Source organism: Martes martes, assembly GCF_963455335.1.
Source record: "Martes martes genome assembly, chromosome: 16".
Lineage (NCBI taxonomy): Eukaryota > Metazoa > Chordata > Mammalia > Carnivora > Mustelidae > Martes > Martes martes.
Genome location: NC_137904.1, coordinates 60371294 through 60439411, shown reverse-complemented (window position 1 = coordinate 60439411; position 68118 = coordinate 60371294). Strand labels below are relative to the sequence as shown.

General features: G+C 55.3%; 2 protein-coding genes and 1 long non-coding RNA gene across 5 annotated transcripts; 2 read left to right on the top strand and 1 right to left on the bottom strand.

Moving 5' to 3' along the window:
* Nucleotides 1-15507: 15507 nt before the first annotated feature.
* ST6GALNAC2 (ST6 N-acetylgalactosaminide alpha-2,6-sialyltransferase 2) lies at nucleotides 15508-31956 on the top strand. 2 transcript variants are annotated; one of them, XM_080825401.1, is made up of 9 exons: nucleotides 15508-15800; nucleotides 20832-20892; nucleotides 23169-23343; nucleotides 23912-24080; nucleotides 24463-24601; nucleotides 25737-25840; nucleotides 27562-27645; nucleotides 28689-28788; nucleotides 29829-31956. In XM_080825401.1, exons 1-9 carry the CDS (start codon nucleotides 15676-15678, stop codon nucleotides 29994-29996), a joined length of 1125 nt encoding a protein of 374 aa, XP_080681527.1. In that variant the 5' UTR covers nucleotides 15508-15675; the 3' UTR covers nucleotides 29997-31956. The 2 variants fall into 2 exon arrangements, with proteins under 2 accessions (XP_080681527.1, XP_080681526.1); XM_080825400.1 differs by having other exon boundaries at nucleotides 15579-15800; nucleotides 27448-27645.
* LOC308356419 lies at nucleotides 29425-36902 on the bottom strand. Of its 2 annotated transcripts, XR_013968079.1 has the most exons (5): nucleotides 36813-36898; nucleotides 36233-36315; nucleotides 33863-33961; nucleotides 32246-32405; nucleotides 29425-31453 (listed from the first exon to the last, which is right to left on the bottom strand). It is a non-coding gene; the product is annotated as an uncharacterized lncRNA (long non-coding RNA). The 2 variants fall into 2 exon arrangements; XR_013968078.1 differs by lacking the exon at nucleotides 29425-31453 and having other exon boundaries at nucleotides 31967-32405; nucleotides 36813-36902.
* Nucleotides 36903-53865: 16963 nt separating this feature from the next.
* CYGB (cytoglobin) lies at nucleotides 53866-62044 on the top strand (the record flags this gene model as incomplete). Its single annotated transcript, XM_080826774.1, has 4 exons — nucleotides 53866-54008; nucleotides 58798-59029; nucleotides 59324-59487; nucleotides 61903-62044. The coding sequence occupies 4 exons, from the start codon at nucleotides 53866-53868 to the stop codon at nucleotides 61934-61936; spliced, it is 573 nt and encodes a 190-aa protein (XP_080682900.1). The 3' UTR covers nucleotides 61937-62044.
* Between the last annotated feature and the right edge of the window lie 6074 nt (nucleotides 62045-68118).

Below are 68118 nucleotides of genomic sequence, written 5' to 3'. Positions count from 1 at the left end.
AGAGTAGAGGACCAAGAGCAGGGAGCATGGCAATGCAAATGGGAAAAAAAAAATTCTTTTTAATCCTCCAGAAGAATCTGAAAAGTAATTACAGGCATGCCTCATTTAAAAGCAAAACAGTGCTCTCCAATCATTGTAGCTGGGATGAAGAATTTAGAAAATCACCTCTGGACAAACATCACATTTATAGGTTTAAACAAGAATCATTAAAGAATGCCACAGCCAGGGGCGCCTGGGTGGCTCAGTGGGTTAAAGCCTCTGCCTACGGCTCAGGTCACGATCTCAGGGTCCTGGGATCGAGCCCCGAGTCGGGCTCGCTGCTCGGCGGGGACTGCTTCCTCCTCTCTCTCTGCCTACTCGTGATCTCTCTGTCAAATAAATAAATAAAATATTTAAAAAAAAAAGAATGCCACAACGAATAGATTAAAGGTGGATGAGGAATGAGGTATCTCCCTAGCCTCAAATTCTTTCCCATAAAAAAGCTACAAATTACAACGCGAAGGGGTGCCTGGCTGGCTCCGTTGGAAGAACTGGTGACTTTTGATCTCCAGGTCATGAGTTCAAGCCCTGTTGTTAGATGTAGAGCTTACTTAAGAAAACAATAATAAAATATTTTTTAAAAAGAGAAGAATTAGGGGCACCTGGGTGGCTCAGTGGGTTAAAGCCTCTGCCTTCGGCTCAGGTCATGATCCCAGGGTCCTGGGATCGAGCCCTGAGTCGTGCTCTCTGCTAAGGAGGGAACCTGCTTCCCTTCCTCTCTCTCTACCTCCCTGCCTCTCTGCCTACGTGTGATCTCTGTCTGTCAAATAAATAAATAAAAATCTTTAAAAAAAAAAAAAGAGAGGAATTAGTAAACTGATAGATCTAAAGAAATTTTCTAGCAGAGGTATAAAAATATTTAATTAAGAGAGTTTTAAAAATATAGAAGATGAGGGACGCCTGGGTGGCTCAGTCAGTTAAGCCCCTGCCTTCAGCTGGGATCCCATGACCTGGGATCAGGTCATGATCCCAGGGTCCTGGAATTGAGTCCTGCACTGCTGGGCTCCTTGCTTGGCAGAGAACCTGCTTCTCTCTCTGTCTCCATCTGCCACTCTGCCTGCTTGTGCTCTCTCTCTCTATCTCTCTGACAAGTAAATTTTTAAAAATCTTTTTAAAAAATACAGAAGATGAAATAAAAATATCTAATGTAAGCCTAAACAGTCCTCTCTCCCCACCCCCCACCAAAAAAATAAATAAATAAAGAGAATGGAATTGAGATAATATTAGAAGAGTTGAAGGTGGACAATTTTCAACATGTGATTGAGATATGAATCTTTTTTATTTATCTATTATTATTTCTTTAAGTACACTCCATGCCCAACATGGGGCTTGAACCAACAACCCTGAGATTAAGAGTCATGTGCTCTACTGACTGAGCCAGACAGGCACCCCGAGATATGAATGTACAGCCCAGGAAGCATAACGTATACTAAGAGGGATAAATAAATAAGAAATCTGTACACAGCACCCTGTGGTGAACTGCACAACACCACAGGCAAGGATCTTTCAAGCAGCCAGAGAGAACAATCTAGAACACTTATAAAGGACCTGTAATTCAGTCAGTAGCAGGCTTTTCTCAACAGCCATAACAGATGCCAGAAAGCAATAGAATTGTATCTTCAAAGTGCTGAGAGAATGTCAGCCCCCACCTCTGTAAAAGTAGCAACAACAGGGTGAACCAATGGCCTTTTCAGATGTCTAAAAACTGAGTTTACTGCGAACAGGAATGCACTATAGGGACCTCTAAAGAATGTATTTCTAGAGGAAAGGAAATGGTCCTACAAAAGTCTGAAATGGGAGAAGGAAGCTGAGCCAAACAAGAAAAAAAATGTTGAATGTGAGAGAAAAAATGTAAATATATATTGGTCTCTGCCTCCTCCCCTGCCCCTCCCCCTGGACCCATCCCACTCCTGACACCCAGCTCCTAGAACCCTTGGAATTCCCTGGGTGAAAGGAATGGCTTTTGTTCTCAGGCAGTGACTCCAGGAGGATTCCAGGATGGGGGCTGGTCGCCAGAGAGACCGAGCCAAGATTAGAAGCTTGGAATGTTTAGCCCCACCCGCTATCCTCCAGAGTGGGGAGAGGGGCTTTAAATGGATGGATGATCATGCCTATGTGATGAAGCCCCTAGTAGTATGGGGTTTGGAGAGTCTGCAGGTGGACCAACACGGCCATGCATTGGAATCCCACCTCCATAGGGACGGAAGCGCCTCCTGATGGAGCTTCATAGGGACTAATGTGGTTTTGGAATATGGATGAGGCCTGGGGCGGACGACCAAGAAAGAATTCCTGAGACATATTTGGTGAAAATGGTGGTTTTATTAAAACAAGGGGTTAGGACCCCAGGGCAGAAACAGCTGCTGCCCTGGGGTTGTGAGGAGTGGCTGATTATGTACTTAGGAGATGGGGGTAGGGAAAACGGGAGGTTTTCAAAAGAACTTTCATCGGCTAAAGAGGACCTACAAGACATAGGAGGCCTTGTCATTGTCAAAGTGAAGGTTACTTTTCCTTCTAGCAAGTCATTACCACGAAGACAGCTGGGAACTTCCTGGAGGAATGTCATCCGTGTCACCCGTCCCACCCAGGAGTGTGTGTGTGGGGGGGGGGGGTCAGTTGCAGGGTGTCAATTAATGCTTTGTCTTCAGCTAATGCTTTCCTTCTGCTCCCTCATCAGGATCGAGCCCTTCACCTGTGGACTCTGACGCTGTCTCCAGGTAAACTTGCCTGCAAGTGTCAGAAGTGAAGCGTTTTGGGTAAAATTAAAGACACAGGGGTAGACTGGGTTCTTCTGATAGAGTAAAAATGAAGGAAAACCTAAACAACTTCATGAGTACACTAAGCCCCGCAGGAAAATCCCCTGAACAGTACTCCCTAAAACATGCAGTGAAATGTTATCTATCTTCCCAGGAAGTAAGGAGAACCTTTCAAAATGCTTGAGTCCGGAAGACCCACTCTGATAAAGATGAAAGGATGGGATTTCCCCACCATGGTCACCGGCCACTAAACATATCTAAAAGCTTGTCCTGGGGGGGCCTGGCTGGCTCGGTCGGTGGACCATGGGACTCTTGATCTCAGGGTTGTGAGCTCCAGCCCCACATAGGGTATAGCGATTACTTTAATAAATAAACTTAAAAAAAAAAAAATCTTTGGGTCACCTGGGTGGCTCAGTGGGTTAAGCATCTGACTCTTGATTTCAGCTCAGGTCTTGATCTCAGGGTCATGAGTTCAGGCCCCATGTTGGGCTCTGCACTGGACATGGAGCGTTGTTAAATCAAAAACAAAAACAAAACAAAAAAACTTAAAAAAAAAAAAAGGTCATCCTACATTTCGGGTAGGAAGGGGGAAAAAACCATGATCATTTACCGTTCATCAGCTACAGTCCTCTGTATGACCTGTGCACCCGAGGAACACGCAAGCCTGTGTGAAGGGGAAATAAGGTACAAGCTTCTGAGAAAGGAACAGTCTTGAGCCTGAAAAAAGGGTGAAGTCTCTTTATCGGGCATTTCTGACGCAATCGTTGAGCAACCTCCTGATAGACGGTCAAAACTCGCGCCTGGTGAAGATAACAGACTATTTTAAGGACCCACCCAAATCCCCAGCCCAGGGCTAGTGTGGCAGCACCCAGGCTGTTGGTGGACACCTGTGCCCTTCCCTAGAGGATGGCCCTTGGCAGATGGGACCCTTTGCTCTGACAATCTTGGGACCCTCCACCCTGCACTCCCTTCCTGGAGTCCAGTGCCTCACTGAAGGAGTGTAAAGGCCTGTCCCCATGCCTAGGTCAGGACAATTGTGTGGTGTCATCTCTGCTGGGGTACCCATGTCTAGACTTTACCTGGGGCCCCATCTCAATTACCCTTTCCTCTCCCCCTTCCAGGTATTTCCCGGAGAGCCTCTGTTGACAAAATCCCTGCCTCAGGCTCTGCTTCTGGGAAGCCATCCTGAGACAGAGCCCTTTCTGAGCAGTCCTGAACCCACACAGCTGACTCTAATTCTGGGGAGAGGTCTAACACCTTCAAGCACAGGTTACTCTGTTATAAAGGTCTCACAATATTATCCAGTCGCTCTTTCTTGCTATAATGATGCTCATGTAACTCTTGAGTCCCCCAGAACGTAACTACTAATACAGCCTGCTCTCGACTGGAATCCTTACCAATAGCATAAACAAGTCAACACATATTTTGTATGTTATATGTATTATGTACATATTCTTTTTTTAAAAAATATTTTATTTATTTATTTGAGAGACAGAGAGTGAGTGCGCATGTGCATTTAAGAGCAGGGGAAAGGGCACAGGGAGAGGGAAAGAATCTCAGCAAACTGCCCGCCGAGTGGGGAGCCCCACCCCGGCCTCAAGTTCATGACCCTGAGGTCACGACCCGAGCCGAAATCAAGACTTGGGCACCTCACCAGCTGAGCCACCCAGGTGCCCCTCAAACTGGCTTTCTGAACAGCCTAGCTCTCTCACAGATTTGAAATAAAATGCTGACGGGAACTTACGGTTTCATTAGAGAAGTTGTCAGGCTAAAGAGCTCCAAGTTCCCAGTTCCAAACCCTAAGGCCTCTTCTCACCAGGCGCGAGCTGGGCCGGACTCAAAGCCCGGGCCAGGAAGGGAGCTGTTTACCGACGGGTGGAGCCACGGTTTGTCCTTTCAGGGGTGCGGCTCACAGCCTTGCAGGAATCCCAGTCTCCCAGCTTCCCCGGTCTTTCTGGAGCCGCGGATCTAAGACTCACCCTATTTGGCACCCCCCCACCCCCACCCGTGGGTAACATGTTCCTCCTTTCTCGTCTCTCCTCGGGCACGTGTTGCTACGTCAATAGATTTAGGGGATTTGGAAGATGAAGTTACAATTCTAACACTGCGCACAATTTTCTGCTTTGTCCATCCCTGTCCCACTGAGCTGCCACAGAGATTACGAGAGATTAAGAAGCAGGATGGAGGTTCCTGCTAGGAAAGGAGGGCGTGCCGTTTGCTGAGGGGAGGGTGGCTGCGGGGGCTTTTCCCCGTGGTGGTCCTCGCACACCCTGTTGACCTCTATGGAAAGGAAAGGTTCAAGTGTAACACTGGTTTTCCAGGAGAGAAGTACCCCTTACCACAGTCAAAGATTTATAGTTGGCCACAGAATTGTTGGCAAATCAGTTGATACTAAAACATGGCATTCTTGGGGCGCCTGGGTGGCTCAGTCAGTGAAGCGTCTGCCTTCAGCTCAGGTTGTGATCCAGGGGTCCCGGGATCGCCCACAGCACACGCAGGGCGATACATGACAGATACATTAGCGGACGGCTAGTGCAGGGAAAACACGGCCCAGCACGCCCTTTCATTACGTGTAGGCGCCACACTCCTTCCAAATGAAAGACAAACTTGGCAGAGCCAAACCCATGTCGTAGATGGAGCATTTCTCACCCACAGATGCCTCAGACTGATCTAGGGCTGCTCGTCGTCTCGGGGTCTCCCCAAACGGCAGTGACTTCAGTGTGTCAGAGTTAGGGGCTCATGAGATCAGAAAAATCACTTTAGGTGACATGGTTGGGGGTCCGCAGGGGAGGCTTGGCGAAGAGGCGTTTGGCGCGAGGGAACAGGCAGGTTTCTGACTTCGACGAGACCATTTGGACCAGCCGAGCACCACCTGCCATCACAGCACCTGGCTGGGGGTAGAGACGCACGTCCGCTCTCGCTGGCGGCCTGAGTGAACTCAGAAATGCACCCACACCGCTCTCAGGAGCCTCTTCCCTCTGCCTTCCCGTCTCCCAGCCTCCAGTGAGTCCACGTCCGGGGAACTCTCTCTCCTTTCTAACCCATTCTCGCCCTCGGGAGCTTCTCGGCCCTGGAATTCCAGAGTGTGGCCGGGAGAGGCCTCCGTGTCTGGCTTTGCCGAGGCGACCCCTCCCAGGTGTTCGAGAGCCCTTCTAACCTGCGGACCCAGCTCCCTCGGACCAGGAAACGTTATCATTTACCCGTGATGTACCTTTCTCTGCTGTCTTTTGGTCTTTTGTCTTTTCCGGGGGTCGGTTTCTCCCCCATCGCTTCCCCATGCCCCTCTGCTTTTTGATTCACATCTTACAAACAGGGTTGTTGTTGCTTCCGTCTGTCAATCACTGGGACTTCCACAAAGGCTATCTTCTTTTTTCAGATTGTCTAGTGAATTTTTAAATTAAAAAAAACATGGGTTTTGCGTTTTGTTTTTAATCTCAGAACTTTTTTTTAAGTTGTTTAAAGCACCCACCCCCGGCTTTTTTCCCCTCTTTTTAAAGTTGTTTAAAGTTGTTTAAAGCTGTTCTAACAAAACCTCCTGGAAAGGATTCCTGTTGCCCTAGAGTTCGAGCTCCCATGAGCCCCTCCCGCGCTCGACTGCCGTAGGTGGCGTTGGTGGTTCGACCTGACCTTCCTTCCTGGGTTGTGCAATCCTTCCAAATTAGCCACTCTCCTTCCGCTTGCTTAGAGCCTGTGTTTTCTCAGCGACCAGGCCAGGCATCAAGGATCCGAGATGTGAGGTAAGAGTAACAGTTTCCACATCTGTGGGCGAGATATGAACAAACAGCACACCCCAAGCCCTGTCTTGGAGCCTGGGCCGGAAATGCTCACAGCTCAAGGGGCTCCCGGCAGCTGTACCCCAAAGGCAGAGCCCTAATGAGCACAACCCGCTGCCTGTGAGGCTGCCCTCCAGGCCTTCCAAAATCTGAAAGCTTAAAGGCTCATCATTTTATGGACCAGCAACTGGGGCTGGGGTCAATTTCCCTCTGCTCTGGCCTGGGGTGACCTATGCAGGTGCGGACATCTAGGGGCTGGATGGGGGCTGCTGTCCATGGTGGCCTCACTCCCGTCTGGGAGGTGACGCCGGCCCTGGTTCCCGGCTGGGCGTCTCCATCCTCTTCCGTGCAGCCTCTCATCCTCGAGGAGGCTGGAGCGAGCTCCTGGACGCGGTGGCAGGAGACCCAAGAGCACACGAACAGAAGCCACAAGGTCACTGGAGGCCCACCGGCAGAAGGCACACAGTGTCCTCTGCGCCTCATTCCGTCAGCCTAAGGAAGTCATGAGGCCAGTCCATGAGTCAAGGTGTGGGGAAATGGACTTGGCCTCTTGTTGGCAGGAGGGTGTGCGTTCTAGGACGGCCGGACCTGTGGCGCCTGGTGATGCGGGGTTCGCACACCTACACCACTCTCACTGTCCAGGGCCTGGCGGGACGGGCAGATGCAGAGCTCCACCCAGAAGGGCCCGGTCTTTCTCACGGTCTGGTGTGGGTCCCCAGCAGTCCGCACGGGGGCATAACAGCCTAGGTCGGGATGAGGTTCCTCCGTTTCTTGAACTGCTGCAGGCACACTGAGTGAGCGAGCAAAGCCATCTTTATTGGGACCGTTGTCATTCCCATGTTACAAATGAGGACACTGAGCCATAAGGAAAGAGTTGAGGGAACTTGTCCCAGTCCACATAGCACAAGTGGGACCGTGGCTTTGCAAGCCGCCTTCTGGAGCATTCTACTGCACCGCCTTCTGAAGATCGCCCTCCAAGTCACCTCCCTCCTTCCTCCTCTAATCCCGGGAATTCAGGGGGACAGTGGCTGGAGCACACATCCCTACCCCTCTCCCTCCCCGGCTACCACTGTGAAGTCATGGACCAGCAGGTGAGACTCGGCAAGGGGCTCCCGCACCCCAGGGTTCGCTGGGGAAGGAAGCAGTTAAGCAGGGTGTTGGTTTCAGGGCTGAGGGACACACTGTCACCAGGGACCAGCAGCAGAGAGAACGTGCCCAATCTTGTCCTCTGGAAGAAAGTCCACAGGGCTTCCCCAAGAGGACTCAGGCAGGGGAGACAGGAGGATGGGGCGGGCATGCACAATGTTGAGGAACTCACCGAAGGCCCCTGGTTCCCCTTTCCCTCACCACACACCTACCTAGACACACGCACCGAATCTCAATGTATTCTCATGTACCAGGCCCAGTATCAGAAAGTGCCCTCACGACAAATACAGTCAAGTCCGGACAGGTGGTCCTGTGGTGGCTGATACCATGACCAAATCTTGCCACTGGAACTGTCCTTTTTTTTTTTTTTTAATTTATTTGTTCATTTGTCAGAGAGAGTGAGCACAGGCAGACAGAGAGGCAGGCAGAGGCAGAGGGAGAAGCAGGATCCCCACTGAGCAAGGAGCCCGATGTGGGACTCGATCCCAAGACCCTGGGATCATGACCTGAGCCGAAGGCAGCTGCTTAACCAACTGAGCCACCCAGGCGTCCCCTGTTTTTTTTTTAAGAGTTTATTTATTTATTTGACAGAGAGACACAGAGAGAGAAGGAACACAAGCAGGGGCAGTGGGAGAGGGAGAAGCAGGCTTCCTGCCGAGCAGGGAGCCTCATGCGGGATTCGATCCCAGGACCCCAGGATCATGAAATGAGCCGAAGGCAGAGGCTTAATGACGGAGTCACCCAGGCGCCCCTGGAATTGTCCTTTAGGGACAACTGTGCCTCAGAGACCAGGTATTTCCAACGTTGCAGTGGACTTTTATGTAAATCACATCAGCAGTGCAGCTGAGTGCAAGGTGAATTTGGGAGGACAAGATGGGACGCAGGGACGTGAATTCAAAGACAGTAATAATCCATACGGCTACTGGCCACTTACAGTGGAAGCGGAGAAATGAGCACAGATTTGTAAAATATTTAGCATCAAGATGGCAAATGGGGGGGCGCCTGGCTGGCTCAGTGGGAGAAGCATCTGCCTTCGGGACAGGTCATGATCTCAGGGTCCTGGGACTGAGCCCCATACTGGGCTCCCTGCTCAGCGGGGAGTCTGCTTCTTCCTCTCCCTCTGTCCCTCCCCCCACAACTCATGTTCTTGCTTGCTCTGCTCTCTCTTGCAAATTAAAAAAAAAAAAAAGATTAATTTTTAAAAAAAATTTTAGTCCTTTTTTTTTAAAGATTTTATTTATTTATTTGACAGACAGAGATCACAAGTAGGCAGAGAGGCAGGCAGAGAGAGAGAGGAGGAAGCAGGCTCCCCGCTGAGCAGAGAGCCCGATGCGGGGCTCGATCCCAGGACTCTGAGACCGTGACCTGAGCCGAAGGCAGAGGCTTAACCCTCTGAGCCACTCAGGTTCCCTCAAAAGATTAATGTTTTAAAAAGAGATTAGGGGCGTCTGGGTGGCTCAGTTGGTTAAGTGACTGCCTTTGGCTCAGGTCATGATCCCAGAGTCCCGGGATCGAGTCCTGCATCGGGCTCCCAGCTCTGCTGGGAGTCTGCTTCTCCCTCTGACTTTCTCCTCTCTCATGTTCTCTCTCTCTCTCTCTCTCTCTCAAATAAATAAATAAAATCTTTAAAAAAAAAAGATGAATAATAAAATCATTTTAAGTTCCGTAATTTTAACATTTTTGTTTCCTGTTGTTACCAAGACCCATTATAATCACACCAAATTTTATCAGTTGCCCTGTGTGATACAAGTGGGCAAATGAGCTATTGTCAAAACTAGTTCCTCATTTCTTATAACATTTTTTTCAAGAAATTGACATTTTCAAGAGGTTAAAAAAAAAAAAACCTTTCCATTAATAGGCCTATAGAAAAATAAAAAAAAAAAAGAAATCTTTTAACTCTTGAAAAGCATTAGGCTCTAATTGTTTGAGTCACAAATGCTAATCCATATTCTGACTGATCCAGAACATCCCAGCTGATATTCAAAATTTGGTCATCAAATGTGTTTTCTTTTTGCAAGCTCAGTGCTACTCAGCTTCAATTCAGTGCATCAATTTGTCCTTTTATAAATTCTTGAAATACAACTGGGACAATTTTCATCATGGCTTTTTTTTTTTTTTCATAAAACAGTTAATCATCTAAAAGTGGTTTAGATTGAAATGACAAAACCGGCCTCTGATACATAATTAGAATATCTAATAAATTTTGATTAGAAGCTTGCTTGAAATTCATGCCACTTCAGAGACTGAAAAATAAAAATTGATTTTCATAAAAATGTATTTATTATACGAAGATGCTTACACAAAATTGCTTCGGAACAGAGAGGACTTCAAGTTTTGAAGTGTTCCTGGTTTTATAAAGTCATAATCCATCCACATCTTCAGTGAAAAGTAGGTATGGATACTTTTCAAGATTTTAATTCGACTTAATGATGAGCTTATTTTTTTTTTTAGATATTTATTTATTTGACAGAGATCACAAGGAGGCAGAGAGAGGGGTGGGGGAAGCAGGCTCCCTGCTGAGCAGAGAGCCCGATGCGGGGCTCGATTCCAGGACCCTGAGACCGTGACCTGAGCTGAAGGCAGAGGCTTTAACCCACTGAGCCACCCAGGCGCCCTGATGAGCTTATGTTTCTAAAAAAACTGAGTATATTTCCCATGTAGATATAAGAAAAATATAACTTATTTTAGAAAATTTCAAACATACAAAAAAGTAGAAGATATAATGAATTCCCACTGCATGGCTCAGATGAACAAAATGTAATTATTAATATAATTATGAACTCATAGCCCATCTTCTTCCATCTGTAGCTTCCATGCCCTCCTCACTTAGAGCTCAGATTGGATTATTTTAAGCAGATCCCAATATCTGTAAATACTTAGTATGTTTTGCTAACAGGTGAGAACTCTTTAAAATCACAATACTGGGGCGCCTGGGTGGCTCAGTGGGTTAAGCCCCTGCCTTCGGCTCAGGTCATGATCCCAGGGTCCTGGGATCGAGCCCCGCATCGGGCTCTCTGCTCAGTGGGGAGCTTGCCTCCTACCCCCTCCCCCGCCTGCCTCTCTGCCTACTTGTGATCTCTGTCAAATAAATAAACAAAACCTTTAAAAAAATTAATTAATTAATTTTTAAAAATCACAATACTATTATCGCATCTAAAAAAAGCGAACAATTCCTTGGATTAACCAAATATCCAGTTTGTATTTCAAATTTCCTTGATCCAACAATTGAATTTTAAGATAATAGATCAACAATGAAGCCAATGTTAAGCTAAAAAACGTCGCAGGAGTGGTGCCTGGGTAGCACAGTCCGTGAAGGGCCAGGCTCAGGGCGTGATCTCAGGGTCGTGAGATGAACCCCAAGTCAAGCACCGTGCTCAGAGCAGAGCCTGACTGTCTCTCCCTCTCTCCTCACCCCTTCGGCTCGTGCTGTCTCTCTCTCTCTCTCTCTCTCAAATAAATAAATCTTTTTAAAAAATCATTGCAAGATTAAAGATACATACAGACTGAAAGTGAGGGATGGAAAAGTATTTGCCGTGTTTTCATTTGAAAACCAAAAAAAGACTTCAGGCTAGCAATACTTACATCAGACAAACAGACTTTTTTTTAAAGATTTATTTATTTGACAGGGAGCGCACAAGCAGGGGGAGTGGCAGGCAGAGGGAGAGGGAGAAGCAGGCTCCCCGCTGAGCAAGGAGCCCGATGCGGGACTGGATCCCAGGACCCTGGGATCATGACCTGAGCCAAAGGCAGACGCTTCAATGACTGACGCTTCACTTCACTTCACTTGTTCAGGTGCCCCTTGGACAAAATAGACTTTAAACAGATTGTGTTGGGGTCCCTGAGTGGCTCTGTCAGTTGGGCAGCCGACTTTTGGTTTTGGCTCAAGTCATGATCTCAGGGTCCTGGGATCAAGCCCCAGGTCGGGCTCTGTGCTCAGCAGGGAGTCTGCTTGAGAGTCTGTCTCCCTCTCCTGCTTCTCCCTCTGCGCTCTCTCTCTCTCTCTCTCTCAAATGGATAAATAAATCTTTTAAAGTATATATATATATATAAACAAAGACTATAACAAGAGACAAAGAAGGACCTTATATAACAAAAAGGGGATCAACCCAATAAGAGGACGTAATGATCGCAAAAACCATTGCAAGAGCCTGACTTTGGGGGTGCCTGGTTGGGTAAGTCCATAGAGCATTCAACTCTTGATCTTGGGGTCATAAGTTCAAGCCCCACATTTGGCCTAGAGCTTACTTCAGAAAAAAAAAGATGGGCTTCAACATGACAATACGAGGGACTCACTTGTATAAAAAGACAACCATTTACAATAATCTAGAAAGGGTCCTATGGGCATACACAAATGAAACATCTATTCAAGAAAATCCACTACAATTTTAGAAGTGTGGTATTTGAGCCCAAGCTGTTCCCTCTCTCGCTACCCCTGCTCCAGATTGGTGCAGCTGAGGACACAGAGCCCCTCTCCCCTCAGCTCCATGTCAGGGTTTCCTCCGGGAAGGAACAGGACATCAGCATCTGTCATCCTACACCAGCTCCCTGTTGTTGAGACTGAGTTCTGGGCAAGTGTGGCCAAGAGGTGGGGACTCCCTTCTTCTGTTCCGCTCCCACTCACGGAATGGAGACTCTGTGCGAAGTGTGATATCACACTGAGTGTGGTCATCCCCGCCCTGGCTCGTTAACGCGGTGGTTTCACGCCAGGAGAGGCAAGCTGCCTCCAATCCTTCACGTGCTCAACACCAAAATGTATCACTCAGAGAGAAGCACACCATGGTCCCCACCCCAGTTCCAGAGCCCTGGCTCAGAGATTTGGCGGGGGGACAGAAGCGGGCTATACCCTACATAGGTCCTAATCTCTTCCCAAAGGAATTGACTTTATTTGCAAAGAGAGTGGAGAAGTTCAACCCTAAGGGTGCTCCCGAAAACAGTGGTGGTTGTGGTGAGAGGGAACTGGGAGCAGATTGGTAGATTTGATGAAGATACAGGTTCAAGTGTGAGCCAGTTGGTTTGCAGGAGAGAACCAGGGAAAGCGACAGCTAGTAGAGACCCTAACTTCAGGGGCCACTCCTGCAGAGGAACAGAAGTCTTATCAAGCAATTTCTGCCCCAAGACATTATTATAAACCGTAAAGCAATGAGCTAGCGATTAATGGAGCAGAACAGCTGCATATGGTCAGGGAAAGAGGTGTAGCGAGCCCAGGCCAAGTCGCTGCCAACCTAGGGTGATGTACACCCCAAACCACACTTTCCTGCAGGGCAACATCAAAGGTTTAGCACTTCACAGGACTCAGGGGTGGGAGGCTTCACTAAAATAAGCCAGCCAGTCATTAAACAAGCAGAGAACAGGCCTGAGATGGGAAGTCGGGGCCCAGTACCCAGAGTTGTTACAATATATTACCTAAAGTGTTCAGTTTCCAACAAAGACATTATGAGACAAGCAAAGAAGCAGGAAAGCAGGACTCCGCTCTCACACTGGAAAAAGGCAGCCGCAGGAACTACCTGTGACTGTGGCCAGATACTGGCTTTAACAGACAAAGACCTAAAGTAACCACGAGGACACTGTCAAGTTCAAATTCAGAGGCAGGTGTAGCAGCGTTAGAATGGAAAACATCTGCTCTCCCGGGAGTGATGAAGGCCCTTGGTGGCATCAACAGAGGGCCGGGAGGGGGACAGTTTCAGGCGTGCAGCAGGTAACCACAGAGGCACATGGACTTCCCCTAGCCAGAGAGGGACAGGAGGGTGGCTGGAGCTAACCAAGGACCGGAAAACGGTAGGTGTAGAAAGCCCGGCTGAAGCTGAATGATACTCCCAGCAGCTGTTAGCCAGGCCAGGGCGTGGGCAGCAGATCTCAGAGCATGAATCCAGGTGAGGGTTTTGCTGGGCAGAAAGCCAGGAACACAGGGGAATCGGGGTTATGATGAAAGAGTAGCTCGGATGATGACCCCCAGGGGTCATAAGCTTTTCCTGCCTGGACACGAAAGAGAGCTTCGGGGCTGACACGCTGGGAGGCACACAGGGGCAGAGAGATGGAGGCTGGATAAGGTTGTAGAAGACGAAGAATGAGAATGCTGGGGGGACGGATGGGAGGCCCTGGTCTGAGTGGGGTATTAAAGGCAATGGAAGTAGACTTGAGTCATTAACACAGGTGGTGGGGGGCCAACTCCCACACAGGAGGACAGAAGCCCCCACCCCACACACACACATCTTAAGCTGGAGTCCAAATGGGTGGAGGCTGGGCTGGGGTGGGGCCAAGTTTATAGGTTTAATGATGGAAAGTTGAGGAAATGGATAGTGGCATTGAATGACACTTTAGACCAGATGGACCCAACGGATATGTACAGAACATTCCATCCCAAAACAGTGGAATACGCATTCTTTTCAAGTGCACATGGAACATTCTCCAGGATAGATCACCCATTAGGCCACAAAACAAGTGTCACCAAGTTTGAGAAGAAGAGGAAGCGGAGGAGGAGGAGGAGGAGGAGGAGAAATTAATAGGATTCCCTTTCTCCATGAAGTAGGAGAGGCATTTAGAGAGAGCAAGAGTGGGCGTGGGATGTGCAGGCTCAGAGAGAGGGTCTCGTGTTTTATTAACCACTGAAGAAAGGGGATAAGGTGCTGATCAAGGGATAAGTAACATCTACAGGGATTTTGATGACTAAAACCCACAAAGATGGAAATGAAAGACATGAAACCACTGATTCTGAGCCGCGCGGGTCAAGACGGTAGCAAGGTGCAGCTCCATGTGCGGACAGTCTTGGACCGAAGGGAACAACCGTCCCCTTGGGAGTGCCCGCCCCTGACCCTGACTTGGCCCCCACAAGAGGAGGTGAGAGAGCTGAGCCTGAATGACCCATGACCGCCCTGGGCGCCGGCCCCAGCTTCCCGGGAAGTCTTGCAGAGGACGGAAACCTGTTGCTTCGCCCAGACTTGCTCGCACAGGTGAAGAACAGGTGAGGGCAGAGCGCTCCGGGAAGGCACCGGCACCTCTCATCCTTGAACTTCCAGACAGCTGGGGGCTGGGGGCTCTCACAGGCTTCGGAAGGCGAAGACCCTGGATGCTGTCTGCCCGCGAATATACCGTCCCACCCGCCGCTCGCGCCCGCGGAGGGCTCTTCGAGAGTCGGGGGGCGGGGGAGGGGGTGCAGAGCTGCCCTGCCCTTCCAGGTGACGCCCCATCTGGTGACACCAGAGGCCCTGCGGGACGTTTCAGGCCGTCTCTCTGCCGCCGAGCGCTCCAGGCTGGCCCGGGCTTGGAAGCTGGATGCAACGTGGCGGAGGGTCCCGGCGGCCCGGGACGGCCACCCGCCTACGCCTGCGGGAGCCCTGCCTCCCCCGTCCCTTCCACCTCCGACCCAGGGTCGGCTCCTCCACCCTCCCCGGCCTGTCCTTTCTCCCGCACTTCTGGAAGGGGCCCAGGTGCCAGGGCCGGACCAACAGGTCCCGAGGGTCCCTCCGAGGGGAGCGCCTCGGCCGCGGCCTGCCCGGCGTCAGGCGTCCGGAAGCCGCGGGCGCAGGCCGGGAGCCAGCAGTGCGCGGCCCACCCGGCAGGTGGCGGCGTCTCCCCGCGCCCCGCCCCCCTCGCCGGCCCCCCGGCCCGCGCGCGCCTGCCCTTGACCGCGGCCGGACAACGCCCGGGCCAAACCCCGGCTCGCGCAGGTGCCAGCAGCCCAAGTGCCCGCGAACGAGGACAGCGCCGGAGGGGCGCGAGCCGCTCCGCGAGCCGGTGGGGGAGGGGGTGACACGCCCGCCCCCGGGACCCGCCAACGCCCCCCCACCGAGGGTGCGGCGAGCCCGGGCAGGAGGAGAGCTGCTGGGCAGGGAGGCGCCGCGGGGGCTGGAGGAGGGCAGGGCCGGTGGGGCTGGGCGGCCGCCTCCGGGAGGCCGGCCCGGCCCGCCCGGGCCTCGCCCCTCGGCCCCGGGACGGCGGCGGACGGGACGCCCGCGGGCCGGGGCTGCATGGGGCTCCCGCGCGGCCCGCTCCTCTGGCTGCTGCTCCTGCTCGCGGCTGCCTGCTCGGGGATCCTCTTCACTCTGTACTCCTCGGCAGTGCGGCCGTACCCGGGGCCCCGGTCCGGAGCCAGGTAGGGGCTGCGGCGCCGTCCGACCAGGGGGTGGGAGGGGGGGCGCGGTCCGCCCGCCGCGTCGGCCTCCCTGGGGTGGTTCGCGGCGGGGACTCGGGCCGCGGCCCTTTGTCCCCAGAGCCTCCACCGGGGCCACCAACCTGCGCTGCCCGGGCCCCACAGCCTCTGCCGGGGCCCGAGGGGAATCTCGCCCCTTTGCGCACGGGCTACTCGCTCCGCGGAGCCTCGTGGGCTCATCCCTCCGGCCGTGATTCCAAACGCTTTGTTCAGATCTGGCCGGGTCGTCGGGGTCGGACAAAACAGCCCCGTTTTTGTCAAGAACCGTTCCTCGCTAACCTCACATATTCTCTGACTCTACTTTTCGGGGAGGGACCCAAGACTCCCGTTTCCGTCTGCGCCCTCCCCGCGCCGGGTCGCGACTCTGGCCCGCGCGCCGTTCGCTCCGTTTATTTTGATAAAGCGCCGTCTGCGCGCGCTCGGGCGAAGCGGCGGCCTCCCCCCGGGACCGGGGGCCGACCCCGGGCTCCGTCCAAGCCCCCCCACAACCTCCTCCTGGCTCCCCTGCCTCCCGCTCGCCCAGCGCGCACCTTCCTTGCGTGTGCGCCCTGCGAGGACGAAGCTCCGAGCCTGCGTCGGTAGGTGATGGTGCCAGTTACTGAGGAAACCCCGGAAGAATTTGGTTTTCCGTCCGGGAGGCGAATCGATTTGTGCGGGAGCCTGGATTTGGGGGGCCGCAAGGGCCCCCCCCCAGGCTCGCCCACCCGCGAGGCCGGGCTCTGCCTTCCGAGCGCCTCCCCACCTGCGCGCTCCTCACCAAACCGACGGGCTGAAGGGCAAGTTAGTTACGCGTTCTCGGGAAGCGCGGTCCGGAGGCATCTGAAGTTGCAAAACAGCACGAACACCTGCACCTGCGAGTCCTCCGGAGCCCGGGGGCTCTCGAACAGCGGTTCCCGCCGCGGGGACCTGGAGCCACTACACCTGCCCGAAGTCAGGAGTTGCAGAAGGCGAGGGCCCGGAAGGTGGAAGGTGTGGCTTAAGAAAGAGTCCTTTGTGAATTTTACGTAAAGATGTTTTAAAACACATTTCAGCATCCTTTGAAAGTATCTAATAAACTTCCAGTATGAGGGCGTGGGACATCCACGGCGCCTCCACGAAGTTTTGAAAGGTCTTTCATCTTTTAAAAAGCTAATACCGGCCAAGAACTTGTCCGTTTTCTTGCTGTTCCTCTAATGTTTGCGATCTGGCTGAACCCCAGAGGCTGGTCAGTAGGGCCCCGCTGTAGGGGGTGGGTACTGAGTACCCCAGAGGGTGGGTGGGGAGCGGCTGGGTCTGGAGCAGCGGGGAGCAGGCTGTGTGACCCACCCGCCCCGCCCTGGGGTGGGAAAGCAGATGGCCTGGCCACCTGGAGAGCTTGGAAAGGGACTGGGGTGCCTTGGGACCTGGTCTTTCCGCACCTGAGGGCTCTCATTGCAGGCTAGACGGGAAGCCAGCCCAGGAATTCACCCGTGGCAGAAGAATCTGGGTCAGGAGTTTCCAGGCATTGGGATATCTAGACTTGTGTTAAAAAAAAAAAAAAAAGAAAGAAAGAAAGAAAGAAAGAGCGGCCTGGGTGGCTCACTTGTTAAGCTTCTGCCTTTGGATCAGGTCATGATCCCAAGGTCATGGGATCGAGCCCGGTGTCGGGCTTCCTGCTTGGCTGGAAGCCTGCTTCTCCCACTCCCCTTGGCTTGTGTTCCCTCTCTCACTGTGTCTCTCTCTGTCAAATAAATAGATAAAATCTTTTTTTTTCCCTTAAATATTTTATTTATTTATCTGACAGAGAGAGTATAAGCAGGGGGAGGGGCAGAGGGAGAGGGAAAAGCAGACTCCCCGCAGAGCAGAGAGTCCAATACGGGGCCTGATCCCAGGACCCAGAGATCACGACCCGAGCTGAAGGCAGACACCCAACCAACTGAGCCACCCAGGCACCCCAATAAATAAAATCTTTAAAACGTAATAATAATTTTGGGGGCACCTGGGTGGCTCAGTGGGTTAAGTCTCTGCCTTCAGCTCAGGTCATGATCCCAGGGTCCTGGGATCGAGCCCAGCATGGGGCTCTCTGCTCAGCAGGGAGCCTACTTCCCTCCCTCTCTCTCTCTGCCTGCCTCTCTGCCTACTTGTGATCTCTGTCAAATAAATAAATAAAAGGGGAAAAAGTAATAATTTTTAAAAAGAAAACGAAAATCCTTTTTAAGGGTGGGGTGGTGGTGGTAAGGATAGATACAGGCCACCCCTGGTTATCTGACAGTGTCTGTTGTCAACATTATTTTGTAAAAGAAAGGACATCCAGGGGCCTAAAGATCCAAATTGAGTAGACTTTGTTTATGGGAAATGCACCGCGGGGCTACCTCCTTATATGCGGTTTGGCTTTTCCTCTGGGTCAGTCACTCACCCCCAGTCACGGCAGGTCTGGAAGCATATCAGCCTTCCCCACCCCCACCCCCGCCCCACAGACAGGTCAGTAGGAGCCTGAAGTAATGGTAAGTCACAGTGCGGCCATCGGTTCCCTCCCCCTCCGAATTTGTCACCTCCCACCGGTGCAAGAAGGGTGATATTCACAGAGTCAGAAATTAACAGAGACCACGCTCACGTTATATTGTTATGATCGTCCTCTTTTATCAATTGTTGTTTTTCTCTTACTGTGCCTCATTTATGAAGTAAACTTTAGCATTCCTTTGCATGTAGAGGAAAAAACATAGCGCGCGCAGAGTTCCATACTGTCCACGGTCGCAGCATCCCCTGGGGGTCTTGGAGCTCACCCCCCAGGGCAGGGGAGGACTACTGTACAAGGTCCTTAGTTCTCCTCAGGCCCGTGAAACCTGCGGGAGGGGCATAGGGGGGACTGGCTCCCTTCCCCACTTCTTCCGGGCTCATCTAGAAGGTGTGTCTAGAAGCCCTTGAATTCCTAAGAAGGAGGGCTGGGAGAAGGCACTGAGCATGGAGGCAGGTTCTGGAGATAAGCAGGGCTTATCTCAGGCCTCCCTGAGACTGGGGTGTTCAGGGCAGCAAAACAGAACTGGGATGGGGGGGCTCCCCAGCCCCTCGCCCGCAGCTCTATCCCTCCGGTCTCCAAGCTGCCCTGGCCAGCAGCTCCCTCCTCCGGTTCTCAAGCCTGGCTCCCACGAGAAGGAGGAGGAGGAGGCCTAGACCAGTCAGATCAGAACTGCAGGGGTGAGGCCCTGTGCGCAGGTGTTTTTCAGACGCTCCCTGGGAATCGTCACCTCCCCTGAGGCTGTGTCCTGGGGTCCCGGTTCCCCTTGAGAGGAGGTTCTGTTGTGCTGAGGAGAGGAACTACAGGGTGTGGGGGGCAGGTGGCCATCCGAGGGGGAAAGGGAGAGATGGGGGAAGGGATCATCCCTGCCCTTCCCCGTCTGCCCTGTGGGGTTCTACGAAACCTGAAGTGAGGCAGGTCACGGGCTCCCTTGGGGCCCAGCTGGCTCAGCAGGTCAGAAGCAAGGAACAAGAGGCCTCTGTTTCCTTGCAAACAGCCCGGTGATCCAAAGCCCTCCCCCCCTGCTTCCTTGTGGCTGTGGGGGCCGGGGAGACAGGAGTCCGGGAGAAGCCTGACACTAGTTTGAGTAGACAAAGGCCCCTACTCCTTCTACTCTCTTTGCCGTCTCCCCGATGCAGGGGTCGCCTGGGAGGTGGGAGTAGCAGCGGAGCAGTAACATCGGCCCCTTCCCTCACTCCTGAAGGACACGTCTTCGTAGAGGTTGTCATGACAAGGTCCTTCCCCTTCCTCTTTTAGGTAACAATAGCTACCATTTAGAGGACACATTCTGTATGAGATAATATTGAGTCTCTGTGTGAACCGTTCCAACAACTGGAGGTGTGATATGATTTTATTTTATTTTATTTTATTTATTTGACCGAGAGAGACACAGAGAGAGGGGAACACAAGTGGGGGTGGGAGAGGGAGAAGCAGGCTTCCCACCGAGCAGGGAGCCCAATGTGGGGCTCGATCCCAGGACCCCGGGATCATGACCTGAGCCAAAGGCAGACGCTTAACGATTGAGCCACCCAGGCGCCCTGGAGATGCGATATGATTAATAATGATAATGAATCACTTGATTATATCTGCTGCCCAGATGTAGACACCGAGGCTGCAGGAAGTAACTTCCCTAGACCGTGGGGTATAAACCTAGGGAGTGAGCCTTCAGACCCGTGTCTTCTAGGGGAGCCACAGGGCAGGAGCCAGGATGACCGACCCCAAGGGGAAGGGGGACCACGTCATCTGAGACCGAACATCTGTCTCTGGGGCCTTGGCAGGGAACTCCCTCAGATGGCGGAAGGGGGCTGGCAAGCTCGCCTATTGTATGTTTTCATCCTTGAACCAGATCTCACAGTTCTGCAAACTCTACATTTTTGTCACTTGCCATGGGATTTCTGGGTTTAGAGAGCTGAGCAAAACATACTAACGTGACTATATATATATATATATATATATATATATTTTAAGATTTTATTTATTTATTTGATAGACAGAGATCACAAGTAGGCAGAGAGGCAGACAGAGAGAGAGGAGGAAGCAGGCTCCCCGCCGAGCAGAGAGCCCAACACAGGGCCTGATCCTGGGACCCTGAGATCATGACCCGAGCCGAAGACAGAGGCTCAACCCCCCGAGCCACCCAGGTGCCCCAGACAATATATATTTTTTAAAAGATTTTATTTATTTGACAGAGAGAGAGCACAAGTAGGGGGAGCAGCAGACAGAGGGAGAAGGAGACAGCCCGATGCGGGGCTCGATCCCAGGACCCTGGGACCATGACCTGAGCCGAAGGCAGAGGCTTAACCAATGAGCCACCCAGGCGCCCCTAATGTGACAATATTTTTGTTCCTAAAGAGGGAGACACGGGCACAAATCAGAGCATGGCAAGATCAAAGGAATGATCTTGACTCTGACAGGCTTTACCAGCCCCCCGGGGCTAAGAATCAGACAGAAGGTTCCGAGGGACAGGTCTGAGCCCTGCTTTACTTCTGCTTCTCCCCCAGGAATGCCACATCATCTCGAGCATTCTTTGGACACAAGGCATCAAACGCTGGACCGAGAAAGGTACAGTGGCCGCCTCTCCTGGCAGTTTCGAGCATCTTCAAGTTGGCGGGGACAAACAGAGCAAGCGAGAACATTCTTGTGAGACTAGGGGCGGGGGGGGGTCTGGACCCCATCACCATGAAGCTTCGAGCTGAGTGGCCAGCTGGACCTGGCCACCAGGGTTCCCTGTACCCCAGGAGCAGAGAAGGGGTGTAGCCAGAAGAGTTCTTGGGAAGCCTTGTAATTTATCTTTAAAAGGCCTGTGAATTTGACATTCTGCTCAAAGTGCCTTTTTTTTAAAGATCTTATTTTTAAATACCCTTTGCACTCACCACGGGGCTTGAACTCACGACCCTGGGATCAACAGTTATGTGTTCTACAGACCGAGCCAGCCAGGCACCTTCTTACTATAAAATGCACACAATTTTTAAACGGCTCTCCATGGAGTAGACAAGCAAACCTTGGAAAGATGCTCCATGCTTGCCCACGGGGTTGAGAACCTTCTAGGCCCTGCTCTATCATGAATCGCGTTGCCTCGAGCACTTCACCCACGTTCTCGCGCAAAAGCCACACGGCGCCCCTCTTGTGTAGCTTTTACAGATGGACACAGTGAGGCAGAGAGGTCAGGTCCTGGCTCATTCAGGTTTTTAAGAGTTGTGTTCATGCCCAAGACACCAAGCTGGGACTTGTTAGCTGCGGCCCTGGGGGAGAAAAGATTTCACTGCACGTCGAACATAGCAACAGCTGAGGTGTACAGAGACGGAGCAAGTAGCCCTGGGCAGGTGAGGGGGGTCCCCGTCTTGAGAACAGAGGCGGGGTGGACCCTTGGCGTGCAAGGCCAAAGAGAAGCCTCAAGCATCTTATGGGAGCTTATGGGTCGTCTTTAAGTTTCCTAAACCCCTGCAAGGCAAAAATATAGAATAAAATGAAGAAATGGCAGAATAAAAGGTAGGAGAATCAAACAATGTCATGTAGATAACTGCATGGAAAATGGGCCACAAGGTGTAAGGGATGGGCCATAGATCTGGCTCTGAGCTTCCTGGTGGCCATGGGGAAGAAGGAAATTTGCCATTGTATCCATGAGCTAATAGCAAGCCAGCTGCCCAATTGGAGCACAGCCTTTCCCAATACAGAGACCGAAGAGTTTTCTCCTGGCGTCTCTTAAAGAAGGCCCTGGAAAACACCCCAGAGATGAACTGAATGGTAGTGAAATTAGTAGTCAGTTCTGTTAGAGTGCCTGCTTTAAAAATGTGAATTTGTTCCAGCAAGATCGGTATCTTAGGAAACAATTCGAGCATAACACAAACTTTGTGTTTGCCTCTGGGTGACTCTGTCATTGCGAACACGAAGAGTAAATGCAGAGACCCACGCCCAACCCGAGGGAGCCACGAAGAATACGCAAAGTGCACACACATGTGCCCGCCAGATAAGCACTTCAGGGTTCTAACCCTCTTTCCACTACCCCCAATAACTCTCGAGCTCCCATCTTTCTCAGGCAAACTCGCACAAGCAAACGTCAAGTCTCCTCCAAGGCCAAGGGCCATGTGTTTAGTAGAACGTGGCAGATCTTAACCATGGGGTGAGTGAGCCTGGGCCGCCAGCTTTGTCAGGCCCCTCATTTGTCCAGCCAACTGTCACGGACCAAGCTTTTGAGTGTTGTGCCCCTGATCCCATCGGCCCCAAAGCCCCGTGGTTTTGACGGCACCCGTTTTGCATAGTGCGCTGGTTTTTAGGCTTCCATAGGTAACGTTATAGCAGAACTTACAGTACAGCTCTTTCCTGCCTGGTCAAACCAGCGGCCTAGCAAAGAGCCCCCTTCAGTGGGAAGGGGAGCCCCAACCAGGCCGAGGCAGTGAGGGATTCAGACATTAGGGGTTGCAGGCAGGTGAGGATGGCCAGAGCTAGGATTTGGGTCCAGACTGACGGATTCCAAAGCCCAGGCTGGAATTCCTCCATCAAAAGGCCGGCAGGTCTTTTTTGGTGGGAAGATGCCCCATAGTTTCCCTAGGTGTGAGCTGAAGGAGTAGGAGGCCAGAGCCATCAGGCCCTGGGTAGGGTGGCATCCAGGAGAGAGAGAGAGGGCTGGGCTTGGGTAAATCCAGAAAGCCGACCCCCACCACGCTGCTGTGCCACAGGCCAGCTCAGCGCGCAGGTTTGGGGGTGGACCAAGTCCGGAGAGAAAGAGCAGATCTTCCCCCCAAACCTCCTGCACGGGTCTGCAGGCTCCTATAGGGAGGTTCCCACCCGCCACAGCCCCCAGCTAATGGAGCTTGGCCCTCTTGCCTCCTGCCCCACAGAGCCCGCACTGCCAACACCCACTTTATCAGGCCATCCAGAAGCACCCCCACTTCCGCACCCTGTTCGATCTCTCCATTCCAGTACTGCTCTCGGGGGCCCTCTTCACTCAGGAGCTCTGGGACAGGCTGAGCCAGCATAAAGCCCCCTACGGCTGGCAGGGGATCTCCCGCCAAGGTAACCAGAAGCGGCTGCCCAGCCCCCTGACCCCGGAGAATCCCTTCCTCCTGCTTTGGGCCCACCGACCCTGCCCTCGCAGCACCTTATGGGGACCCCCACCCTTTCCCTTTGCTCCCAGGGAGGTCTCTGGGCTCGGAATCCCCCCCCCCAGCTGTGTGACACCTGCCATACTCACCAGCCCCCATAAGCACCAGGGGTCAGGGAGGGTTTGATGTGCAGCTCCTGGGACCAGTGTCCAAAGGTGGTCGAAACCGCAGTGGGAAACCGCCCAGAGACCCTGCCCCCACGTGCCTGATTATTTTATTGTGGAACATTCAGTCTTGAGAGGACTAGTGATTCAAGTTCTTGAGGTGACTGAGGGTATAGCCAAATCCTCTCCCCCCGGTTCGGCCCGCAGGGCCCCACTGACATTGTGCTCTCTGCCCCCCCACCCCACCCTCCGTGCCTTGGTTAGGGCTGGCATCAGGCCTCTGGCAGGTGGCGTGCTAGAAACGGTCTCGGGACAGCCCCGACCCATGGGACAGCCCCCCCCCCCATGGCACCCTGGCTTGTCTGGCACCCACAGCCATCAACTCCACCCTGAGCCTCCTGAATGGCTCCGAGAGCTCCAGGCTGTACGCCGCCTCGGGGAAGCCGCTCTCCAAGTGCATTCGGTGTGCAGTGGTGGGGAACGGAGGCATTCTGAATGGCTCCCGCCAGGGGCTGAACATCGATGCCCATGACTACGTGTTCAGGTATGGGGCGCAGGAGGAGGGGAGGAGCGGGAAATGGAGCTAGTCCCCACCCGGCCCCCGGGGGAGCATCCTCCGGGAGGGCCATGGGCCGGGGCAGCCCCGGAATAGGCAGGCGGGCCCGGACAAAGGCTTACAGGGGGACAGACCCTGAAGGTGGGAGTGTGGGTGCCGCGAGCCGGTGGGGAGGGAGCCGCCAGGGCCAGATGTGCCCATTTGCTTGAGGTCTGGAGGAATAGGGATGGGCTGGATGGGACGGGCCACCAGCGCTGGTGCCTCCCTGGGCAAGGGACATGGTCCGCACAGAGGCCTGGGGACAGGCGTGGAAGTACAAGCACAGTATGGTGTGACCATCGGGAGGCTGATGGGCCTCTGTTTGGACCAGACTCAATGGTGCTGTGATCAAAGGCTTCGAGAAGGATGTGGGCACCAAGACCTCCTTCTACGGTTTCACCGTGAACACAATGAAGAACTCCCTCATCTCCTACCGGAATTTCGGCTTCACCTCCGTGCCACAGGGCCAGGTGAGGCTTCCGATGGGCCTGCCACTGTCGCGGATGGTCAGTGCCAGTGTTCCCAGAGCGCCCTCTGTGTGGCGAACCAGAGCGGCCCCAGTCCAGTAGACAGAGAGCTTGTGCCAGGATCCTAGGTGCCTGGGATGGGGCCACTGAAAAAATCAGCTACCTGCAGGCCCCCTGACCTCATGAGCACTAGGGCTCGTCTCCCATTTCCCCTGAGTGGCCTTCCTGATCCCACAGCAGCCTGTGCGGGAGGCTGAGGTTCAAAGGCACGGGGCTGCGTGCCCAGCCAGGGAGCAGGGGAGCCAGAATAGGAGGCCGCCTACCGCCTCCAGCTTCTTGACACACCCAGCCGCGGGGACACCGCTCTTCCTTTCAGCAGCCGTCTGGGTGCCACATAAAGGGGGGAGATCCCAGGATAAGGGCCTTGTGGTGCTAGACAGGACTGGGCTGAGTTTCTAGAAGCTTCCTCCTCTAAGCGGGAAATTCAGGCGTGTCCTAGCCACAGCAGAACCTCTCCTAGCTCATGACAAAACAAAAAAGAGCACATTTCTGGCCACACTACCTGCATGAGCTACCACGGTGTTAACATCACCTCAGACTTAGTAGCTTTAAACAACATACATTTATTATCTTAGAGTTTCAGGGGGTCGGGAATTTGGGAACAGCTCAGTAGGGTGGTCTTAGCTCAGGATCTGGGTGTTTGCCAGGATCCGCAGGGGCCACGGGCACTTGAAGGCTTGACGGAGGCCACAGTCAAGGTGGCGCCTCTCGAGGCCACTAGAGTGTCCTCAGGTGGTGGCAGCTCACTTCACCCAGCGCGAGGGGTCGTGGGAACAAGGAAGCTGCAGTGCCTTTTATGGCCTCATCTCCAAGGTCACTTACCATCCCTCCGGCTTCGTTCTATCCATTAGTCACTCAAGGGGATGGCAAGTAAGCCGCACCTCTTGCAGCATGCCCAAGATTTGTGAGCACGTACTGAAACCAGGAGAGGGAGACCAGTGAGAATGGGGGTTCCAGGCAGAGAGCAGAAATTCTCCCATCAGGACGGGTGGCAGGACCGGGTGGCAGGCTGAGCAGGACACGGTCCTGTTCGGGGGGGGGGGGGGGGACTGGATCAGTGTCTCTGTCGCCCCGACAGGACCTGCACTACATCTTCATCCCCTCTGACATCCGGGACTATGTGATGCTGAGATCGGCCATTCTGGGTGTGGATGTCCCCGAGGGCCCTGATAAAGGGGACAGGTGAGCGGCCAAGCCGGTGTGGGGTGTGGCACTGCTGGACCCACTGTCAGGGTGGGAAAGTGGGTGAGGACAGCAAGAAAATCCCCAAGAATCCAACAGACTCCTGGGGAATTATGCTCTTTTCCCTCCCCCCAGAGGAGCCCAGGTAGCCCTCCCGGTTCCCAGGAGCCCACCTAAGGACGCAGGCTGTAGCCCCGAAGGGCTGCTGTCCCCTAACACACACGGCCCCCCGGCCGGCAGCACGGGCCGTGCCTGTCCGCTCCTGACTGCTGGCCGGCTGAGCACACGTTGTCTGGAAGCGAAGTGGGGGGGGGGTGGGCTGGTAACCATGCCACTCGCCCCGGTGGGCATCCTCCCAGGACTGTGCCCATGAACTGGAGAGCAGGTGACATGGGCCCAGAGTCCGGCAAAGGGAGAACAAAGGGCACTCTGTCTTTTCTCCCGAACCTTCCTGGGCAGCAGGCCGGTGTCCAGCTCCTTTGAACCCTGTCCTGGCCTCAGCTGGACCTTCCCCCTGTGGTGCTGAGACAATTTCTCGTCCCAAAGTCAAGTCCTTAGGTATCCATGCCACCTCTGCGGCCACAAAGACCAGCCTTCCTATCCCAGTGCTCCTGGACCAGGCCGCCCACCCCCGAAAGAGCAGATTCTGAGGTCCTTAGGGATTAAGCCCTCAAAGGCCAGGCCCGCTTGCGCTGGCCCACCTGCAACCCTCCCCCCCATGACGATCCAACAATCACTCCTGACGCGGCATCTGGTCATGAGGGTGGGCTTTGTGACACGGGGGGGACTGGGCCCTTGAGGGGGCTGCCTCAGAGACATCGATCGGGTGGTCGTAAGCCTCCTCAACACCAATGAGCTCCCCCTCCCATACCCCCAATCCGTCCCCTACCCAGTCCCCCTCCCAGTCCCGGTCCAACCACATCGTCCCTTCCAACCAGCAGGCCTACTCCAGCTCTGGTGGCTCAGCCCCTTCTCCATCCCCCACCCGGGGGTCTTCCTCCCGGCCCCCCTCTCACCCTGTCACCCCATCTGCCTCACAGCCCTCCTCCCGGGCTTCATCCCTAACCCCCAGCCCTCATATCCAACATGTGCCACGAGGGTCTTCCCAAAACCCCACCCCACCCACCTCCAAATCTCCTTCCCAGTCTGGCTTGAAATCCCTCTCCCGAAACTCTTCCCAAACTCCTCCCTTGCCTATCCCCCGGTCCCCCTCCCGCAGCCCCGCCACCTCAGCCTCCTACATCGGGCCCATTCGGGGCATCCCCTCCTACATTGCCCCCTACGTGCCCCGCTTCCTGAAGGAACCCCCCTTCTTCCAGCCCCCCACCGCACCCCTGCCCCAGAACCAGTGCTTCCCCTGCTCCTTCCCCCGCCCAGCCCGGGAGCCCCCTCCTCTCCCCGACTCTCTCTACTTCCCCCTGCTCCCACCTCCTCCCCACCACCCCCGGGTCAACTGCTCCTACCCGACCCCTCCATCCCTGTTCACGCCCCCCTCCTCGCTCACCTACACCCCACCCACCGAGGTTCTGGTGAGCGGGAAGCCGCACGTGGTGCCCACGGTGCTGCCGGCCACCTTCTACACACCCTTCTCCCGCTACTACACCCAGCCCCGCCCGTACCGCACGCACCGCCACAGGCCCAGCGCCTTTCCCCTCACCTCGCTCCCCAACCTGCCCTACGACGGCCCGGGCCGCTCTGTCCACTTCTTTCGTGGGTCCTAGGCCTCAGACCTACTTCGGACCGGAAGCCTCTGCCAGGAAATTCAAGCTACTACATCCAGACTTCATCAGCTACCTGAGGGAGAGGTAGGTGTTTGGGGGGGGGGGGACACAAAAAACAGCTCCCCCCCCATCCCCCTGCACACCAGCCCATCACTGCAGGCTTTATGCCCCGGACAGTAACCTACAGGGACAGCCAACCTGTTCTGGGCCCAAACGCAGGCATTCCAAGGCGACCACAGGGAGGAACCTGGGAATAACAGCCTGCTCTCACCCCTCCTTCCCGCTCGCAGTCCCTCTCCCCTACCAGCGGTTCCAGTGGTGGGGGGCGGTGTCACATGGCCCTCTCGGGAGCCGTTCCGGTTGTCACTAGGTAAGCACCACTGGCGAGCAGAGACAGGGATACCATACACAGAAGGCCCCTGCAACCAAGAATTACTTGGACACAATAGCGCCATGGCTGAGAAGCCCTCCTGTCGCCCCCTGCCGGCCCCCTCCAGAGCAGGTGGAGGGTGGCCAGCGTGGCTCTGGGTAGGCGGACTGGAGCCCGCACTCGGCGCCATTCAACAGAGGAAGAAACGGGCTCTCCGGGAGGCTGGGTGGTTTGTCTGGCAAAGCTTAGATGTGAATCTGGGGTGGCCGCCGTCGTGTGGCCTCACTTTTGGATTCTGAGAGTGTGTGCACCCTTCTCTCACCCGTGACTCCGGGCCCAGGCCCTGGGTGACCTGCTCATGCGCCTCCTAAGGGACTCCTCCTGGGCTGAAGTCTGGGGAAAGAAAGAAACACAGGTTTCAGGCTAGACCAGTAGCCACTGTGGTTACTTAGCCCAGGGGTGAAGGCAAGGTGTCGCGGAGAGGAAAGGGGAGTCAGGCTGGGATCCCGCTTCCAGAGCGGGAGAGGGAAGGATTATACCTGTGGTTCTGCCCAGGCCTGCTCCTCTTCTCACCAGACTCTGTTACCCAGACGTTTGCATTTGCTTCGTTTGGGTTTTCTCCTAAATGGGGAAGAGCCGGGAAGTTCTAAGCGGTTCTCCAGCTGATCGGAACGTGTCGCTGGAAAGCGCAGGGGCACAACCATCCACTGAGACCTCCACCTCTTTCTTGAGTTTTGATGCTGCTTCTCCTCCCCAGGTTTTTGAAATCAAAGTTGATTAACACAAATTTTGGAGACCTATATATGCCTAGTACTGGGGCCCTTATGCTGCTGACGGCTTTGCACACCTGTGACCAGGTAAGAGGCCGCCTCTTTGAGGAGCCCACAGCAGCAGGGGGCAGGTGTGGCTGGAACCTAATCTGACCTGATAAGCCCTACGGGAGGCCTGTCACCCCCAGGGGGCCTGGGACTGGCCCTGCCCCTGTCCCCTTAGGGAAGGGATTCACCCCTGTGGGGAAGGGATTCTCCAGCCCAAGGAGCAAAAGTGGGTGTGTGGAAGGGGCGGGAGGGAGTGCCACTCCCCAGCTACCTCCACTCGGGCTTGGCAGGGACCTTCCCAGGACAGGGGCTGGGCCTTGCCTTCATCCAGCAGCCGCCGGCCTGGGGAACCTCTGTCCTTGACCCCTGTGGTATTTAAGGCGCATGTTATCAAACTGTTCTTGTGAAAGCAAAATTGCAACAGGAGTGCATAAGTACGTCCTTTGGGGAGAACACTCTAGAACTGAGCTGGGCAGCAGGTTTAGCCTTCCACACACAGCCTTTGAAATCACTGCCTGAGACGTTCCCAGCACCGCCCACATGAGCCCAGCAGAGGTGGAGGAGCGGTTTTCAAAGAAGGGCAATGACCCCCACTAAGGCCAGCACAAAAGCCGGAGGCCAAGGGCCACCCCACAACACTGTCCTGTTCCTTTTCCCAGTTTTTTTTTTTTTTTTCAAGGCAGCAGTCCCCCGACTGCGCTCCCCTTAGAACGAGTACTCGTGGACTTGTCTCCGCCTCACACTTAACAATGGAGATCATGGCTTTGATCATGAATCACAGACCTGACTTTGAAGCCCAGCCTGGCCACTCACTAGCTCCTGACTGAGGACATGGCTGGTTACCCCCGAGCGATGCCCCATTTGTGAAATGGGGAGGATACGTGAGGTCATCCCGAGGCCGAGAGAACGTGTGCAAGAGCGCAAGGCCTGCCGTTAGCGTGAGCTCCGACTACTGTTCACCTGTGTCTCCCACACGGCATCTAAACTAGCGGGGGGTGTGCCTTTCCCAGTTCATGTCACTTCACAGATCTGTCTGCACAGGGCTCAGTAAATGCTAATTCATGACTATCCTTGTCCAGGTTAGTGCCTATGGATTCATCACAAGCAATTACTGGAAATTTTCAGACCACTATTTCGAGCGAATAAAGACGCCACTCATATTCTATGTGAACCACGACCTGTCCCTGGAAGCCACCCTGTGGAAGAAACTGCACAAGGCCGGCATCCTTCGACTGTACCAGCGCTGACCCTGAAGTACCCAAGCCCTTTGTTCTTGCAGGGCTGTGGACCCGTGGGCCCCCGCCACCGGCCTCTCACATGGCCTAGGCGGCCCCCAGTTTTTTCGGCCTCTGCGAAGGGCTCCAGCTCCCCTCCACCAACCCCTTCTTCTCTAGAGAACATTAGGAGGTGGACTTGTGACTGTCTTTGAAGCCCGTTCGTTGCGGGACGCCCCATCTTGTTCTTGGTTTCTCCAAGACTCCCCTCGAGGTTGGAGACAGATATCCTGACCTTGGGCGAAGGGAGAAGACCGCTCTGCTGGATGTCTGAAAACTGAAGGTAATGTAATAATGAGACTGTGACCCTCACCCGCGAAGGGCAAACACACTTCAGAGCAGAGGCTCTCAAAGCTGGCTGTTGGTAGAGAACTTGACGATGTGGGTGCGGCGGCTTCGACATCTCCACTGACCAGAGTCAAGCAGCAGTGCGCGCTCGCACACTCGCCGGCCAGACCCTCCCACGACCATGTCCAGCCTCCCAGCAACTCCACGCCGTCAGACTCTAAGACATGCCTACACCACCTGAGGACATGACCACTTTCCTTCTGCCCCATGGAGTGGGAGCGCAAAAGGCAGAATGTAATTTGAACTAGGTACTTGCATAAATGACAGGATGACCCTTGCGTCTTTTCTGTGTGTTGGGTAGGGGGCTGGGGTGGCACACCGGAGTGTTTAGCGGGCAGATCACTCAGAAAACTCAAGAACCATGGGCCAGCCCTGGTAATTTGACAGGGGTCAAGTGCACAGAGGGCTGCCCACCTGAAGAAGTCCCACTGGATCAACTACCACTGGCCACTGAAGTAACAAGACCAGGTAAAGACCCCTCGACCTCACATCGCGGCTTCAGTAAATCCGGACTCGGCTGATAGGCAGTTTCATTTTAGACAGAGCACGCAGGCTTCCGTTGGAAGGGTTAAGTCTCAACTAACCAAGTCACCTCCATGTAGCCCTTAAGCCCTGGGATTTACCGGCCCCATGACGAGTAGCTCCACGGTGTGATCGGCTACACTGGCTGCATCGCCAAGAGCCTTCCCGAGGTGGCGCTGATCTGGCTCCGTGGTTTTGGAAGGTAGATCGTATCAGCGTGTTAACAAGAGGGTAACTGTCACCAGAATCAAAATTCTACTTTAGAAATCCAAATATGTGATCAAAGACCTGGGCTTTCACGACCGAGGCAGCTACTTGAAACTGCTGCCTGGGGCTGGCGAGCAGCTTAGACTGGAGGGGAGTAGCAAGCAGGAGGCCACGGCCTCTCTCTTTAGCTTGGCAACATCGAACTGTCCCTTAGTCTCAAGGACAGCAGGGTCCCAAGTATATTTCTTCGGATAGAATTACTGGTCCAGGAAGAAAATGTCAAACGTGGGAAACATGGCATCATCAGTCCATTCTGCTGACGGTGACCGTTACCGTGAAGAAATCCAGTTGCCCTAAGTCAGGAGAGCCAGCAGAGGCCAAGTCAGGACCGAGCTCCTCATACCCAGGACATTTTAGTTGTCCCTGTTCCCCTCACATCTGTAGTTATCAGCAGCTTTGTCAATCCATAAGATCTGAGAAATGCTAACGTTACGTTTGTGGGTGGTAACCCATTAAGAGAGGCGGGAAATCAATTTAGTGGGACACTTGTAAAACAGCTGATTGCATCCTGTGGAACTTGGGGGACCCTGGTGGCTCAGTCGGGGAAGTGTCCCACTCTTAGGGAGAGGAATTAGACTCCCGCTGAGCCCAGAGCCCAGAAGCACCGGACTCCCTGTGAGTTCAGCTGGTGATCTCAGGGTTAGGAGATCGAACCCCGCCATGAGCGTGGAGTCTGCTTGTGACTTTCTCTCCCTCTGCCCCTCTTAAAAAAACAGTATTCGGTGAAACCTTCATTTATGTAAGAATGCGTCTGCTGAGTCACAGAATAAAATCCCTTTATGAGGGTCTCAACATGAAACATGAAACACATTTTTAAAAACTTTTATTTATGCTTCAAAACGTAAGCCCAGGATTCATTAACTTCATAGGAAATCCACCCTGAGAAACCTCTTTCTAGGCCGAACACCTGCTTCCCCTCAGACTCCCCCAAACACAGCGCATACACGTCACTCTCCGTTCACAGTCACTGCCTCCTTGCCAGTACACCACTCATACCCACACCGGCTCAACTGTGGCATTCTGGACGTTCCCAGTTATACCCTGATTTGACTAACCGCTCCCAGTTATGCCCTGATTTGACTAACCGCCAGGTATTTTTCGGGGTAAACTGTCACTCAAATTATTTGGTTCCTTTTTGAAGAGAAAATCCAAAGAATCCTTCCAACTGTTCTCCCTCCGGGGCCACAGTTTATGGGCATGAAACAGAGGCAGCGCAGCTCCACCTGGTGTCCGGGCGGAGAGAACCTGCAAGACCAAAGCAGAGTCGCGTGACGGACCAGCCAAGGACGGGCCTCAAAACTGAAAGCCAGATCAAGAGAAGAAAAGGCAAGCGCGGCAGCTCTCGTTCTAACCAAACACCCGGCACAGACCGCTTCGGAGCAGGCGGCCCTCACCAGCTGAGGCGCGAAGGGCGCAGGGTCCGGCAAGGGCGAGGGGAGAACCACCAAGAAGCACTGGAGAGTCTCATTCAACCCTTTTCTGGAGGTAAAACTTTTCAAGTCAAACCTGAAGGTCTACATGAGTCCCACAGAGCAGCCAAATCTCTGCATCAACGATAATGTAATGCAAGAAGCTGACTTCCCGACTCCCTACCGTGTCCTTTTACTCTGTTTTACTTACAGGCTGTAAACTGCTGGGGCCAGTCTTCAGGCTTATTAAATCCCAACCCAAATCGAGCTTCCTTGGTGACTGAACAATTATGTGACCTTAAATACAAAAAGCCCATACATACCTCCCAATTTCAACAACAAAAAAGGCCATCTGCCCACTCCAAGCCTGGCATTTAAATGGGAACAAAGCCAGACAACCACCCCGCCCAGTACACTGGGCTACTTTCTTGGTCACACGCCAGCCCACTCAACCCTGGGCCAAGCCAGGAGCAGCGCCATGCCCACTATGTTGTCCAGAAACGATCCGAGCTAACCCTAGGAGAGCTCCCTAGTGGTGCAAACGAAGCACCTGGAAACCAAATAGCTCTGCTGCCGCCACGGCAGCCCTTCTTTCCCGAATGTCACAATGTGGTGCCGAGGGAGGTCCCGGTCCTGCCACAGCTGGCAGACTTCCGACATTCCCGTCGGTTTCAAAGAGTGCATTCACTTCCTTGAAATACGGGACAAGCGCTCTTTGATTCCACAGTAAGAACATGACCCGAAACTGGGCTACTTGCCCACGTCTGCCCCCTCTTAGAGCCTGTGCCCTGAGGACCACTGATCAAGGGCCCAGAGCGTGACAGGGCAGCCACACTATTGGTTTTCAAGTTGCAGAGGGATGACGCACGCCACTGGGGTCTCGGCGAGGCAACAATTCCCTCTGGAGACCATTCAGGCTGATTCCTGATGAAGCCTGAACCTTTAAGAGCGAAGAGCCACACCCCGACGCCTCAGAATAGACGGTTTCCCCTCAGCCGAGATGTTCGGACAGGGATAACTAACCATCACAGGCTCGTGGGGCTTCCTAGGGACGTGGAAGGGACACGGAAGATGGAAACAGAGACTACAAGCAACAGGGGAGGGGTCCTTTCACTTTAGGCAAAGCAGCTCTGCTCCGTTTCACGCGCTGCAGACGCCCAGCAGAAGAAAGCAAACCCATGTTAAAATCTCCCTCCAACTGGCACAATCCTAAACCCTGGCACAATCCTAAACCCGGGGCAGGAGCAGCAAACAAGCCTCCCACCCAACTCTATTTGGAAGGGCTCTACTTACATACAAAAGTCTCCGTTTCGGGCCCAGGGCAGTGGACTCGGTCACCATCTGCCTCTGCGGGATCCTTTCCAGCCTCGGAAAGCAAGGCTGGGACTGTACCTGGCAAGGAGAAATTGCAAAAGAAAAATCTTCTCAAGATATACACAGGTTAATTCTCAAGCCGCTCACTTTCAAATCTGGCCTAAATTTCCCATAAAGCGAACTTGGGAACTGAGTTTCAGACATCCACATTCCACAGAAAGGCCTTTCTTTGCCTTCAGACAGGGATAACTTCAGATCATCATGGACTCAGCTCCCGCCAATCCACCAGCCCACAGAGCTAACACTTCTAGCACACACAGACCACTTTGTCTTTACAAAATTCTGCTTTACTTCCCTCATAAGAATTCTCAATCTTGTCTACTATATTAAAAGAACTTTCCTTCAAAGTTAAAAACTGCTGATACCCAGTGCCTAGATGTACCCAGCATCCCGGACCTAACCGACACTTCCTGCCCTTTTATTTTTTTTTTTTTAAGAATTTTCACTTTTTCGTGTTTTTTTATTTTTTTTTAAGATGTTATTTATTTGACAGAGAGAGAGATCACAAGTACGAAGAGAGGCAGGCAGAGAGGAGGAAGCAGGCTCCCTGCTGAGCAGAGAGCCCTACACGGGGCTCCATCCCAGGATCCTGGGATCATAATCTGAGCTGAAGGCAGAGACTTTAACCCACTGAGCCACCCAGGCGCCCCAACTTCCTGCCCTTTGAAAGACAAAGTCTACCCCACACGAAGGGCCTGATGGCAGAGTATGTATGGGGTATACATTCCAGTTTCAATAAAATGTGCAGTTACTGGGGCGCCTGGGTAGCTCACTGGGTTAAGCCTTCAGCTCATGTCATGGCCTCAGGGTCCTGGGATCGAGCCCCACATCGGGCTCTCTGCTCAGCAGGGAGCCTGCATCCCCCTCTCTCTCTGCCTACTTGTGATCTCTGTCAAATAAATAAGTAAAAATTTAAAAAAAAAAAAAAAGTGCAGTTACTCCTTTGGGACATCCATTTGGAGGCCAGCTGTACAAAGGAACCTGCTTCGAGAAGGCACCGCCACACAAGGTCATTTTCTCCTTCACTCTCCTCTGCGTAAACATGATCCACAGAGCTAGATCAGTTTTTTTTAAGTAGAGGATTATAGATCTGCCCCAAGAGCTACTTATAAATAGCCAGTGCTGTAATCTTGCTGTAATAAAAATTCCCCGAGCTAAAAGTGGCATCAGATCATCTAATTGTTCCTGTATGACTGCTCTTGGGGCGCCACACAATTCTTGGGCATCAGTCCAAGGTCATTCTCAACCATGGCTGGAGGTGTACTTCTCCAGCCTTAGATGTATAGCCAGATCTAGAAAGCAATAACCCTATTTTACAAGGAAATAAGGCTCTGGTGGGGTTATTTGGTAACAGGCTGGGACTGGAGCCCAGAGCTCAAGTTCATCTAATACAAAGTCTCGGCTTTAACTGTGACATTCTGGGTGGATAGTTCTTTGTGGTGGGGGCTGTCATGCACTGCAGGATACTTAGCGACACCCATCAGCGCACTCCACCCTAGTGGAGAACACCTGGGCTAATCTTAACTCAGTTATTTCTCAATGAAACTGAAAAATGCAACAGCACCCCCACAAAATGTTTATGGTTCTTTAAAAAACAAGAAACAGCTGTAGAACGCTAAGCCTCAGTTTGTTTACTCACTAGCAAAGGAGAAAGTATCTACTCCACTTAAGATTGTTGTATCGGGGCACCTGGGTGGCTCAGTGGGTTGGGCCTCTGCCTTCAGCTCAGGTCGTGATCCCGAGGTCCTGGGATCAGGCCCCGCACCGGGCTCCCTGCTCGGCACGGAGCCTGTTTCCCCCCTTCTCTCTCCTTCTGCCTCTCTGCCTACTTGTGATCTCTATCAAATAAATAAATAAAATCTTAAAAAAAAAATTGAGGTACCCAAACTTGTTAAAAGAAAATAAGTAAAAATAAAAAGCTGAGCCTCGAGGCATCAGAACTTCTCACAAAAGACGTCCTTTCAGACAACAGTAACTTTAAATCATCCACAAATATTCTAAACCCCGGCCTGCCAGAACCCATTCCCTGAATCAGTCTCCCCTCCACCCCTGGGTGCAGTGACCCTCCTGACTCCACACAGCGACACCTAGTGGCCCCAAATCACCCTGGCACAGACCCCGCTCATTTCCGGATTCTGGGTCCCTTTTTCTCACCCTAACTAGACTCATGCGTCCACGTGCTCCTAAAACTGAACTTAAAAGCATTAGAAAGCGAGAGGCAGGCCTTCCCACCACCTGGACTTCCTCGCGTGCGGTGACCGCGCAGGTCCTGCCGGCCCCCGTCCTTACCCACTTCAGGGATCCATCTGTTACTTTTAAGCTTCAGCCTGCAGGTGTGGCGCTCACGGTCTCCGCAGACACCCCAGAAAAGCCTGTGGGGAAGGAAAAAAATGAGCTTGAAAGGGGGCTGCAGAGTCGTGGCTTTCCAAAACCGCCAGTCCCATCCACGACTGTCTGCAGGATTAAGCAAAACTACGGGTTAGGGCGTCCTCCAGGCGCTCCACGAGGGGCCTGCGTTGGCCGCTAACCCTGGACGTGAATTAAGATCTGCCCCCGGCAGCCTGCCCCGTGGGCCGGCCTCGGAGACCCGCGGGGCACACGGTGGTTGTGCGACGCACGGGGCTGCACAGGCTGGAAGCAGCTCTCCGCGGCCCAGGAGGGGCCCTCTGGCTCCAGGGGAGGGCCTCAGCGCTCTCCGTCTACACGCGCGGCTCGGAAATCGTCTTCCGACCCAGTACTCGACCCAAGCCTCCCAGCCGCCCTAGGAAGGAGACGGGCTATCGTCCCCATTCCGCCTCTGAGGAAGGGTAGTCGAATGAACTAGCGCCGGCTCAACGAAGACCTCGTCTTCCCACCTCCACAGCCTTACCCCAGCCAAAGGCCCGAGACTGCTCGTCCCGTTCTTTCCAGACAGAAGCCGCCATACCTCCCGGCCACGCGGCCTGCCTCGGAAGAGAAGGCGGAGCCGCGCCTGCGCAAACGTCTTTTTGGCCATCTCGCGAGAGCTCTCGCGATGTTGAGAAACGGCTCATGGGAAATGTAGTCCAAGCAACGGCCGCTGGGGGGCGGTCGCATCCTCAGCGCGACTGTGGGGCTGGGGGTAAGATGGTTTCCGCCACCAGGGACAGTAGAGAGCGCGGGGTGGGAGCCCTGATCTCGGAAGAAAACGAAGACAGGCAGACAGGCGTTTGCTTCAGCTACAGTCATTTATCTGCCGGGTCCACAGACTGTCCCTGGCGGAGACTGGGGTGGCGCAGGACGTTCAAGGGGACCTCACGAGGGGAGGTTGCCACATTTGCTTATATTTGCCTACCTCAATTTGTAAGTTCTTCCAGGCGGGAGACAGGAGACGTCTGTCTCTCTTTTTAAAGATTGATTGATGGAGTGGGTTCGGCTCAAGTCATGATCTCAGGGTCCTGGAATCAAGCCCCGCATCGGGCTCTCTGCTCAGTGAGGAGCCTGCTCTCCCCCCCCTCCACCGCCTGCTTGTGATCTGTCAAATAAATAAATAAAATCTTAAAAAAAAAAAAAAAGATTGATGGATGGATGTATGGATTGATTGGTTGGTTGATTGATTTGAGAGAGAGAGAGCACACACAGCAGGAGGAGGGACTCTCAAGCAGACTCCGTCGCAGAGCCAGCCCCAGGGCTCCATCCCACGGCCCTGAGATCATGACCCCAGAGCAAACCAAGAGGCCCTCACTTAACCACCTGAGCCACCCAGGCGCCCCAGGAAATATCTCTTTTAATTATCTTAGTTTTCTCGCTAATGTCCTCGCATCTCGGGGCTGGTATTTGGGTGCCTCTGCTCACAGGACACACCCAACAGACACTCGTGGGCTCACCTCGCAGTAAATTCTATCTTGTAAAATTGACCCTGAAGCTTCTCTAGCTTACCCTTGAAGACACTGTTTTGTATAATACCAAAAGGGGGAATGGGTTCTCTCCGTGTACACTAAGTTCCTTTCATTTCAGACTTGGAGAGGGAGGTTTTTATTTTTTTAAGATTTTATTTATTTATTTGAGAGAGAGAGAGCACCAAGGGAGAGGGAGAAGCAGGGTCCTCACTGAACGGGGAGCCCGATCCCAGAACCCTGGGATCATGACCTGAGCTGAAGGCAGACACTTAGCCGACTGAGCCACCCAGGCGCCCCTGGAGAGGGAGTTTTGGGTTGTTTTGTTTTGTTTTTAAAGATTTTATTTTTTTGTTTGACAGAGAGAGACAGAGATCACAAGTAGCAGAGAGGCAGGCAGAGAGAGGGAGGGGGAAGCAGGCTCCCCGCTGAGCAGAGAGCCCAATGCGGGGCTCGATCCCAGGACCCTGAGATCATGACCTGAGCTGAAGGCAGAGGCTTAACCCACTGAGCCACCGAGGCGCCCCTGGAGAGGGAGTTTTAAGGGTCGAAGTTCCCAAACTGGCTGGTATGCAGACCAGCAACCTGCTGTAGGAGAAAACAGCGAGAGTGGATACCTCTTAGTGCTTCCTGTGGGTATGTGCCGTTCACTCCTGGAGTGCTGGACGTGCACTGATCTGTTTAACGCGCACCACTGCCCTGTGAAGGGCACCATCACTACCCCCATCCCCCAGAGGAGGAAATGCAAGCGTAGAGTGATGAGGTAACTTTCCCAAATTCACACAACCGGCCATTGCTGGAGTCGGGGCTTGAGCCCGGCCTGTAAAGTCCAAGCTTTCACCACTAAGTTGTACTGCACCGTGTATGTCTATACACCCTTATTACAGAGCTTCTGGTTGCGGGCGAGAGGAGCAAAGAGGGCTTTTGTGCGTTTGCAGGGGTGATCAGGGGTGAAATTACTAGCCGGAGTGATGGGCACCTGTCCTGCGATTTTGGAGGCCAGGAGGCCAGAGCAAAATGCAGTGAGAAGGCTTGGGCCTGCACACGTGTTGGGCACGCTGCCTGGGCAGGCCAGAAATCCATGGGGAAGACGGGGCGTCTGGGTAGCTCAGGCGGCTAAGCGTCTGCCTTCGGCTCAGATTGTGATCACAGGGTCCTGGGATGGAGTCTCAGATTGGGCTCCTTGCTTGGCGGGGAGTCTGCTTCTCCCTCTGCCCCTCTGCCTCTGCTCCTTTGCTTTCTCTCTCTCTCTCTCTCTCTCTCTCTCTCCCCCCCCCTCAAATAAATAAATAATCTTAAAAAGAAATCAGCGGGAAAGACAACAAAAAATGCATCAGATGTCTGAATGAGCAGGCAGGGGTTCAGAGCTGTCGACACCAAAGTGTTAAATGTTGTGATTTTCTTTTTTTTTTTTTTTTAAGTAGGATCCACACCCAGCATGGGGCTTGAACCGACCGCCCTGAGATTAAGTGTGGTGTGCTCCACTAAGCCAGCCGGGTGCCCCGAGGTCTGGGATGCTTGAGTTTTCTGTGCGGTGGAATTACTATGCAGCCGTTGTTCACGGCTAGTGTGGATCTGTATTTATGGATATGGACAGAGTCACACAGTCGAGGGGTCAGTGACAGAAGTCCAACACGGGCTGATCAGGGCCCAAGTCCTCCGTGCGGGTCAAGGGCCTTGACTCCCAGCACAGACGTGAAATCTAGTTGGTTGGGTGGTTGGCTCATCGGGTTCCATTCGCTGATGGGATTTCAGACATGGTATCTGAAACCCACATTAATAGGAAACTGAGTCTCTAGAATCTGAGGTTAATTTCTCAACTGGGAAAAGCAGCTCCGCTGTCATTAACAAGAACAGGAAGGTGGGTTGGTGTATCCCAAGTGGTTGGCTGCTTACGTCGGGAACAGCTGACCGGTGATTCACGATTCACGGGAGGCCCACAGCTGTTCCTCCTCCATCTCACAAACAGAACAAAGCTACTGGTGGGCTTTGCGCTTCATTGGAGGCAAGCTCCTCCCCAGCCCTGAGGGCCGATCTTGCTGAGTCGGCACCAGACCCTTATGATAAATCTATTCCTTCTGCCAGGAATTCAGCAAAGGGTTTGTGATGCAATTATGCCAAGTTTGGGAACGTTTTCTTGTTTTTAAAAACAACAGCCTCCCTTCTGGCTTTGGGACGCTGTGAAGATAGGCTGCTTGAGGCTGTGGCAGCCCTCTTGCGTCCGTGAGGCTTGTTCCAAAGCCAGAATCTAAGGTCTGGCATGGCAGGGTAGAAACAAAGGACAGAGTCTTAATGATGAACTGCCGAAATCCCAGCCCTGGAGCCCCGTACCTTCAGACCTTTTGTTTGGACTCACAGACACATTTTTTTTTTCATCTTAATATTTCTGAATATGAGAAGCATCTTGCAAGCAATGGCATGTTAGTTTCAGTGAAACACAGAATGAGAGTTTTTAACATTTATTTATTTGAGAGATGGGGAGGGGCAGAAGGAAAGGGAGAGAGAATCCCAAGCAGACTCCCCGTTGAGCACAGATACACCCCCCCCACACACACACACACAATGCAGGGCTCGATCTCACGACCCTGAGAGCGTGATCTGAGCGGAAACCAAGAGTCGGGAGCTCAACGAACTGTGCCACCCATGTGCCCCAGAATGTGCGATTTAAAAAAGAAATCTCCATACTGTTTGAGCCACCCTAAGTTGGGCGTTCCGTTGCGTCACAATCATCCTAAATGATATGATCCACATGTCCCACATCCTTTTCGTTTCATTATAATTCTCTGAAAGAACAGGTCATGGCAATAAAAGGAATGAGCTGGCGTGTGCACATCCCCTTTCTGAAAACACAAAAGCTACTGTCTATTAAGTGTTTGCTCTGGGCCAGGCTCTGCTCGAAACACTTCCTTTTTAAAAAACCAACGTATTGAGGTCAGACTAGCATACAAAAAGCTGTACGCGCTTAACGCCTCAGACTTGATGGGTCTGGTTCTCCCCTGTGCCCTCTTACGATCACCGCCTCCCCCTTCTGCAACAAAAGAAGCCAAAGGACAGGAAGGTGAAAGTGATCCGCGAGTGGGAGCCTTGAGATCGGACCTCAGACAGTCCAGCCTCAAAGTTTCTGATCCCCGCGGCTGTGCAGAGTTTCCCGGAAGAACACAGGATGACAATGGGACACATTTTGCTTCACGCCAGTTACCTGACTTCAGCCAGCCAGAAAGCCCAGCATAAAAGCACAGAGGGTTTTTTTTTTCCCACCCCGGGATTTCTCAGGACCACGACAGAGTGCCACAAATGGTGTTCAGTGGAAACCTGGGATCGTGGACCACAGCTGTAACCTCCTGGAGGAGGAAAATTGTGACAAGGCGTACCCCATTCCCTGAGAAGAGGCGACCCTGGCGCCGCGGTGGGTTGTTTCCTGCGTTTGCCAAGAGCACACCCATCCCTTGCCTGCTCAGCAGAGCTGTTGCCGCTCGTAAAATTATTGCTTAATGGGTTCTTAAAAAAAATAAGTGAATATGAAGTACATGCCATATCCTGTTGATCTCTTCTGCTCGTTTCGGGACACATCTCTCCCTCCCCAGGAGTCCTGCCTTCTCAAAGGCTGCCCAGCCTGTCCTTATTTTTGTTTGTTCCCTTTGCCTGGAAATCTCCTTCCCCGCATCCTCTCCTCTGCTAAGCAAATTCCAACTCCTGTGTCAACACCTCCTCTGCAAAGTCTCACCTGAGAAGCTGCAGCGGTCCCGAGCTCTCTGCGGGGTGGTCTGCCGCAGGCTGGCATAACACAGGCTCCGCACCCAGGCGGGCTCTAAGTGTGGCCCCAGCTCTGCGGATTCCAGCTGAGTCACCCTTCGGGAACCGCTGCTCCTCCGTCTGAGCCTCTTTGCTCATCAGAATGTTTAGAACAGGGCACGCACAGCACCTCCATGGGCCAGGGGTGAGGGACCCTTGTTATCTGAGCACACGTCTTACGATACTCATTGTCTTACGATTATTTGTTTTCACATCTGGCTTTTACTTTTTGTTTTTAAACTCTTTAAGCCATTTTAAACTCTTTAAGTCACTTTATTGAGGTATAATTTACATACATACAATAAAATGCATACATTTAAGATGTACGAGTCAATAGTCCCATCAGTGATACACCATATAACCACAACCCCAGTCAGGATTTAGAACATCTCCAGCACCTTGAAGGGCCCCTTTCTACTTATTTCACAGCGTCTGTATCCAGCCCTGGCCCCAGGCAACCGCCGACCTGCTTCCTGCCACTCCAGATTAGTTCCTCCTGTTCTAGAATCTCCTATAAATGGGTTCACACGGTAGGTGCTCTTTGGGGTCTGGCTTCTCTCTCAGTGCCCTGGGCTGTGACTCACTTAGTGACCCATTTCCTTTTTATTGCTGAGTAGTATTCCATTGTGTGAATGCACTGCCTCCTTTTCTTTTCTTTTTTTTTTTTTTAAGATTTTATCTGTTTATTTGACAGATCACAAGTAGGCAGAGAGGCAGGCAGAGATAGAGGGGGAAGCAGGCTCCCTGCTGAGCAGAGAGTCCGATGCGGGGCTCAATCCCAGGACCCTGAGATCATGACCTGAGCTGAAGGCAGAGGCTTTAACCCACTGAGCCACCCAGGCGCCCCGACACTGCCTCCTTTTCTATCCATTCACCTGTTGATGGATATTCAGGCTGTTTCCAGTTTGGAGATATTTTTAATATCTGTTTCCAGTTTGGAGGTATTATTAATAACACTGCTGTGAACTTCTCTGTACAAGTCTTCGTGTGGACCTACGGGTTCATTCCTCTTGGATAACTTCCTAAGAAACTGCCAGACTGGTTTCCCAGCAATGCATTAGTACAGGGTCGCGGTTGTTCACCAACACCTGTTGTGGTCCGTCTTTTAGCCATTCCGGTGAGTGTGCAGTAGTATATTGTTGTGGTTTTAATTTGCATTTCCTTGATGACTTGTGATGTTGTGTATCTTTTTATGTGTTTATTGGCCGTATGTATACTTTCTTGCAAAGTGTCTATTAAAACCCTCTCCCTTTTTTTTCGGGCTGTCTTCTTATTGAGTTGTAAAAGTTCTTTATATATGTTGGACACAGGTCCTTTCTCAGAACTTTGCTTGGCAAATATTTTCTTCCAGGCTTTCCAAGAATTTTGATAAAGTCCAATTTATCTGTTTTTCTTTTATGGTTAATGCTTTTTGTATTCTCTCAAAAGCACTTTTCTTTCTCCGTTGGATCACCTTCATGGCGTCTGTTTTGGGGATCCCATGGATCTGTGTGGATATCCTTAGGAACAGCACGCTGCCCTGAGCTCTGATATTGTCTCCTCACTGGAACGGGACCACTGCTGTCTGCTGGGGTTCCCCTCCCCACGCCACAGGCAGGGACCTTTGTGAGGCAGACCTGAGGCAGCCACAGGGTCACCAGCCCGTGTGGCACCCACTGCCAAGTACTGGTTGCTTCTACTTTGCCCGGTTTTCTGGTTCTTTGTGGCAGGAAGTCTCACCTTATTTCTGCACCCATGGGACCTGGCACACGGGCTCCATCCACACTTGCCGAGGGAGCCAGTCATTGTCAGCGCCTCCAAACACGGTCCATCATGGCCTGTCTGGACTGGGAGAATCCGGAAATGGTCCATCCCCTTCATTTGAACAGACCGTTCTTCTGAGGGATGTCGGGGGTCCCTCGCATGCTCAGCACCAGCCCACCCAGGTTCCACACTGCTTGTTAAGAGGGGAGACTGAGGTCCGGGGAAGGAAAGGTCATGTGACTAGGCTCAGCCAGGCCCTTTCTGTTGTCCTCACTGGCGCGTCAGGCACTGTCCCTTTCGTCGCCGTCTGTCTCCGGCACCTACCACAGGGTGTGTATGTCACAGCGATATGCGCGTCTTAAATAAATGACCAAGGAAGAAACGAAATCATTCCTGTGAACGTTCCATGCGCCCGGCTTCTGCAAATGGTATTACACGTGTGTGTGCCCATGTGTGTGCATGCAGGCGCGTGCATTCGCACGGACACAGGACCAGCCATTCCTATCCAGCCTCAGGTGTCACAATCGATCAGGAAATTTTTTTTTTTTTTTTTTAATTTTCTCAGCCACCCTCTCATCTTAATCCCCACTAGGGGGCATGTGTAGCCCACAGAGAGGGTCCAACGTCCTTAGGTACAAGGATTGGTTTCCAGCTGAAGTCACCCGGTCCCTCCTGAAGCCATCTCCTTCAAACCCTGCACCCTCCCGCTGTAAAAACAAACAACTGAGCCTTCCTCCTCAATCTCCTCGCTCTCTGCTCTCCGGCTGGGCTGCTGGCTGCCCTCCTACCCCAGGGCTCTGCCCCTGGTTGAAGGAGGCTGCTAACAGAACATCAGTGACAATGAGTGACAAGCTCCATGATGGTTGTCATCGCAGCTAGGGGCCACTGCTTCCTCCCTGAGGGGCATGACAGATCCCTGAAAGGCAGCTTTCCTCACTCCCCTCAGTCAGCAACTCAGGACCACCCTTTCGGGGCCCGGATGACTCTGGGCCTCTGCATTCCTGCAGAGGGAGTGTGGGAATGTCACAGGGCGGGATCCACAGCTCTCATTCTCCATGCCCTGGTGGGCAGGTCATACCCAGGATGTCCTCAAGCCCCAGCTCGAGACTTGAGTCCTCTGTGCTCCAACACCTCCCCGGGCTTTGGCATCACATTGCTCAGGGCACACTTCCTGGCTTCACTACTCGCTGTCAGTGACCTTGAGCAAGCTCCACGAACTTCACTTTCCTTATTGGGTAAATGAGGATGACAACAGTCCCTGCCCCATAAATGAGACAATGCGTATAAATAAAGCACTTGGCACAGCGCCTAGCGCAGAAGTGTTTGAGACACATTAACCATTATTAATATTAGTATCATCATCTTACTGTAAACCTTGGCCATTTCTCTTCTTTCGAGGCTCACGAAGAAGCATTCATTCCCTCTAGCTCAAGGTCTTGGGCTTCTTCCTAACTGAGGTCCCGTAAAATGTCCCTAGGAAACTGTGGGACCAGTCCTGGTGCCATCGCGCCTGCTTCATCTTGAACTAGGGCCTCTGCTGGGCGCCCTCGCCCAGGACCCTTCTGCACAACCGCGTGTTTGGGTTTGGGATGGCCAGGGTTCTCCCTGTGGCAGCATCTGTCCCCTAGGGTGACACAGGACATCAGCGGCTCATACAGCTGCTGTGTCTGCTTCCCCTGCTCCCCATCCTCCTCCACCACCTCATTAGCTCTCCAGTCATGTTCCAATCTCCAGGAGAGACTGGCAGCAGCCACAAAAGTAGCAGACGACAGCACCTCCCTGCTCCTGGCTGCCGCCTTGGCCACCCTGCCGCTCAGAGCAGCCTTTCCCCTGTCACTCAGGCTGCAACCAGCAGAGAGATCAGCATTCGGATGGAGACTGGAGAAGCATCAAGGCCGTCAGCTCCTGTCTTCCTTAGGAGCTAAGATCCACGCGGGGAAGAAGAGCCAGTGGGAGGGAGGGTGTCCAGGCCAGGCCTCCTGCTGGAGGTTGGGACAGGGCTCCAGGCACACAGAGGCAGCAGCGATGCGCCCTGGTCCAGTCTGCCTGGTTGCTGGGTCTTCCCAGGGGCCCCAGGGCTGGGCTGGGCTGGGCTCTGGCTTGTTTCAGAACTGCCCATCGCCCTGCTGTTGCGTATGTGGAAAGACAGGGCAGGAAGGGCCACGGGGCGAGGAGGAGAAGAACTAGCTGTTCTGAACCTACCGTTGTTGCAAAGTGACCTGTTGTTCAGTAGTTGACACTGTCTCCCAGGCTCAGATACATTGAAGGGTCACTGAGCGCGCTAAGCACTTTAGACACGTTATCAAATTTAACCCTGACGACCACTCCGAGACAGGTTTACCACGATCCTCCTCGCAGGAGAAACCCTAGGTGGGGACGTTCAGTAACCCACCCAAGGCCACAGAACTGGGAAGTGACGGTGGAGTCTGGACTCATATCCGGTGCTCTGAGCCCGGACTCTTCACTCTCAGATTCTGCATTGATATTTCATGAGAGCCAGCACCCCGGGGGCCAGGGGAGCCCCAGCTCTAGATCTCGGCACTGTCTCTCTCGTTGCCCTTAATCCCTTCCCTCCTATTATGGTCCGTCTGCCAAGCCCCTGGGCTTTCCTGCTTTCATTCCCAAGCAGCAGCTCTTTCCAAGGAAATAGGGCTGGGGCGGGGGGGGGGGGGGAGGCAGCCTCTCGGGGACACTGGGTCCACCCCCTGCGACAGTGGGCTGAGGCAGGAGCGCTTGGGGCCCAGCATCGGCTGAGGGTGGCCACTTCCTGCAGCAGGAGAGGGGCTGCAAATGTGCACGTTGTGCAGAGAGCCCAGGGGTGGGAGAGCCCCGGGGAATAAGAGGGAGCGTGGGCTGGGTGTGCGGGGAAGGTGTAAACACAATCTGCTCCCACCGAAGCCAGCCGTTCCCTGGGGGAGGGGGCCCCTCCCGCCCAGCCCACATGGCACCCCAGCTGTCAGGGTCCAGGCAGCCGCCAAGGCCAGCCAACACACTCCCCCCCTCCCCCATCCCCTCGTCTTCCCTCCCTTCATCTGGGACCGATGCCTGGAGGAGCCACCAGCCCCTGAGCAGGCTCCTGGAACAGTGCTGCGAAGGGGAGGTGTGTGGAGGTGTGTCTGGGCCGCCAGCCAGCCCCTGTCCTGCCAGGTGACCTTGGCCTGACAATTCCTCAGACTCGTGCAAGGAGACAGGCCACCTGGAAACGGCAGAGTGCAGAGCCAAGGCTGAAGTGACAGGAACATGGCAAATAGATTAGAGAATGAATACACAGGTTGGGCTCGGGGACACAGACTGGGGCCCCAGGAACGGTGTCCTCTGGACCTCAGCCTGACAGCCCTGTCACCAGGAAAGCCACCGCCTGCCTCACAGCGGAAAGACAGGCTGACAGGAGCTGAGACAGGGGTCACGAACTCTTGGCCTGGGTCAAGTGGGCAGTGGGGCTCTGCCGGGACTCCAGCCCCGAGCTCCTTCCCCAGTGGGACCCTTCCCCTGCCTCTGCCCCGCCCTACTTCTAGAGGCTCCCTGCACGATCAACAGCGCCTCCCCCAGGGCTTCAGTGTGGGTCCCCACAGTCTATGGCATCTCACCCTTTCCTCCCCTCGTTCATCTGTGGAGTCACACGCGGCGGCGGCAAAGGGACTGCTGTCTAGAGAACTCCCCATCTCCTGCCTCCTGACTGCAGGGGCCAGCCAGGCGGAGACTTCCCCGCCTGTCAGCCCGCCTGGGGGCTGGATAGTGAGGAAGGGGGGGGGTGCACGTGCAGGAGGGGGCGGGGGGGGTGCTGCTTTGCCAGATGAATGGCTTCCAGACAGTGGGGAGCAGCTGCCTGCAGGTCTGTGCCTGGATCCCAGGGAGCAGAAGCGGAAATCTGCTTTGATCTCTGCTCCGGGTCGGGCAGGATGGCGAAGAGAGAAATGGCAGAGCCGCTGGGGGCAAAGGAGGCCGCTGCGGTGCTGAGCAGTCAGCGGACTGACAAAAACAAGTGTCATGCTTTTTCCCTTCCCACACGCTACTGCCCCTTTGGAACCCGTGCACGCATGCACACACGCGCGCCCAGAAGACGCGCTCGGAGCCCGGGCTGAGAGAAGCTTTGCTCCAGCGGCGGGCAGACATGTCACAGATCCAACGGGCATTTGTTGCTGATGATTTCAGCCAAGCGGCCCGTGACAGGGAGGGTGCTGGGGCCCGGGAGAGGCAAGGGCCACAGGAAGCGCGTGCTGCTCTGGGACACTGATGCCACACAGCCTCGGCCCGCAAGTGTTGGGGCTGCCAGGCCAGGGGAACCCCTTTTCTCACGGAGCAGCTGCCAACTGCCGTGTGGTTCCAGAGACGACTAGGTCCTGGTGGTTAAGAGCGTGGGGCAGTTCTGCAGCGTCCGTGTGAGGCTCGGGGAGGCGGGGTCCCCCATTAACGTGCCTCATGACACCGGACAAATTTGTTAGCCTCTCTGTGTTTCCTCATTTCCAAAATGTGGATAATAATATGCCCAGGCTCCTTGGGTTATTTCAAGGATGAAGTTAAGGAATGAGTGAGAAGCCCTATCAACGGTCCCTCAGCTCCCGACCTGTTCCTCCTCTAGCCTGGGCTGCCGGGGTGCCCCAGAGTAGACCCCACCGAGTCCCTCTCTGGGCCTGCCCCAGATGATCCTCAAGAACTCAGACAAAGGGAGCCCGTCCCAGGGCAATGGGCGTCTCTGCCCCTCCTGCCGGCCACCAGCACCAGGGGACAAAATGAGGACAAGCAGGTCCAGGACCTCAAAGGGAGGGGGCTACCTTCTGGATGGCTGCTTTTTCCCATCCTCCAGCGGGCTGCTGCTCCTTCCACCACAGCATCCTTTGTGGGTGGGGGGCAAGCCGGGACTTGAACTGAAACAGAAAACCAAACCAAATTAGCACTTCCTCCCATGCCAAGGCAGAAGCTTGCATTCCAGAATGGATATTCCAGAGCTCCTCCTCTCCCTTAGAAGTCCACTGGGACTACCCTCATGCCCCCAGCATGACCACCACCTCATCTCCGAGCTTAGAAAATGCCATTGAGATCACACATCATTCCCTTAAAACTAGCCCCTGCCCTGTGGCCGGGACCATGATAGGCTCAAGGTAGGAGCTGAGAAGAGTCCACACTCCCCCTTATGACCGAGGAGCACAGAGCTGCAGGTGGCCTGCTCCCACACGGCCAGGCCTTGCACAGTCTTCAACCCTGGCCCCCAGCCTAGCCCTCTCACCTCCAAGCCTCGCAGCGTGGCCCTACCTGCCTCTGCCAGTTGATCTCAGTCCCAGGGGCCGAGCTCCTCCTGAAGACGTGAGAACTTACTTCAGGGACTCTTTCTCCCTAAACAGAAAAGGAGGGGAGTCAGAGGATCGAGGGGGGTGTCCTTCCCATGCGTCCAGACTTCCACTTCCTTCTGCCCCAGGCCTCGCGAGTCACCATACTATGGAGGAGGAGGAGGAGCGGCTGGGAAAGCAGCTGGAATTTATGACCAGGTAATCGGAGAGCAGAAATTTCACCCAGGCTGGTCCTTGAAGGCTGGAGGTGTTAGGCGTTAGGTCCTGAGGAGTTGACAGGAAACTGCTTCCTTCTGGCTTGACCACACAAGGCCAGGCCTGATAGTTCAGATTCGGCTGTCTCCTCCTGAGAAGGGGTCCGGGCCCATTTCATGTGGCAGAGACGGACTGTCTGAAGTCAGCGACCTGTCTGTCTCCATCAGCCACAAATCGGAGGGATGGCCTTGAGCAAGTAACTTATGCCTCCCAGTCCCTCAGTTTCCTCCACCATTAATGAGAGATAGAAACGCTTGTCTTGCCAACCCTCTGGGACTGTTACAACCGCCAAGTGAATTAATATATGGGACACCTCAGGGGAAGACTAGAACACTGACCAAGAACTAGGGGACCGCAGGAGAACAGGCAGCATTTATTAAACAGCTGCTTTGTGCCAAGTGGTTTACGATGATCTGTATTTCAACCTCACAAACACCCCCACGCCATTCTGTTATTAATCTCAGTTTATATATAAATAAAAAGGTCGCTTTCTCTGAGTCAATGGACTCAGAGTCAATGGACTCTGGCTATACACCTCCAGACCCAAACTCAGCCTGGAGGACCAGTCTCCAGTGGCCAGAAAGTTAACTCTTCCCTAGGCTGAAACCATGAGGCCTTTACAAGGGATGAAGTTTTGGGAACTTCTGGAATGTTCCCTCCCTGGGTGAGCAGGGTCCTGCTCTGTGTGAGGCCCGCTGTGTGGGGCCTGGGGCTCACCATTTCACCGAGGTCAGCCGATTTCACCAGGAGGACTACTTGGGCACTCTGTGGCCATCTCCACTGGCCTAGATGTCAAGGAAGGGCATCGAAGAAATGCCTGTTTCTGACACATGCCCAGGGCTGCCCAGTGGGTCTTCTGACATTCAGAGCCCGGAGGAATCCCAGCACCAAGGAGGAATTAGGCGCTGCACACGGACAGAGACTCCCGTTCTCATGGCTTGCCAGTCTCCGTGTGGCTGAGGGCCACCGCAGGCGCGTCCCACACCCCAAGAAGGAGACACTGGGGTGCTCCGGCAGGCAAGTGTGCTGACTGGCTCAGCCTTTTGAGCCCTGTGGGGAGACTCCCTCCAGCCAGGGGCCCCGGAGCTCGAGGGCATCATGTTCTTTGTTTCACTAGGAGTGAGCGAAGGCTAGAAGAATTTGCAGGAGAGAATTATGTCCTCTCTCTTGCACGAGGTGGACCCACAGGCACAACAGAACATGCCAAATAGTATGTTCTTAATACACGTTCGTCGATTTTCCCGTGTTTTGTTGGGCACAGGAGCCCTGATCATCAAAGGGCCCTGGTCACCCAGGGAAGGAACATTCCAGAAGTTCCCAAAACTTCACCCCTTGTAAAGGCCACATGGTTTCAGCCTAGGGAAGAGTTAACTTTCTGGCCACTGGAGACAGCGTCCTGCCCGCAGGAGCTGCCCAGCCAATGGCACTCCGTGCTGATGATGTCATGCTCCTCCTGCGCCTCCTATTGGGCACCGGACGGCGAATCGGGCTCCGGGCTCGGGCAGAGGAGCCGCCGAGGCTGAGCGGGGGCAGCGGGAGAGGGGGAAGGGAAGGCTAGCCGAGCCAGCGGAGCTGCTTCTGCCCCATTCCTCTCTCCAGTCCCCCTGCGCCTTCCGATAGGACCCTGGGGACCACCCCACATTCGGACAAACAAGACAGAGCAGCTGTGGTCCAGAGGACAGGCTGGGGGCTCCCACTGCCAACTGGAGAAAACGTTCAGCCTGCCCACCAGGCACACAGGGAGCAGGGTGGCTGGGGCGAGGGGCCAGCCTCCAGCGTGCACGCACACACTCACACACTCACGTACACCCCCCCCCCCACCCCGGCCCCCCAGCCACGGACAGGGACAGGGAGAGCGGCAGCTTCCTCGGACACACCCTCCCTCCTCCACCCCTGACTCTCTTCTGCCCTACCTGCCTGAGGACTGGAGGTCTGTTTCCGATCTGCTGCCCATTACTGCCCCGTCTGCTCCGCTGGGCTCTCTGTGGGCGGGAGGACCAGGCAAGAGGAGCTGTGGGCAGTGCCCAGGCCCAGAACCCTCTCTCCTGCAGGACCCAGCCACTCTGGCCTGGGCTAGCTGGGGAGCTTCAGCCAGAGTTTTTGAAGAGCTGCGAACTCCCCCTGCTCTGAGGGGAAGCCTCTCGGGGACTCCCTGCAAATCCGCCGCACCCCATCCTCCACCGCCCTCCCAGAAGGTCCAGGTAGCCTGGGACCCAGCTTCAGCTCGGCTCTGGCCCCCCACAGTAGTTTCTCCCCGCCCCACCCACCCAAGCCCACCGCCCAGGCAGTTTCTCACGGTTGGACCCGGTTGGCAAATCGGCGGCGCCAGAGCATGGCCAAGGTGCTGAGCACGAAAAGAGTGGTGCACATGACTCAGCTGCCCCATCCCCTCCCCGACAGGGTCCGCAGAAGAAGGCCAAGATGGCCCTGTCACCTTCGCGAGCCACTGCCGTCTGTCCTGAGGTTCCTGCTGGCCCTGGATTAGGAGGCTCAAGCTGCTTAGTGGGGTCAGCAGACCCGACCTTGTGCGGACTGATTAACCTCTCCGGGACCAGGTTGTCGCCCACGGTGGCAGGGTAAATCAAGCTGTCCCTTCAGGATGTCGATGTGACAGACCTGGGTCGGACCCTCAAGGGACTTCTAGTTTAGACACACGCCCTGGCCAGTTATATAAATGACCACAATAGAGAGATGTAGGTGATGGAGGGCAGAGCCCTTTGGGCGCTACAAGCCTTAGGGAACGCCCAGCTGGAAGAAGAGCTGGGGGCACCGGAATTAGGAGGTGCTCGAGGAAGGTTGAGCCCCCCTGGGTGGCAGATTCTGCTGGGGGTTGCAGACATGAAAGCATCGGGCATGTTCCAGCAACTGGAAGTTGAGTGTCAGCAGAACAATGATGTCATGGGAAGGCATCGGGAGGGGAGGAAGGGAGCAGAATATTAGATGATGAAGCCAGAAAGACAAGGGAGGCCAGGGATTGAAGGGCTGGCTAAGCCGTTCAGTTGTTCCCTCTGGACAATCCTCTCCAAATGTTCCTGATGACCTACCCTCCTCCTTAAACGACTGATTTTCAGTGTGCATCATGAAATAGTATATGCATCCGCTTAGACATTATATACTAGACAACGGGCAAATATAGTCCTGCACCATGAACACACATAAGACTTGTAAAGGATGAGATGAGAGTAAGCAGACATAAGATTTCTCCTGCTTGCTTTCCCGGTGGAAACCTCCCGGGCAGGTGCTTGGAAGGGCACCACACTGGTGTTGGGCGTCCTATCAGAGTGCTTCAGGGAGGTGGCCAGGTGCAGAGGACTCTGTCCTGGCCCAGGCAGCCTGGGGAGCAGAGATGGGTCTGAGCATCCATCCTCTTCCAACCCTTTCCAAAACCCACAGGAGAAGGCACTAGATTCTCTTTCCCTCAAATGAGTTGGAGGCAGCGTCAAGGGGGCCCCTGTCCAGGATTCCAGGGAGGTACGTGAACCCTGAGCATCAGGGAGGGCCAGAGCTGGGGCTCCACCAGGGCTCTCTACTCAGAAATATGATTTTAACATACCTAAATCAGCGCTCAAGAGGAGAGCCAACCTCTTCTAATACTTGCAGTGGGACACAAAGTCTTGAGAAGGGCGGGGTCACCAGGAAGTGTTAGGGAGAACTGGGCCCTGGCTTCCTGCTGGGGCTGGGCATCAGAGGTGGGACCTGGCTCCAAACAGCTTATTTGGAGGGTGGGGATCCCCCGGCTCCAAGGCCCAGCCGCCGTCTCCGGTCCTGTGGTGCTCCCACCTCACAGAGCAGGACCACGGGGATGAGAATTCATCTCCTCCATCCGCGGAATTAGCGCCTAGTCCCAGCTTTGGCACCTAAGCTGTCCCCAGGGCCTGGGCCTCCCCGAGATTACTTGACACCTTCCCCACAGTACCTCCCTGCCTCTCCTGTGGACTTTCCTGTGGACTCCGGCTACCTCTCCTGTGGACTTTCCTCCACCAGGGCCGGGATTCGGGGTAGCGTCTGTTTTTTGCCTGCGGGTGTCATCAATAAGCCACCCAGGGGCCTTTCTTCCGACGCCACGCGCACGTACCGCGGCGGGGGCGGAGGTGGTGGGGTGCTGGCCGGAAGGAAAGGGGGCGCAGGCCTCGGCGCTGAAGTTCGATAGCCATCGTCCCCCATCCCCGCAGCAGGGGATTCCAGCACGGAATTGGAGCAGGGAGGCGACCCCAGTCCCAAACCCTCTGGAGCCTGGGGTCCGGGGCTCCGGGAGTGGCGCCGCGGCCCCCAGTGGCTGGCTTGGAAGAAGCCGGGAGGGAGCGTGAGCTCAGCTGGGACCCCCGCGCCTCCGGAGGGTCTGCGTCCGCCCCCTCGGGCGGACGGCCACGCCGCAAACGCCTGGGAGTGTTTGACTTTGAGTCAGTTCCCCGCCGCGTGAAGGGAGAACACACGCACACAGCCCGACACCGCCCGCAGCGGGAGCGGGGACACGGCGCCCCCCGACCCGCGCCCGCCCGGGCGCACTCCTGTGCGGCCCGCGCAGCCCAGCGCCGCGTGACCGCCCCCTCCCCGCGAGGCTCCCCAGCACTCCCACCACACCTACGCCCCAGCCCCGCCCGGCGGTCAAGGTCCGCGGTGGCCTGGCGGGCGCGAGCCGCGTCTCCCCCGCCCCGCCCAGCCTTCACCTTGCCGGAATTGGCTCACCGACGCGGGGTTTGGGGTTTGGAGCGGCTTTATTTTTTTTCACATTTTTCCAGCAGACCACATCCCCGCCCCCCGCTCGCGGTCCCCCGCCCCCCGCACATATACCCTGCACACACACACACACACACACACACACACACACACACCCGGCGCGCAGAGACAGACACGCTCCCTCCCTCCGGCGCGCTCTACCCCTCGCTCGCCAGCCCGCCCGCCCGCCGCGCACGCAGCCGGCCCCGGCTCCCCGCGCCCGGCGCCCCGCGCCCCGCTGCCTCCGAGCGAAGCCGGGCTGGGCTTGGAGCTGCTCATGGAGAAAGTGCCGGGCGAGATGGAGATTGAGCGCAGGGAGCGGAGCGAGGAGCTGTCCGAGGCGGAGAGGAAGGCGGTGCAGGCTACGTGGGCCCGGCTCTATGCCAACTGCGAGGACGTGGGGGTGGCCATCCTGGTGAGGTAGGTGTCACTCCGGCCCGGCCGAGCCGGGAGAGGGAGGGCGGCAGCGGCTCCGGGCAGGGGCGGGTTCGGCCCGGGTCCGAGCTCCGGCGCCACCTCTCCAGCTGAAATTGGGGCCGGGCCTGCCCCGGTGCAGGCAGTGTGGGGCGCCTTGGGATGGGCGAAGCTCTGGCTGAGCAGCCGGTCCTGGCTCTGGGCAGGGGGGCTAGGAACTAAAGAGCCAGACGCAGAAGGAGGGCACCCTGGTCCCCCTCCTCTCCCGGGCCTCAGAACTCCTGGCTCAGCCAGACGTGCCTTCCTCACCAGCGACCCCAACCACCCAGCCCAGCTGTGCCCGCACACGTTTCAATTTGTGTGCTTCAACTGGGGACTCCCCATTTTAGAGGCGGGAAAACTGAGGCTCCACCAAGAAGGGGGAGAAAGAGGAGCAGACCCCCGTCCAGCTCAGCCCCTTTCTGTGTTCAAAGCCTCTAGGAAAGACAGAGCAAAGGGCCAGAGAATAGAGGTCAGAAGGAGCAGGCCACTAGGGTCCAGCTGTCCCAGCTGGCCCCTTCCTGCCCCTGGGGAGTGGGCGGGCAGGGAGCTCCCAGGTGAGGCACAGGTGAATGGAGAAGGGAAGGTCCCTAGGGTACAATGCCTGCTGAGCTGAGGAGGGAAAGGAAGAAGGGGCAGGAGTCAGGGTTCCACCCTGGAATCACCCCTTAAAGAGGAAAGGCTGTGTGTCTTGGGCTCAGGGGTTCCTCAGGTACCACAACCCCCCAAAGTAACTTATTTGCACACAACACGCTGGTGGACACATATCTTTGCTGTAGAGTTAATGTCCCCAACCCCCACAAGCTAGTAACTGACTACAGCACATAATGACGCTCTCTTCCCACACATGCGGGTCCCTGGGGCCCCAGACCCACACCCTCACCCTCAACCCGCTGTCAGCCGCAGAGGGAAGCAGCCAGATTGTGGACAGAGTAGGGCAGCCTTATTCTTTGGAGATGGGGCGAGCCCTTGCTTGTGGAAGGGAGAGGTGAAATGCATGCCTGTCTCCCAGTCCTGGCCCCTGGCTCTGGCTTCTCTGTCTCCCTGATTCTCTCTCCCTTCTGCCTCCCCCCAAACCGAGGACCTGCCCAGCTCCATATCCGTATCCCCTGATTCCAACTTGGAAACAGATTTTGGAGAAAAAAGAGCAAGAAGTACTCTTGAGTTGGAGTAGGATTCCTGGGCAGCCCTGAGACCCAGAAACATGGGTGGGTGGGTGGGGGGGCATGGCGGGGAGGTTAAGAGGGAGTTTCAGATCCCGAAGCCATCAGACATTCTGAGACACACACCTGCAAGTGGGACCACCCATACAAGCTCACGGTAGTGGAGTCCCAGATGCGCTGGCCTGCAGCCCCGGAGGGTGGCTCTCAGCCGTGTGTGTCGGCACACGAGAGACCACCAAGCCTCAGGATGTACCCCCGGTGAGCACACATGGGTAACCAAGAGGCAAGGAGGTGGCGTCCTTAGGGCCTTGGAGATCTGCTGTCCTGACACCGACACCCTGACATTTGCCACGGAGGACGTGGAGGGGATGTGTCCAAGATCCAGCTCCTGGGGTACCGTCCAGCCTCCCCGGGGATGGGGGGTACAGAGGAAGGAACGGAACCGACGGCCAGGGCTGTTTCTGGGGTCTGGCATCTCGACAAGATCTTTCTCTGTGCCCCTGCAGTTCCCCATTCCTGACTCCTAGGGAGGCTGGGTTGGGACAGGTGGCAGGGGCCACTTCCCCATGTGCTCGGTGCTCAGTGAGAGGGCCACAGTTAACCCGAGAAGGCCCGAGATAGCGATTAGGTCTGGCCTGCCGGTCAGCCCAGGCCACACTCCACCTGACCCACCTCTGTGTTGACGGGTGGGAGCCCCGCACTGGCTCAGCTCCTCCCTGCCAGATCCAAGCCCCTCCAGCCTACCCCTCCTGGGTCTCTTCCTGTTCCTGTCCCCTGAGCTGTCAGGTTGTTGCGGGGGTGTGGGGAGGTGGGGGGGTGGAGGCTTGGTTAAAAAGGGGGAAAGGAAAAGATCGATAAGCTTCTCGGGTGTCCCAAAGGCCCCTCCCCAGACCCTGCCCTCCTCAGTCCTGTCACACCCCCCTCCCCAACTTCACACACACCCACAAGCACAGGCCCCAGTGAGAGCCTGAAACACTAGTCCCCTGGCCCATTGCTCTTCGGGTCCTCCCTCCCACGGGGCTAAGACCAGCTACACCCCCCCACCCCAGCTCTACCCCAGGAGGGTGGCCAGGCAGCGGGCGGTGGTGGAGAAGCCGTCTTCCAGTCTGAACCAGACCCCACACCTGCACTCCAACGGAGAGGGAACACCCCTGCTCCGGGAAGCCTCTCTCCTCCGGGTTGTAACTCTGCCGCCTTCCCCCCTCACACTCAGACGAGCCTATTTCAGGCTCTGCTGGAAGGCCAGATGCCTCTGGGAGTGGAGAAACCCCCCAAGGCTGGCTGCTGAGGCTTTTCCCCAGCAGGCAACGCAGGCCTGGACCGGGAGGGTCGAGAGTGTCCATGGAGGGGCCAGAGACAGAGGCCCAGGATGAAGGAGCAGAGCACAGGGCTCCCGGACTCCCCCGGCATAGCCGTGGGGCTCCCTGGGACTGTCACTCCTCAGGACCATCACCTGGCCACGGGGTGTTGGGGCAGGAGACTCCTTGGGTCCCCGGCCCCTCATCCTCCTACGAGGCAGGATGGGGCAGGTAGAGTCTCTTCTTCCCGACCCCGCTTCGCTGGGCAACCTTGACCATCAATTCCTAAAACAGAACATGGGGATAAAAACAGTACCAGCCTCAGGAGGCTCTTGCAGGATTAATGAGACAATCTAGTAAGTGCTCAGTAAGTCTCCTCATCAGTAGAACAGAGACAATGCCTGCTTGGTTGTGGCAATTAAATGAAGGAGCCGGTGGAGATGTTTTGCACACGGCGACGCACCGGGCGAACAGCAATCATTATTTTTACGGCAATGTGAAATGCCCAAAGCCCAAGATACTCATCTAAGTCCAGATTGGGTTTTTCACATTTGTCCTTCATACAGTGCCTCTCCAGAAGAATCCAATGTATTTTCAGACTCATTGCCTCATTTGTCCTCACCATCGTATCTGTGAACTATCGAGCGGGAGGAACTCCTCTCACACTTGAGCAGACAGGGGGTTGTGAAGTGGTTTGCCCAAGGTCGCCCTTGGTCTCCACATGGACCATGTCTCGGTCACTCCCTCCCTGCCAGCTGCAGCTTTGTCGCTCGGAGGGTTGGCCCCAGCCAGATGCTCTTTCTACAGCTGTTCCAGCTCTCTGGCCAAAGGGCTGATTTGGTACATTATCAGCTTTCTCTGATCACAAAGGGGGACACTTCGGAACTGTGACACCACCTGACAAAACAGGTTGTCCCGAGACATTCCGGACACGTCCTGGAGTTCTGATCCAGTCTCTCCGCGTGTACCTCCCCAACAGCCAGCTCTGTCTGGGAGAGGGAATGCAAAGGTCATCATCGTCAACGTCATCCTGCAGACCACAGGGCCCTGGGTGGAGATACTGGGTCAGAGGATGTGTGAGAGCCACGCCCTGCCCTTGGGTGGTAGGACCCAGTCCAACAGGCAGAAAGGGAAGCAGCTGTAAAAGGTGGCAGGGGAACCCCTCATGGCCTTAAGGGGAAAGCAGTCTCCCGGGGCCAGCCTGGGCACTCAGGGGAGACAGTTCAACCTGAGAAAGAGTGAGGAAGACATCCCACCCGCTGTGCGGAAAGAAAGGCTGCCCGGCCCACGGGGTGTTTTGCCAGCAGTGAATGGACTGGGCTGGAAGAAGGTGGCTGAGTTGGGACAGTTTGTAGGAAGCCTGGAATCCCAGGTTAAGGATTTTTACTTTGTCCGGTAGGCAATGGGGAGCCACTGAATGTTTTTGAGCATGAGAGTGACCTAATGGAAGTAATATTTGGGGGGGAAATTAGACAATCTCAGGTAAGCTGGAGAGGGGAAGGATAGCTAAAAAGACCTGGGGTCTGCCCCGGGACGGGCACAGGCTTCTTGGAGAAGCAAGACGTGGAGATGTGAAGTAAAAGGAGGGTAAGACCCGTCTGTAGTTCTAATTAAGTCAGCCAGTCAATACGTGCCATATGGGCTGAGGAGGGGAGCGCGACGTGAGGAGGGAACAGAGAGCTGGCAGGACGACTGGGCTGCATACCTTCCCTCGTGCACTGGGTGACCTGAGCTAGGTCACTCGGGCTTTACTTTGTTGGCAAAGAGGCTCTAACCGGACCGTGATGAAGTCTGGCATTTACTGAGCACCCCGTGTTCACACTGTGCGGAGGACCCCAACCCCTGTGTCTCAGTTCGTCCCCACAGCAAGCTGGGGGCAACGATGCCCATTGCTTGGAGGAGGACACTGAGCCTCAGGGAAGTAAAGTCCCTTGCCCAAGGTGACACTGGCCTGAGATTCCAGAACTAGAGCTCTTACCCTCTCTGCTGGGACTACAGCAGGCCTTGAAGGGTGTGTAGGATTTGGAAATGAGGCCAGAGCAAGAAAGGCAGAGGCCTGGGAGACACAGCTGACAGTCTGCAAGCCTGGCAGACGAAAATGGGCAGGACCTGGGTGGGGGGGCGGCTGCCTATAAGGCAGCTCGGCCAGAGAGAGGGTCTGTGTCTGAGGGACAGCCACCCACGGTGGTGAAAACAGCTAAGGGGTCCTGCCCCTCCTACCCCGCACCCCCATCATCCTGGTCATCTCAGGGTGGGGCCGCCGCTGCCCCTGCTTCAGCAACCCCTCCCCGCCAGGTTCTTTGTGAACTTCCCGTCGGCCAAGCAATACTTCAGCCAGTTCAAGCACATGACCGAGCCCCTGGAGATGGAGAGGAGCCCCCAGCTGCGGAAACACGCCTGCCGGGTCATGGGGGCCCTCAACACTGTGGTGGAAAACCTACATGACCCCGAGAAGGTATCGTCTGTGCTCGCCCTTGTGGGCAAAGCCCACGCCCTCAAGCACAAGGTGGAGCCCGTGTACTTCAAGGTACGTGGCTGGGTGGGCGTGGCCAGTCCACCACCCACCGCGCTCTGCTGGGGAGCCCCTGGGACAACAGCGGTGACCACCGGACACCCAGCCTCCTCCCCCAGCGTGGCGGTGACGGGGAGGGGTGCAGGACTGGGTCTCCGTGGTGCCTGGTCCCCCAAGCCGCCAGGCTGTCATGTCATCAATGGTCCCCTTGGCCAGACTCTGGGTGGAAGTGGTGCTGGGGTCCTGGGGCTTTCGGGGGTGACACAGGGCACCCAGGCGTTTACTTTTCCCTCCTCTCTTTGCTCCCAGATCCTCTCTGGGGTGATTCTGGAGGTGATCGCCGAGGAATTTGCCAATGACTTCCCAGCAGAGACGCAGAGAGCCTGGGCCAAGCTGCGCGGCCTCATCTACAGTCACGTGACCGCTGCCTACAAGGAAGTGGGCTGGGTACAGCAGGTCCCCAACACCACCACGTGAGGAGGGGTGAGGGTGGGCCGGGTGGCTTCCCTGCCGTGTCTCCCCCTGCCGCCTCATCTCCCATCTCTCCTGGGGCACAGGAACATTTTCTGGAGGCTGGGTCTGGGGTCTGACACATTGACAAGCAGGCATGATGGGACAGGGCCAGGCCCCTCCTACGGGCGGCAGTGAGCCCCGAACAAATTCTCTTTCTCTAGGACAAGAGAGCACTCAGAGCCCTCAAGGCCGAGGCCACCCAGGGCAGAGAGGCTCTAAAAGGTTCCTGCCGGGAAGGCTAGCTCATCGGGCCCGGAGGCCGGCCAGGCTAAGTCCGGCCGTTTCCTCCCTGGGTACCAATCACAGGGGGCCATTCCTCATCTCGTGCCGGCCAGTGCTCCGTCCTGCCTCTGCCTCAGTAGGGCCGGAGCCAGGAGAGTCACGAGGATGTGTGCACACGGACACATGTGCCCGGGCCCACGAGAGGCCTGTGTGGGTACCACGACCACACACACCATCAGCGGGGTCTACTTCTCGGCTGACCCTGGAGGCCAGGTTCCCGGGGCTGGGGTGAGGGCCGGGGAGATGGGCTCGAGGAGGGTGGCCGGCCTCAGGGACTCCGGCTGACTCGGAGCATGAGGGGAGGGCCGGCCCCCAGACATGGTGGCTGGGAACACTCCGGCCTGCCTGGGCCCCCAAGGGGCAGGCGGCTCTGGGAGCTCAATGGAGGGGCGGAGGCAGAGCTGGAGTAGGAAGGAGGGAGAGGAGCGTAGGCGGGAATGGGAAGCAGGGGTCAGCCAGCGGCTCAGGACACGCGTTGTAGAGAAACATTCCCAGCAGTTTCCCATGGAAAAGGCGCGTCTCCTCCCTGGGCTCCAAGCTGGCCCACGGAGCCTGCCGGGACCTCCTGCTCGCAAGGCCTCCAGGCCCAGCTCTGGAGGAGGTCCCCTGAGGGCGACCTTGCGAGGCCCGGCCTCCAGGCCTTCCTGCGGCTGACCACACCGGCTCCAGCTTGCTCCGGCTCCCTTCCCCCACCGAGGCACCACCCCAGGAGAGTAGAAACCTCGGGAACTTCTGGCTGCAGCCAGGCAGTGACTCCAGATGTGCACAGCTGGGTCCTGGCCGGCCCCAGATCCCCGGGTGGACGGGAAGCAGGCCGAAGAGCTTTACCAGCCAGAGAAGGTGCTGGCAGAGCCCGGAGAGCTGGCGGAAGCGGACAGAGGGGCCAGGGAGGGTCAGTGGGGGGAAGGGGCTTGCCCTCCCACGCCTCTCCCCAGGCCCGCTCAGCTCTGGCTGCCAGAGATGAGTTTGTTTACAGCAGGAGACAAGACTTCCTGCTTCTAGAGAAAAGGGCTTTTTTACAGGGGCCTAGAGGGACTGGAGAGGGAGACGGAGAGAGAGCTGGCCAGCTCGAGTCCCAGTGAATCAGAAACACATGGACAGCGTTTCCCGACACGAAGCCCTGTCCCCTCCCCTGTCTTGCCCCAGCTGGACCCCTGGGACTTACATCTCACCAAATCCCAAACATTAAGAAACCACCCAAATCTCAGTGTGCCCGTGTCTGCTGCTCGTGGAGTGAACGGAGGGGCTCCAGCGGGGCCTGGCTGGAGTCCGGCATCCATCCGGGCCTGGGCACCTCGAATTTGGGTTCCCCCCACCCGCCCCCAGCCACAAAGTCCTGGGGATTGTCCCCTCGTCCCTTTGCACACTCAGCCCCCACCCCGGTCTCCTGAGGGCACGGATGTGGGCCCCAAGAAGGCGTGTCTCCCTGGGCCCAGGGCCTACAGACCCAAACTCCTGCCAAGGTCCAAATGGGTTCAGATGGTGGGAGGGAGTTTCAGAACAGAGTTCTAGAAGGCCTCCGTTCCAGCTTTTCTTATCAGGGAAGCCGTGGCAGGCCAGATGCCGCTGTTTATTGAACTGCTCTGCTTAAGGGTTTATGTGCATTTTTCTTGTGGGTTGGGGAGTCGGGAGGTTGGGGGGCACGGTGGTGAGTGCAAAGAGGCTGGTGTGCAGAGAATGCCTGTGGGTCACAAGAAGGGCACTCAGACAAGCCAGCCAGAGAGGAGACGGGTCTCAGAATTAGTAGAAAAAGAGCTGACCTTTGGAAGGTTCTTTGCAGTTTGTGAAAGGCAAACTCCGTCGTCTACGGGAAACTCCGTTCCCGTAGAGGCAGGCAAAACAGACGTTATTCACAGGTTGGAGAGAAAAATCTGGGGTTCAGGTGGGCCCCTTGATTTGTCTGAGGTCACGCAGCAAGTTCCTGGCCGAAGGGGGCCGGAACTCGGGTCTGGTGGGCTGCTTTGGGCCGCAGCTGCCTGGGTCTCCCGGCAGATCGTGGCCTGCCTCGCTGTCATCCCCTGACCCCCACGTTCCCTGGCCCCACTCCGTGGCCCCTTGTAACCTCTTAACTCCATCATCTATCTCGTCCACAGCCCGCCGGCCACGCTGCCCTCTTCGGGGCCGTAGGACCCCCTCTCTCCTCCCCCCTCCCAGGCAGCACCTTGAGCAGAAGGCCACGTTCTGAAGACCCTCCTCGATCCTCCGTTGCTGGGTACCAAGGAAGCTGGAGGAAACCCTGACTCGTCTTCCCAGAAAGAGGCAGCCTCCGCGGTGGCCGCGGTCGCCCCTGGAGCGGCCGGCAGGTGGCGCTGGCTGCCTGTCTGCTGACCCCAGCTCCGGGGCCTGTGGGGGTGGGGACGCTTCCTCCTTCAAGAGCTGGGCCCACTCTTCTTAGCTTTTGTACTCTCTGTCAGAGACCTAGCTGAGCAGCTGGCAGGAGTCCGGGGCAGGTGTGAGTCTCTCCAGGAGTAAGCCAGCCCCATTTCTATCTGCCCAACCAGCATGCAGGTCCCCCATCACCTATCTAGAGCATCACGCACACTCATCAACCATACAGATATATTCTATATACAATCTATATATAAATATATATATATATATATATACATACATATCTATACTGTGTATCTACGGGGCCCAGAGGCACACGGGAGGCCTTGGTTGTGCCCATCTGCGTGTGGGGCAGGGACGGGTCCTGGTCATGCTTCTGGGCAGAGGACAGAATGTTCTGGCTGAGATGGGGCTCCCACCTCAGGACAGAGAGAATCTACACCTGTGGCCAGGGTGGCGGGGGACCCAAGCGCCTGGATGGGCAGGGCAGGGCGGGGGGGTTGGTGGACCCAGCTTCCCCGAAGAGGCCAGCCCATTCTCTGAACGGCTCTGCACACTCCTGCTTTCCACTTCTAGGTAAAAAGGATCTGGCCTTCCCCACCTCTCCCCGCCAAAAGGGTATGGCTCCCTGACTTGCTCCAGCATGGGCAAGGGCGGACAGAGGGGCCAGCCGTGTGGGACAGGAGGACCGCACGGGGGGAGGGGCCCTGGTACAGAAACCCTGAAAGCCAGCCCCATCTGCCTCTGCTGCTAGGAGCCCAGCGGGAGTGGGGCTCCACGCGGCTGTCAGCGATGACAGGCCAGATGCCTCCCTCCCGTCCTGCAGCTCTGTGGGCCGAAGGCCCAGGGCCTTCCGTCCCTGACCCCGGGCTGCTGGCTAGCAGTCGGGTCCTGTCCACCCATCTGGGTCAGAGTTGCTGGGGACCCCGCCCCCCATGTGTGCCCCTTGGTCACCTGTGCCATCCTCAAGGATGTCTGGCTACTGTGGCTTCTGTGCCTGTGTCCCCTCCTGTCCCATCCTCGTGCAGCCATGCGTGTAACTGCCTGTCCCTTTGTAGTTTCTGATGTTTGTAACCAGACCCACCGTGTCATTAAACAGACTCGCTCTTCCCGCGTCTGCGCCGCTCGCTCTGTCTTTTCCCGCCAGCTGCCACTCGCCTCTGCCTCCCCCGCTGAGCTCAGGCCTGTTCCCGAGAGCCGCCCAAGGGCCCCTCACCTGTGCCTCGGCCACGGCCGGCGGTGGCTCCTCGGAGCTGGGGCTTACAAGTAGAGCAGACGCCCGGACCTGGGTAATCGGAAGCCCGGGCTGGAGACCAGAAGCGGGGCTGTGGAGGGCCGGGAAGGGCGTTTGTGCCGTTTTGTTTTTAAAGTCGTGGGGCTTTCAGTCTTTTTCCTGGAAATCTCCTTCCTGGGGAGCATAGGATAAGACCGGGAGGAATCCCGGGAGAGATGTTCAGGAAAACGGGGGAGAGTCAAGGATTGCCCACCACCCCCATCCCTCACCCCCTCCACCCCTCTGCTAGACATGAGCACTGGGTATCCCACACGGGGAGGGGGGTGGGGAGTTCCCAGAAGTGTCTGGCAGAGGATGTTTGAGAAAGGAAGTCCGTTTACGTGTACCACCTAAAACTTCCAGCACCTTCCCTGAGCTCTCAGCTCCCAGACCCCCTTCCCAAGCCCTGGATCCCACACCCCACAGCCTCAGGCCAGCCTGTCCCACCCCCACGAAGGATGGAGGCAACAGCCAGAGCCACAGCTCCCTAAGGAGGGACCAGGAGGTCTCTACCCCTGGGTGGGCTGCAGGAGAAGCAGGAAGCAGCCTCTGCGCTTGGGAGGGCTCCCCCCGGCTGCCCAGGAAGCTTCAGCTGACGTGCAGGACGAGTCCCGTCTCTCAGACCATGAACTCCTCGAATGCAGTGTACACCCTCATCTCCAGGGCCTGGCACAGCCGAGGTGCTCAAAAGAAATCCAAAGAATGAATGAACACCGCTCGTAGAAAGCAAGACCAGTGCGTGGGGCCGAGAGGGAGCCGTGTGAATGATGCATGAGTGCAGAGTGGAGAGGACAGGAGTGGGCAAGGCCCTTCCAGGGAGGCGGTGCTGCAGGACAGAGAGCTGGACTCTGGAGCCGGACTGCCTCCCGATGCTGTGCGACTTTGGGCAAGTTACTTAGCCTTTCTGAGCTGCATAGTCACCTCTAATTTAAAGTAGGAGTGAGACATAATTAAAACAAAATAAAATAAAGTAAAATAAAATAAAATAGGAATGAACCAGGCAGGTACCCGGAGGAGGAAGAGGAGTTTGGAAGCCAGCCACAGTACCGGGGACTTGGGCATGCTCTGGACAGGGTGACTTGACTATCAGGCCATCAGAAGCAGCAAATGGAGGGAGGAGAGAGTCTTGAGGGCAGAGATGGAAAGAGGAAGGCAGTGAACGAAGGAGGAAGATTGCGGGAAGCAGGGCAGAGGACAGGGAGATGGAGGCCGGCAGGGAAGGGGTGGATGCCCCCATCCTGGGCCTGATGGCCCCTGGTGAGCTCAGGCTGAGCGGGAGCCAGAGGGCTGGGGACTCTGAGCGCTGTGAGGGGAAAGGGGGCATCCGTGGGCAGGGTGGGGAGAGCCTCTGGGAAGAGAGACACCCCTCCCCCTTCACTTCAGTGGACTGAAGTAGGGAAGGAGCCTCTTGTCTGGCAACACTGGAATCATTCTGGAACGTGGCCCTTGAGAGTTTATCTCTGCTCCCCACCCCCCAGGCAAGGGACGCGGGCAATTAGCATTAGCGACTCCCCCCACACCGGGGCTAGAGCCGCTGCTGGGTAGGGGTGGGGTGGGGGAGGGACAAGTCCACCCCTGGCTTGCTGGGCAGGGCCCCGGTGTCCCTAGGGGGCTGACCCCAGGGTCGGGGAGCAAGGGGTGGGCTTTTGTGCTCTACACTCAGGGACAGCCTTGTCGCTAAAGAACTAACCAACTGGGCCAGCTCCCCCTGCTTGCTCAGGCTGTGAGTGATCGGGTGTCAGGAAGGAGGGGGGGGGGTGCCCAGGCTGCCGCTCCTTCTCGGCCGCACAGCCCCACAGCGCCCCCTGCTGGCCACTGGCCGGGACCCTCCCGGGGAGGCCCTGGACGGCGCTTTGAGCGACCTTCCCTTCCCCTGTGGGTCCACCTTCCTCCCTTGCTTGAAAGGACGCATCCTGAGGCAAAAGGGAAAAATGTGAGCCCCCATACCTATTTATGAAGATATCCTCCCATAGTCTGAACCACGTGGAAAAAGTTAATAAAATCTCTATTTAAAAAACGGACGATAGATAAAACACCGTGGGTGGCCAGTTGGTTGGGTCCACTTTGCCAGCGCTTACAGACTCACTCATTTCTGGTGGCTCTGGATGTCCCTCAATTTGTGGCCACACGGCCTTCTGTGTGTCAGCCTAAACCCAAGACGATCTCGTCTCGAGATCTTCAGCAAAGGCCCTTTCTTCAGTAAGGCAGGTGGATGAGAATTCGGGGGCCTCCACTTAGCCGGCGACGTCCGTAAGAGGAGGAAAGAGCAAGGGAGCAAGCAGGGGCCCCCCTGCTCCTCCTCCTATAAACCAGACACTTGCGGGGCCCTGCTGGTCTGGCCAGGCCCTGCTCCGAGAATTATCCAGATGGCCCTCTGGGGTCTAGAAGGCCCTATACAAGGAGCAGCTGATAATGGGGGAGGTTAAGGATGTCGAGGCGGGACCTGGGATCTGAGACTGTGGGGGGAGGTGGGAAGGCCCCCCAGAGCTTCAGAGAGAGTGTGTGTCCTCAGACCTAATATTTGGTTTCTCATTCCTGACCCGACATCTGGGCCGATGCTGGGGGCCCAGGTGTTCCGAGCTCGGGAGGGGCGATGGGATCCAGACTGTGCACTCCCTTCTACATCCCCTTGGGTCGTGGAGCCTGAGGGAGCAAATCTCCTCCAAAGACCTTTTGTGGGGCGCCTGGGGGGCTCAGTCGGTGAAGCGTCTGCCTTCAGCTCAGGTCATGTTCCCGGGGGTCCTGGACTGAGCCCCGAGTCGGCGGGCTCCCTGCTCGGTGGGGAGCCTGCTTCTCCCTCTCCCTCTGCTCCTCACTCATACTCTCTCTCCCGCTCTCTCCCAAACAAATAAACAAAATCTTAAGAGAAAAGGAAAGAAAAGGAAACAGAAAAGAAGAGAAAAGGGAAAGACCAGCTTTTGTGTTTCTCAGGACAGAGGGGGCAGCACTGATGAAGTTCTAGAACATGGGTGAGGTTCAGCGGGGTGAGGTCCGGAGCCGATGACCAAGAAAGAATTCTTGAGACGTCTTTGGTGCAAAATGGTGGTTTATGAAAGCACGGGGACAGGACCCGTGGGCAGGAAGAGCTGCTGCCCGGAGGATGTGAGGGGTGGTCTATTGTATACTTGTAAGTTGGGGAGGGGATTAGGGATGGTGTAAGTCTCTAAGGAATTTTGGAAGCAAGGTTTCTAGGACCTTGAGGGGCTAGCTGTTGTCTAGGGAAAAGGTTATTCATTACCAGTAATAAACCTTCTCGTGAGACCCTTTAGATGTCTATCAGTGGGCCATATGCTTGAGAATGACTGTCATGACACTGTCTTGGAGGTTTAGAGATCAAGTTTCCAAAGGAATTGTTAAAGTAGACTTACAGGATCCTGGCTGGGGGTAGGGGGTCAGTCAGTCTAGGATTGTCCTTTGCCCTTAGCAAAGCCTTCAGGTGAGGGTAGTTGAGTCCCTAGAGGAGAGTCACTCTGCCTGTTTTAAGGGCTTGTCAGTAGGTAAGGAAATCTAATAATTTTTCTTCTGCCTCTGTGTCCCACATCAGCACCATGTCAGACTGGCATCAAGAGACCCGCGCTGATCCAGATCCACACCGCCTTACTCTGCGACCCAGGGCTAAGCCCCAGTTACAGGGGCCCAAGACGGGGAGTCAGGTTACCGCTGGGGCCCATAGGCTCTTGAACTGTTCCTTTTTCTGCTTAGCCCAGGATCTCCCCACCCTGGGAGCTACTTCCAGGGGCCCCAAGGAACTGAAAGCCTTGAGGTGACCCCCACCCACAAGTGCTGCAAAGGTCAGGGTTGCAAGCCATGGTGGGGGCATGGGGAGGGCAAGGACCAGGCTCCAGGAGGAAGAAGAACACAGACCAAGGATTTCCCTTTTTTTTTCCTTACTCCGTCTTTTTTTTTCTTTTTCAATTTTATAAGTATACATTTATATATTCTTATTCTTTTTCTAAAAAGATTTTTTATTTATTTGTCAGAGAGAGAGAAAACACAAGCACAAGCAAGTGGAAACGCAGGCAGAGGGAGAAGCGGGCTCCCCGCTGAGCAGAGAGCCCGATGCGGGGCTCGATCCCAGGACCTGAGCAGGTTCTTGACCAACTGAGCCACTCAGGTTTCCCAACATTTATATATTCTTATTGTTAAAGATTCCTGAAATACCTACCTGTGAATTTAAAGTAAAATATGACAGGGTGGCTCAGTCAGTTGAAAGGCTGACTCTTGATCTCATCTCAGGTGTTGATCTCAGGGTTGTGAGCACAAGCCCCACACTGGGCTCCATGGTGGGCAAGGAGCCTACTTTAAAAAGGAGGAAGGGGGGTGCCTGGGTGGCTCAGTGGGTTGAGCCTCTGCCTTCGGTTCAGGTCATGATCCCAGGGTCCTGGGATCGAGCCCCGCATCGGGCTCTCTGCTCAGCAGGGAGCCTGCTTCCTCCCTCTCTCTTTGCCTGCCTCTCTGCCTACTTGTGATGACAATGGGCTGTTGGGAGGATGAAATGAATTCAGACATACACAGAAAGCATTTGGACCACGCCTGGGGTTCGTGGGGCATCTTGAACAACGTATGCAAAGGGAGCCACAGGGAATGATGGCCGACACAGAGGAGGTGGATCTCCTCAGCTCAGCACTCACTCCGTTGTCCCATTGGTTTGCTTACAAAACACAAGTTCAAAGACAAAAGTATTAGACTAATAGACAGCAGAGGA

Coding starts and splice junctions, on each gene's coding strand:
- ST6GALNAC2 (XM_080825400.1), top strand. CDS start 15,676: ATGGGGCTCCCGCGCGGCCCGCTCCTCTGGCTGCTGCTCCTGCTCGCG. Junction 24,602..25,736: donor CCTCCGTGCCACAGGGCCAG/GTGAGGCTTCCG, acceptor TCGCCCCGACAG/GACCTGCACTACATCTTCAT. Junction 28,789..29,828: donor CTTTGCACACCTGTGACCAG/GTAAGAGGCCGC, acceptor ATCCTTGTCCAG/GTTAGTGCCTATGGATTCAT.